Consider the following 72,089-nt stretch of genomic DNA (forward strand, 5'->3'; position numbering starts at 1 on the left):
CGAAATTCACATTTTCCCTATTCATTTCGCACACTGTAGTTTTGTTGCAATGTTGTATAGTCTGACCTAATACTGCCCTGTAATCGTTGAGACAAATGATTTTATAACTAACATGTCCCTATACTAATTAGGGCGATGCCTTCGGAAGTGCAGACACTGGGCGTTCATGTCCTCCCTCGCTCTAATTCCAAGCGCACTCCCGGCGTTTGAAATCTGTGTGCTGTTTCTTCCGGGTATGACGTAGCAGTGCATCATTTCCGGACCTGTGCAGTGTGGGGGTGTATTGGGTGTACTGGTTGGCTCTGGAGCATGCGCACTGCACATTCTGACGCTGGCGAGTACACCCAATACTCCCCCACAGTGCACATGCTGGGCTCTGCCCACAGCCGTGTACCATTCTTCCCGACTCGGAAATTTACAGCCCGTACACACGCGGCTTCGCTCCGTGAACCCCATACACACACGGCTCTGCTCCTTACACCCGCGGATCTGGTCCATACACCTCATACACAGGCGGATCCACTCCGTACACCTCACACACACAGCTCCGCTCAGTACACTCCATACACACGCGGCTCCACTTCGTACACTCCATACACACGCGGCTCCGCTTCGTACACTCCATACACACGCGGCTCCGCTTTGTACACCTCGAAAACACGCAGCACCACTCCATACACCCCATACATACATGACTCCGCTCACCTCTTTCACACTTGGCTCAGCTTGGGACACTTTGTACACACCTGACTCCGCTCCGTACACCTCGTACACATTGCTCCACTACAATCATACACGGCTCCGCTCTGTACACCTTGTACACACACGGCTCTGCTACATCCACACTGTAAACCCCTCCTTACCCCACACATAAACTTCCCCTCATTCAGCACCATGACAATCAGTACAGCAGAGTCCTAAATACACTGAGGCCACTGATCAAGTGACCCCTGACTCCTCCCCTCATGTGACCTCATCACAGGTCCTGTGCGCACAGAACAGGTGTGTGTGTGTGTGTGTGTGTGGTGTGCGGCTCTGCGGGTGGAGGTAGGTGAATGACAGGTATAAGCAGCACACTGGCCGCACATCAGCACTTTACAGCCGCGACTGCACTTGACTCACTAGCTGCTGCCTTCGCGCCTCACCCAGACTCTGTAAATATAAGGATGAATGACCTCGGGGAGATCAAAACATCCAACACCACGGAGACACCATCACGTGTTTCTCAACGCAGTGATCCAGAACACTGCCCCCATCCCTTATGGGAAATATGCAAATGCATGTAGAAAAGCCATGGAGACACCATCACGTGTTTCTCAATGCAAGCAATAAATAGCCAGGTTTTTCACCGGGAAGGAACAACCACGGGAAGGGCAGCATCCAAAAAGGAAAACCACCTATGCCAAAACATGGTATCCATCCACAGACAGTTGTTTCTGGGTATTTGCCCCTCATCAGTGTGGAATAGGAAACTGGCTATTAGGAGCATCTGTGGATGGATACCAAAAAATATAAAAAACCTGGCTATTTATTGCTTGCGTTGAGAAACACGTGATGGTGTCTCCGCGGCTTTTCACCCAGACTCTGTGACAGCTGCTGCAGGCTCCTCAGCTTTGTTGTTTCCCCCTCCATCTCTGTCAAGCTTCAGTGACACGCCCAGCCCTTCTGCTAGGTCAGATGTCCTTCACGGACACGCCCACTCGCCTCACACCACTGGAAGTCTGAGGAAGCTGGCCGTTGTGGGCGTGGCCAGCAAGGTACGTCACTTGTCTGCTGAGTTTCCCAGCTAGTGCTACTTGTTTGCTGGACTGGGTGGGCCCCTAAGCACTCCGGGCCCGGTCGCAGCTGCGACCCCTGCGACCGCAGTTGTTGCGCCCCTGGTCCAAAGGTACACTTGTGCTCAAAAGTTTACATAGCCCAGCAGAATTTTTGCTTTCTTGGCTTTTTTTTCAGAGAATATGAATGATAACACCAAAACTTTTTCTCCACTAATGGTTAGTGGTTGGGTGAAGCCATTTATTGTCCAACTACTGTGTTTTCTCTTTTTAAATCATAATGACAACCTAAAGCATCCAAATGACCCTAAGAAAAAGTTCACATACCCCATTTCTTGATACCATGTATTTCCCCCTCTAACATTAATGACAGCTTGAAGTCTTTGGTGGTAGTTGTGGATGAGGTTCTTTATTTTCTCAGCTGGTAAACCTGCCCACTCTTCTTGGCAAAAAGCCTCCAGTTCCTGCAAATTCCTGGGCTATCTAGCATAAACTGCGTGCTTGAGATCTCCCCATAGTGGCTCAATGATATTGAGGTCAGGAGACTGGGATGGCCACTCCAGAACCTTCACGTTACTCTGCTGTAGCCAATGACAGATCGACTTGGCCTTGTGTTTTGGATTGTTGTCATCTGGGAACGTCCGAGTACATCCCATGCCAGCTTCCAGGCTGATGAGTGCAAATTTGCTTCCAGTATTTGCTAATAACATGCTGCATTCATCTTTCCTTCAACTTTGACCAAGTTTCCTGTGCCTTTGTAGCTCAGACATCCCCTAAATAACAGCGATCCATTTCTGTGCTTTACAGTAGGAATGGCGTTCCTTTTATCATAGACCTTGTTGACCTCTCTCCAAATGTAATGTTTATGGTTCAATTTTGGTCTCATCGCTCCAAATTACCTTGTTTCAGAAGCTTTGAGGCTTGTCTCTGTGCTATTTTGCGTATTGTAGACGAGACACTTTGTGGCATTTGGGCAGTAATGACTTTCTTCTGGCTACTCGACGATGCAGCCCATTTTTCTTCAAGTGCTTCCTTATTGTGCATCTTGAAACAGCCACACCACTAGTTTTCAAAGAGTCCTGTATTTCAGCTGATGTTATTTATGGGGTTTTATTTGCATCCCAAACTATTTTCCTGGCAGATGTAGATGACATTTTTGTTTGTACACCTGACCGTGGTTTTGTTTTTACAGCACCCCTGATTTTCCGTTTGTTAATCACAGTTTGAATGCTGCTGACTGGCATTATCAATTACTTGGATATCTTTTTGTATCCTTTTCCTGTTTTATACAGTTCAACTACATTTTCCTGTAGATCTGTTGACAATTCTTTTGCTTTCCGCATGACTCACAATCCAGAAATGTCAGTGGCTGGATGAAAGGTGCAAGAGTCTGTCTGAATCCCAGAACTTCACTCAGCTTTTACAGGTCACAGGTGAGGATGTTACCTTTAGTAGCCATTTCAACCCATTTGTGTCAACTTCTGTGCATGTTATCAGGCCAAAATCACCAGGGTATGTGAACTTTTTATCAGGGTCATTTGGATGTTTTGGGTTGTCATTTTGATTTAAAAAGAGAAAACACAGTAGTTTGACAATAAATGGCTTCACCCAACCACTAACCATGAGTGGAGAAAAAGTTTTGGTGTTGTCATTCATATTCTCTGAAAAAAGGCCAAGAAAGCAAAAATTCTGCCTGGGTATGTAAACATTTGAGCACAACTGTATATATTTCTAACAGAGGAATAGCACCAAAAAAAATGCTCCTGAAGTTTTACATTATAGGGCATACAAGCAAAACAATGAATAAGACGCTACAGTACTATACAATCTGAAAATAGATGCTTCTTCGGCAAACTTTTTTTAAGCATTTGACTCAGTATGACTTCATTTTTTTTATCTTCACCACCTGTTTATCTTCATGCTGTTCTTCAATGTGGGAAGAACTTGACTATGTTACAGGTTTTATACAGTGAGACATAAGGTAAAGAAAAAATGGAATTATACTTTATAGAAGCACTCTCATCAAAGTTTTTATTCTCTTAATATATCACAGACATCATATTATGATAGCACATACTTACAGTTGCTCATTTTGCCCTTTTACCCAGATAATTCTTCTGTTTTCTCTGTTCTATGTTGAAACAGGAAGTCTTGTGTCCTTGCTTAAATCATCCCCTTCTTAAAACTCTGATCCAACTGTTCCTTTGTCCTCCATGCCACAGACTTTTGCAGTGAATGACTACTTGTGCAAATAAAATTGACCTCCTGTTTCTACATAGACTTTAGAAGATTTCAACTAGTCTTTTTTAAATCATATGATGTCCTAATGGAAAACAGAAAAATTAACTAGGTAGAAAGGCAAAATGAGCAATAGTAAGTACACAGTGTTATATAATATGATGAGTGCAATATATTAAGAGGATAAAAAGTTTGATGGGAGTGCTTCTTTAAGCCAAAGAGATTGTGGAATCTATTTAATTACCTCTGGAAAACAATTTAGCCATCTGTCAAATTCATGGCAGTGTGCAATATGAATAAAAGTTTACCTAATTTCCTTACCTTAAAGGGAACCTGTCATGTCAAAAAACGCTGTTAACCTGCAGACATGAGGTTGATCTGCAGTTTAATAGCATTCTGAAGCTGTGCGGCTGCTGCACTGAAAACCCGGCTTACTGGGAGATTATTAACTTTTCCTCTTTGCAACCTGCAGCTTTCAGTCATAGGGATGGGCCAGTGCATCTTCAGTCACCACTCAGTAGATAGTGAATGGCGGCTGCAACCAGGGCTCAGTACTGACTGATAGCTGCGCTACAGTACATCAGTGCTGAGATGGCTGTCAGTCAGTGCCGAGGCAGGTTACAGCTACTGCTCACTATGTACTGATCTTTGACTGAAGCTGTGCCTCTATGACTGAAAGCTGGAGGCTGCCGGTAAAAATCTAACTAATTTCCTCAAGATAGTCGAGCTTTCACTTTTGAGGCCTTCAGAATGCTGTTAACCAGCAGATTAACCTCATATCTTCAGGTTATAGCTTTTTTTATATATATATATCAGTGAAGATCATGCACTGCAGGATACTATATAGCTGCCACAGTTATGGCTAGGGACGGTGTAGCGATATAGTGGAGAGGTGGTCACACATTCCTGATTTCCATTGTAGCTTGTACTGTAGGTGTGGTAATGACCCTTGTAATAGGAGCAATCGGACCTCGTTGGATAGAAATCCATTTTCTACTCATTGAAGTTTTTTACTGTTTTATTTCATGGGCCGAAGGATTATGGTCTTGCAAAAACCAGGTCTTAAGAAGTTATTGTCATCAACCACGCTTTGCACGTTAAAAGTCCATGGGAGAAAACCGGCGGGTGCCATGGCTTGAGCCGGAGTGGCTCAGTAACAGTGGGGAAAAGCGAATAGAGCAGCAATTCCACAGGTAAAAACCATACACTATTTTATTTCTTTAAACTTCAAAACCCAACATACAAAGATAAAAACTGACGCATTTGTGGCATCCCAGACGCCCTCAGTCATAGCATACTAGCAATTGTCCCAGAAATATTAGTAGCCCACAGCTGGTGTACCTTCTATCTTGCCCAAGGTTTCATTCCTAAAGGAAAAAAAATCAATAACTAATTAAAATTATTTGTAAACTTTGATCATGTCATACAAAAGAATGTAATTGCTGTTTAATTGGACCTTTCACTAACTGCCTGGCATTTAAATATTAATAGAGAAACAACAATTCTTAGAGTTTTGTGTAGTGGTGTTCCTCTATTATTCCTCCAAGAATTTTTTGAAAAAAAGAATGATAATTGGATGTTAACAGTAACCTTGTCAAAAGACAATCTGAGATTTTATTTAAACCAGTGTTTTGTTTACTTATCAAAAAGTCCACTGAAATAAGATCCATCCTGGCACATAAATTAGGTGTATCCACAGCTGTGCGTATTCCAGAGAATCAAATTTATCCCAACTATGGGCTAGTGTGAATTTGTAACATAATTTGGGCTACAGTCTGGCATGTATTATAGTAAATTTGTTAGGCCGCATGTGACTCTGCCCAATGATATTGGCAGCAGGAAAATAAAAAGTTGCTGATTATTGCCCAAAGATAAGCAGAAAACTGGCATAACGAGAATTATAAATATCACCATTTCACATTGTCTTATCAGTATTGCCACTATGTAGGGACACACAAATTTGGTAATTGGAAGGTTAAAACGTAGTGCTTAACCCATTACTTGCCAAATCAAAATTTTTACAAGTACGGATTTTCCAGAAAAGGGCATCCCAATATTCAATTAAAAATGACAATGACATGATTTCCTATTTTGAAAACATTCATTTTACAAACACAACATAAAAAATTGGACCTAATTATAAAAATTATAAAATCTTAGTTGCTAGAAGCTAAAGATTAGGCGTCCCGAAAAAAGGACATTGGTAGATAATGGGTTAATTTATTCTCAAATATTGAGGAGGAATGATAGAGGTACTGGACAATGCAGGGTTATTAGAACATATGCTCCAGAATTATTATACCATGTGCATTATTTGTTAGGAGTGTTTGTGGGACCTTGCTAACATCACTATCTTATAAACAGCCTGTATGAAGTGAATGCAAAATACTCTTGTAGTGTAAAGTTGAACTTGGCAAAAAATAAGCCATACTAAAATACACAACTATTTCATTCATTTACTGCATTTGGAAACCTTTCTTTGCTTAGTTTAAAAAAGAATACTTAAGGTACCTTCACACATAACGATATTGTTAACGATATCGTTGCTATTTGTGACGTAGCAACGATATCGTTAATGAAATCGTTATGTGTGACAGCGACCAACGATCAGGCCCCTGCTGGGAGATCGTTGGTCGCTGAATAAAGTCCAGAACTTTATTTCGTCGCTGGACTCCTGCTGACATCGCTGGATCGGCGTGTGTGACACCGATCCAGCGATGTCTTCACTGGTAACCAGGGTAAACATCGGGTAACTAAGTGCAGGGCCGCGCTTAGTAACCCGATGTTTACCCTGGTTACCATGCTAAAAGTAAAAAAAAACAAACACTAGATACTTACCTAACGCTGTCTGTCCTCCAGCGCTGTGCTCTGCACTCCTCCTGTACTGGCTGTGAGCCGGAAAGCAGAGCGGTGACGTCACCGCTCTGCTTTCCGGCTCCCAGCCAGTACAGGAGGAGAGCAGAGAAGCAGAGCGCAGCGCTGGAGGACAGACAGCGGTAGGTAAGTATCTAGTGTTTGTTTTTTTTTACTTTTAGGATGGTAACCAGGGTAAACATCGGGTTACTAAGCGCGGCCCTGCGCTTAGTTACCCGATGTTTACCCTGGTTACCGGCATCGTTGGTCGCTGGAGAGCGGTCTGTGTGACAGCTCTCCAGCGACCAAACAGCGACGCTGCAGCGATCCGGATCGTTGTCGGTATCGCTGCAGCGTCGCTTAATGTGAAGGGGCCTTAAGACAGAAAGAATGCGAGTTGAAATGTTCCCACATAACACAGCATAATAGAATATCTGTGTCACTATTCAAGACAATTTTGAAGGCTGCTATAGTTCCCTGTCAATGTAGCAACTTAGATTCAGATAACTAACCTGTTCCTATAAACTTCATGTAGAACTGCTCGCTGTAAGTGAAAATTGTTACAGTTAATAATGATGAAATGATTTAACAATGCCCGAACTATGAGAAAGAGAATGCATAATTTTGAACAACTGCATGGATGACCAGAATTTTTCATTTCTTTTGTTGAACCCCTCTCCTTTTCTATTTTTGTCTTACAATATTTTTTTATTAAACAATTTTAAAACTAAGGCACACAATACAGTAACCTCCATATTGGGATACATTAGTAGTTAAAAATAATAAAAACTAAACAAAAAAAAGAAATATGTAACAGAATAGTGACCAACTATAAGAGAGAACCAGAAACTACACTGTGTGCATAATTATTAGGTAATTTGTATTTTTAATGATTAATTTTATTATTGAACAACTACAGTGCATCAGTCAATTCATAAGGTTAATGAACCTAAAACCTGAATATTTAAGAAAGCATTATAGCCACCCTTCTTTTCAATACCAGTCATAAACCTTCCATCAATGGAGCTAGAAGACTAACTAAACACTGATGTTGCTCAGGCACCTCCTTACAGAGGAGGGTGCCTTAAATATCTAATGTCTCCAAGCTTTAGGTTGGGGACATTTCCGAAGTATGTGCGCTGCCCCTTCAAGAAGGGCGGAGTGAGCGAGCGCCCGCAGCGAGTTTTCATGGGAAAACCTGCGCAACGTACGCAGGACCTGGGGGCAGGAAGCTGTGGTAGGGACTGGAACATAGTGGCCATAGTGGTGAGTATGTCAGTGTCCCTGCAATAATACGTATGAATGACTTTGGATAGGGCTGTTCCATCGACAGACAACACCGTCAAAGAACTCTGAAGGTGTAGGAATCTGCTACTGATCTACTACAGCTGACTGAATGAAGTTTCCTGCTTAACCAGAATCTAGTTAGGCCATCTCAACAAATCGGGAACTTCCACAAAATATGGAAACAGTCAGAGTAAATGGTGTAGAGAAATTATTCTTGCACAGGGTTGGCTCTCCTATAGCCTCTAGGCTTTGGAGTTTCCCTACTTCTTAGGATAAGAATGGATCAGATATTCCAAGCTAGCACAGAAGTAGCACAATCCCTTGGCTCCACGGTGTTCTTACCATTGCTCAGCCAGCTTAAGGCAGTCGACCTGCATAGGTTTGGGGGACACAACTGACAGAGATGACTAAAGAATGAGCAGCCTTTGGAAAGGCGGAGCCAGAAGAAGCGGTTTTCTCTCACGTGCTGTCTCTCTGGAACGTTCCTGGAACCTGAGGTTGATACTGCTAGCCATAGCCAGGGAAATTAGATCATCTTGAGGAGCGGGAATGTCTCGACCAGCCAATTTATATTTAATGCTTTTGGACAATTCCTTCCAGAAGGCGGCTACCAATGCCTTGTTGTTCCAGCCAAGTTCGGAAAACAAGGTGCGGAACGGTATATTGACCTACAGTCAGATCTCCCTGACGTAGTCTGAGGAGTGAAGATGCAGCAGAGGAGGCCAAGATCTTATCCTGTTGGTCTTGTTGGTGAGTCATCTCCATAATAACTCAGAGAGCAGAGGGAGGGGTATTGTGATCAGCGGGGTCCATGGCAAACTGTCACGCTGGTGACTCGGAGTCTCTGACAGTACAGAATACTAGTGCTGGTTTGGATAATGTGGATTCTGGAACACTAGACAGGACTGACACTGGTGCTGATTCACTGCTGGTACACTCTACGATGGCCACCTCACTGTAATTCCCACACTGTACGATGGCTTCCTTATAGTATAATGCACAAGATAGTCCTCAATATAATGCATTCCCCATAGGCAGACTCTATAGCACAAGGCAGCACCCATAGGCAGACTCTGTAGTATAAGAGAGCACCCCCATAGGCAAACCCAGTAGTACAGTATTATACAGCACTCCATAGGCAGACCATGTATTATAAGGCACCACCCCATAGGCAGACCCTGTATTATAAGGTAGCACCCCATACGAGGACCCTGCAGTATAAGGCAGCACCACATAGGCAGACCCTGTAGTATAAGGCAGCACCCCATAGGCCGACCCTGTAGTATAAGGTAGCACCCCACAGGCAGGCCCTGTAGTATAAGGCAGCACCCCATAGGCAGACCCTGTATTATAAGGCAGCACCCCCATAGGCAGATCCTGTAGTATAAGGCAGCACCCCATAGGCAGACCCTGTAAGCATAAGACAGTACCCCCATAGGCAGATCCTGTAGTATAAGACAGTACCCCTATAGGCAGATCCTGTACTATAAGACAGTACCCCCATAAGCAGTTCCTGTAGTATAAGACAGTACCCCTATAGGCAGACCCTGTAAGTACAAGACAGTACCCCCATAGGCAGACCCTGTAGTATAAAACAGTACCTCTATAGGCAAACCCTGTAAGCATAAGACAGTGCCCACATAGGCAGACCCTGTAGTATAAGACAGTACCCCATAAGCAGACCCTGTAATATAAGGCAGTACCCCTATAGGTAGACCCTGTAAGTATAAGGCAGTACCCCCATAGGCAGACCCTGTAGTATAAGGCAGTACCCCTATAGGCAGACCCTTTAAGTATAAGACAGTACCCCCATAGGCAGATCCTGTAGTATAAGACAAAGGTCATTCCTCTCTGCTGATTCTCCTGGATCTATCTGCCGCATTTGATACTGTGGATCACCACCACCTTCTCACTATGCTCCGCTCCATAGGCCTCAAGGACACAGCCCTCTCCTGGTTCTCCTCCTACCTCTCTAACCGCTTCTTCACTGTATCTTTTGCCAGCTCCTCTTCCTCTCCTCGTCCCCTTACTATCGGGGTTCCGCAGGGCTCAGTCCTGGGCCCCCTCCTTTTCTATCTGTACACTGCCCCTATTGGACAAACAATCAGCAGATTTGGGTTCCAGTACCATCTCTATGCTGATGACACCCAATTATACACTTCTTCCCCTGACATCACCCCCACTCTAATTCAAAATACCAAGGATTGTCTGTCTGCTGTCTCTAACATCATGTCCTCCCTCTATCTGAAACTAAATCTCTCCAAAACTGAACTACTTGTGTTTCTCCCTTCTACTAACCTCACTCTTCCCAACATTGAAATTACCCTGGAGGGTTCAACCATAACTCCCAAGCAGCATGCCCGCTGTCTTGGGGTCATATTCGAAACACTGAACTTTCCTTTACTCCCTATATCCGATCACTCACTCGCTCCTGTCACCTGCATCTTAAAAACATCTCCAGAATCCGACCTTTTCTCACCTTTGAAACTTTGCACAAGAAAGTAGAAAAATGCGGCACTCACCCAGGTTGCAAAGTGAATATCTTTTCGCACAATTAGTGCTTCCACGGGTCCATGTAGAAGCACTAATTGTGCGAAACGGCCGTCGTCCAGCTCACTCTCGTCGTCTCCGCTTGGCTTTTATGCAAAGTCTGTACATGAATTAAAGACAGATTAAAGATATTCACTTCGCAACCTGGGTGAGTGCCGCATTTTTCTACTTTCTTGTGCAAAGTTTTACTGTGCTGTTATGGCTATTGATGCTGAGCACCACGCTCCAATACTGCATGGATACCGCACGCTGTGGGTCTAAAGAGGTGTATTTGATTCAGCGCTTCCAATACTGCATTGTTGAGTCCTGGTGCCGTTCGTCTTTTTGAACTTTTCACCTTTGAAACTGCTAAGACTCTTACTGTCGCTCTTATTCATTCTCGTCTGGACTACTGCAACTCTCTTATGATCGGTCTCCCTCTTTCCAAACTTTCTCCTCTCCAATCCATCTTGAATGCGGCAGCCAGGGTCACATTTCTGTCTAGCCACTTCACCGATGCCTCCATCTTGTGCCAGTCATTACACTGGCTACCCATTCGCTACATGGTCCAATATAAACTCCTCTCTCTCACCCACAAAGCTCTCCACAGTTCTGCACAGCCTTATATCTCCTCTCTCATCTCCGTCTATCGCCCTACATGTGCCCTCAGTTCTACAAATGACCTAAGACTAACATCCCCCGCAATCCGAACTTCGCACCTCCGTCTCCAAGACTTCTCTCATGCTGCGCCAGCTCTCTGGAATGCACTTCCCCAGACGATCAGATTGATACCTAGCCCCGACCTATTCAAGCGCGCTTTAAAAACCCATCTCTTCAAACAAGCCTACCACATCAACTACCCAGTAAACTAACTTTGTCCTGTTCCCTCCTTCCAAATATTATCTGCATGTGAATCTGCACCCTACTATTCATCTGTCTCCACACCCTCCATGCACACGATAACTGCACTTGATACTTGACTATTGCACTTAAACACACGGGCTGATGACCGGATCATGCAGCTTTATATGAAAATCCCTATTTATTATAAATGCCAGACCCGAAATAACAAGCACTTTTCACCTATTGTGTCCCCCCATTTCCTTGTAGATTGTAAGCTTGCGAGCAGGGACCTCACCCCTAATGTCACTGCTTAACTTGTACTGAATTTATTGTCTGTACATGTCCCCGCTTAATTGTAAAGTGCTGCGGAATATGTTGGCGCTATATAAATAAAAATTATTATTATTTATTATTATTACCCCTATAGGCATATCCTGTAGTATCACCCCCCCTGAGGAAGGCTAATCGCCGAAACGCGCATCGGGGAGGACGGGACTGCTGTGTACGGGAACTGTGACTCACCACTGTGGTATGTATTGGATGTTTGACATACGTCTATATGGTCACAGGCACTGCGGATAGATGTTTCTATATGCTTAATGTAAATTGATATCATATATGGACCTTTTACTTTTATGGTCCATAATAGCATTAGTGCACTTTAGTCCGGTCCCTTTGTGAGAGATGTGTGTGCGGGCTTGTGTAGGGGATTTGTTTGCCTGCCATGCTGTATACCTGTGTTTTTATCACATAATAAAGGTTTTTCTATATTTGCATTAATCGGACGTTTTTGACTGCGTTTTTGGTGTTCTTTTGTTTGGTATATTTATATGCAGTTGTCCATTTATGGTTCGGGTCTGCCTTGGTTAGTATGATGGACATAATTGAATAATATGATAACCAAGATGGACCATGTATTCTACTAAATTATATCCTGTAGTATAAGACAGTACCCCCATAGGCAGTTCCTGTAGTATAAAACAGTACCCCCATAGGCAGATCCTGGAGTATAAGACAGTACCCCTATAGGCAGACCCTGTAAGTACAAGACAGTACCCCCATAGGCAGACCCTTTATTATAAGACAGTACCCTATAGGCAAACCGTGTAAGTATATAACAGTACCCCCATAGGCAGACCCTGTAGTATAAGACAGTACCCCACAGGCAGACCCTGTAGTATAAGGCAGTACCTCTATAGGCAGACCGTGTAAGTATAAGACAGTACCCCCATAGGCAGACACTGTAGTATAAGGCATCCCCCATAAAAAAAACCAATAAATAAATGCTCACCTCTCTTCTTCCTTTTTCCAGCGGTGCAACCACTGCTCCGAGCTCCCACTCATCTTCTGACAGCGGGCGCCAGGTGGTGACGTCACCACGCCCACTGTCAGTGTCGATGCGCGCTCCTTCTCTCATCAATGTGGTCAGCTGTATCGGCTAAATTCCGATACAGCTGACCTTGCGGTGACGGGCGGGGGGCCCACTGCTGGCATCGGGGCCCCCCGCCTGCTCAGGGGACCCATAGCGGCAGAGCAGGGAGACCTGCTGCGCACGCCGATACAGTTACAGTAGCATAGCTCTGGGTGGGCCCTCTCTGAGCTCCGGGCCCGGGGCGCTCGCACTCTCTGCCCCCCGGTAGCTACGCTACTGCTCTAAGGCTATGTGCACATTGGCTGTGGGTTTGACACTGCGCACTTGTGCAGCCTCAAACCCGCAGTGGCCAGCTGTTACAGCATAGTGAATAGTATTGCAAGAAATCCCATGTCTACTATGAGTCCACAGATACCCGCAGCTCACCAGCGGAGACAGACATGCAGTGTGTCTTTCCAGACTACAGTAGGTCAATATCACCCATACAATGTATTGAACACAGTGGATCCGCATGGTTGAGTGAACACATGCATATTTACCTGCGTTCAATAGACGGCAACACTTTGGACGCAGCTAACATGCGCTGCGTCCAAAGCGCTGCCACTTGGACCGTGTGCACCTGGCCTAAATCGCTGCGGCGTTTCAGAGGAAAACATCATTTAAAAGACACCAGAGACTAGTCAGACAGGCAGGTCTTTGGTGGTTTATCCCTTCCGACTGCCCTGGATGGACGGGTCTCTGCCTACATACATGGGCAGAGGCCTGTCAGTCTCTGGCAGTGGGTGGCTTTTAAAGTATGTTCTTCTGCGGCATTTCAGAGTCAAACATACCTGGCTGAAATCGTGTAGCCATTGTTTGATAAATGCTGCCTGTGGATCAGGCAGTAGATAACAGCTGTCTGGTTCTCTTTAATTTTGCTGTCACTTCATTTTGAAAAACCCTGCCAGTCATAAAATATTGATGACGTATTCTAGCAATATGTTATATGTTATCACTTCTATTAAATCCCCTTTAATTCACTGCTCACAATATAATACCCTTAATGATGATTTTACAGAATGCATGAAGCAAAAGCCACTTTTATGTATTCCCTATATGACTTTTAAATCACCTCGTATTACGACTCAGTGTCCCGTATATGTTAGTGTATTAAGTCACACAGAAATAGCCTTTGCTTACAATTTCAGATGCTATATTGCCGAGCTGAAATATGTATCGATTCCAATTTCATGTATAAGCCTGCACTAATTCAGCCATTCAGCCACATCTCACTGGTTATATTCCACAAACGCTAATTTAGACGAAATGATATCATTTGCAAAATCCTGCCATTTTCTTCAGCAGCATTGATTCTGCATCTGTTTTATTGGCTTACACCATTGCACAGTTTAAATGTGTAAGTATACTATTCATTATTTTGACATATGTAGGAGATCCCGCAGCCCAGGCTCCGTCTGCACTGATTGCACTTCCTAATGTCCTTCTTTTTGTCAGCTTTTATTCCTAAGGAAAGGTTTCTCTGAAATAAATACATTTTCCTTTCAAGCAGTCACAAGAAACAAGAAGCAATACTATTTGACACTTGTCAGCATATGTTCAAATGTAAAGGCAAACTCACGTTTCTTTTGATGGCTTACCTCTGATATTACCGCTCCTGGTACGTTTAGAAATTATTCTACCATTCTACAATCAAACATTCGAGGCTATGTGCTTTCCATTTTCACATGCAACCTATTACTTTTCAGAGCTGGAGAAACATTCGGTAGCGGAGCTAGTAAATGTAGAAGAGAATTATTTTAAATAATTATTTTTCAGGCACATGAAGTATTTCATAAAAATCATACATTCCATTATTAAGAAGAGTAAAACACTGGCAGTTTGCTATGACTTTATGGTGTCTTATCCGAGTGAACATGTGATTTGGAAGTAATTATTTAGCTGTTGTTCGATGGGAACACCCCTTTGATGAAAATCTGAAGTAGTAACAAGGCTACTAAATAATATTAATGAAAAAAAATATGACAGATGAAGTTATTCAGATACATTGAATAAGGGCAGGAAATGACAACGCTTGTGCAAGTTTGGATGGCGTTTCCAGATTTCAGATGTATTTTATATTACATATTAATTTGTCAAAAGTTCTTATATATGATAATTAGCTAAAATAAAAAGCATGTAGAAAGAAAATGCTTCAAAGAACCAGAATGTAATGTTAAAAATTTTAGTTTTATTAGATGAAAGTATTAAAAATAGTACATACTGTGACAAAGTCACCTGTAATATAATAGAGGGGAGATATGTGACACTGCGATTAATGGCATCAGTGATATGAAACCAGAGTATTTTCTTCCAGCACACTACGTGATATCAGGGTTAAGTTAGGCTATGTGCACACGTTCAAGATTTCTTGCAGAAATTTCCTGAGCAACACTGGCCATTTTCTGCAAGAAATCCGCATGTGTTTTTTGTGCGTTTTTGATGCGTTTTTTTCCGGAGCTTCCCAATGCATTAAATAGCGGGAAAAACGCAAAAAATCCACAAAATTAATGAACATGCTGCATTTTTTTACCGCAATGCATTTTTTTCGCGGAAAAAAATGCATCACGTGCACTAAAATTGCGGAATGCATTCTAAACGATGGGATGCATTTTTATAGCGAAAAAATGTGAAAAAAACGAAAAAAACGCAGCGTGTGCACACAGCCTTAAAGTTGCATAATGGGCTGGTTTTATGTGGACATTCATAGAGCTGGAGGGAGGAGGTACACCATATCTCCACATGCAAAGCCGACAGGACCTGTGTGGTGTCATAGTCATGTGGTCAGTCACATGATGGAAAGAGTCACATGGTCTGGGGATTAAATAACTGGGCTCTAGAGGCAGTTTGTGGTCTGCAAGACTGCAGAGAGGTTTCTCCAGTGGTTCTGTGTGTCCTGAAGAAAAACTGAACCTGCGTTGCTCTAAAGCGGGATGTTACCCACGTAAGTATGGACTGTGTTGCAGTGTTTTGTTTTTCTTTGTTTTTCCTGTATTAGCCTGAAGGACTGTGTTTATTTTACCTTCTTGTTAGTTTATGCCGCATTATAATTATCCAACCAAAGATTTAAAGAGATAAAGTTCCTATTTTCTACCTCTGTGTAGTGCCACGTGAGTTGAAATACCACAATACATAAACGGTGTATAAATAGGTGATGACAGCAAATGGCGAGAATATGGCATTACAACTACAGAAAGGCAAACACATGGACGAACATAATTTAAAAATACATGATTGTAGCTCAGGTGTGCAGAGTGTGGAAGAATTTTCCTTATAAATAAACTAGAAAAATAAATGGTTCTAAGTAGTTCAGAAAGAGAAGACACCAACACACCAATGTACTGAGATATGTATAAAAAATGTTAGAGGTAGTAAAACAGTCCTGCATAAAGCATGATTTACCTGGTAGTTGCAGTGCCACCACCCCAATGCGCGTTTTGGCTGAAGTGCCTTCTTCTTGAGGAGTCTCTTACACAGCAGATCTTTTTTTGCATATAGCAGTTGTTTTCTATATTTTTATATGTCATGTGCCTCCTTTTTGATATGTTGCAGATTCAATGCAAATCCCTTGATTATTTTGTCCTTTAATAAAAGTGTTTTTATTGTATCTTATGACCATTATAATATACCAATCAGTAGTTCACACTTCCTGTTCATATAAATAGAAGAACCTTTTATTGTTTACATTGTAAGTTTATATAGGCTGTATTTTTTTACATTTCCACAATGAATATGATTTTGCATTAGTTTTTTTTACTGTTCTTTACTAGTGATTAGTGAGTGTGCTCTGAAATAGTGTTATCCGAGCATGCTCTGGTTTATCCATATATTGTATTGCTCGAGTAATATGCTCAAGTCCCCACGGCTGCATGATTTGCGGCTGTTAGACATCCGCAACACATACGGGGATTGCTTATTTGTGTTGGGGCTGTCATGCAGAAACAAAAAGCAATCTGGTGTAAATGATGATCTTAAGCTGGAATGTAGTATAGCTGCTCCATCAAGGAAACTACAATACAATTATAATCACAGATTATTACATTTTAGCTGGTTAGCTTTATTTGAAAAAAAAAGTTTGCCTAAATAAATCTAATTATATCCTATTTCATATATGGTCACTTAAAAAATGGAGATCTTCAATATAAACAGATAAAATAAAAATGCTGTTAGAACTTTACTATATTCAGTATTGTAAACATATATATTTGTGCAAAAAAGCCATTCACATCCAGTTTCTGAAGAATTTGTCCCTTTGTAGGAAATTAAAGCAGTCATACCCTTGACAATTTGGGTGAATGTGGAACTGTTGGCAGAGACATGATTACGCATTGACATTTGTACCACAGAGATCTCAGCAGTGACAGTGACACATCGCACACTGTGCAGCCAGAATACCACTACTGATGTGATTTAAATGAAATACAGAATTTAAAAAGTTTTGTAAGTCACACTTATTGTTTATGATAAGTCAACCAATTTCACGTCATAGGTATTTTTATAGATTTTTTTAAATTTCAATTAATATAAAAAATATACAGGCATATAATAATTATAAAATATAGAGGTCACCAATAATTATAATGTAATAGACAAATGTCACAAATCTAATAAATGGAGTTGTGCCCACTGCATCAGTTTTACTGGAAATGTTCCTTTAAATTTGTGTGTATACTAGGTCCTTGTGACATAAACAGTTCTAGAACTTTGCTAACTGGACACAGATGCTCTACAGCTCTTACTGGTATATTTCTTAGCCGAAAACATCTAAGCAGCTGATATCAGTAAAAATGAATGTGAACTAGACCTATAACAATACACTGCAAAGAAGAAGGGAAAGGCAGAAACTGTTGATCTAAATGGGGAAACAAGGCCCATCGAAAAAAGTGTTTTGAGTGTGTATATACAGAATGCTTCTCTTTCTGTTGCCACCTCTTCTGGCCATAGGAATGGATTCAATCACTTGAAAACGCAGCTGTGTTATTTTATGATTCATGGCGATGAAATATGCTGGGACAGGTAACATAGTCCACATACAGCAACTGGTAGACTTATGTTGGGAAATGCGGTCTCGGATATATTTTGGGTGGTCTCCCTTACATATCCAAGGCTGCACGTATCAAGTATATTACATAAGAAGAGTCACAAGTGTGATAACACTTAATGGGGAATCTTTTGCCTGTTCTGGGGTGGGAAAACGACTCACCTTTTGTGATATTGGAGCACTGGCGGCAATGGGGACAGGGAAAGGTACCTCTCCATTGGGTGGTTAAAAAGGTTTGTGACTTGCCTACTATCCTAGAGCTGATGTCTGCCCTTATTAATAAATTTCTCAAATTTTGTAGTTTCCTATGACACATCAGTGGTGGAGCTTTAAATTCAGATATATGAGGGTATGAGTTCCCGAACAAGGGCTGGATAGTCTGATGAATGCACCGCATAAATGGGTGATGAGTGTTAACAAATGCAATTCTTGGGGTATCGGAATGCTGTGAAGACTTGAGTATTGGGGGAAGAGATAGAAATGAATCAGGATAGCCTCGGTCCTTGAATTTTTGTTTGATCTCTCCTAACTGGGTGTTGCAAGTGGAGCCATCTGAGACTATATGGCTGACTTTACAAAATTGTGACTGAGGAAGACACTTTTTCACATGAATGGGATGATAACTTGCATAGTGAAGGGGGCCATTTCTGTCTGTAAGTTTTACATACAGATCAGTGGAGATCTGACTATCCTCTGTGATGATGACATTAGTATCTAGAAAATTATTTTTCTTTGGATGGTAGTGCATAGTGGATTTAAGATTATGGACCTAATTATTGATGGTGGTATAGAAGTCATTCAACGAGGCGATATCCCCTTGCTAGATGAGAAAGACATCATCAATGTATCTTTTGCAGAGTAGTATCTGCTTCTAGAAAAGTACATTGGTGTAGATAAACTCAGCTTCAAATTGGGCATGAAGATATTACCATATGGGGGTGCGACATTGGCCCCTATTGCTGTACCAGTTTTCTCTATGAAGAATGTATCCTCAAACATTCTTATTCAAAATTAGTGTCAATAGAGAGGTGCAGAAGAACTTTTGATTGACAGAAAAAAACTGTGGTATTATTGAGGAAAGTTTGAACTGCTAGGATGCCTGTTGTATGTTCTATGTTTGTATACAAGCTGTTGACATCAAAGGTTACTAATATACTATTAGATGGGACTTGTCCCAACCCAAGTATATAGGTCAAAAAGTGTGAGGTATCATGAAGATATGAAGGTATAAAATGTTACAATAGAGAAATAATTTTTTCTAGGGCTATGACAAGAGGTGATAACAAGGAATTGGTGGAAGCCACAATTGGTCTACCGGGTGGATAAATGAGATTCTTGTGGATCTTCGGATATTCGGTAAAGTATAAAATACCGATATCACCTGCTGCAGATGAATAAGATACTCACTTAACTTGATGTCAATTGTCCCCAGAGAACTAAAGTGATCCACCAGCTCACGTATGTCCTTGGTTATGGTAAATGTAGGATACCTAGGGATTGGAAGGTAAGTATCTCCTTCATTAAGTTGAGAATACATTTCTGAGACATAGTAGGTTTTGTCCATGACAACAATGGATCCACCCTTATCCACAGGTTTAAAGGGAACCTGTCACCCCCAAAATCAAAGGTGAGCTAAGCCCATCGGCATCAGGGGCTTATATACAGCATTCTGTAACGCTGTAGATAAGCCCCCGATGTATCCTGAAAGATGAGAAAAAGAGGTTAGATTATACTCACCCAGGGGCTGTCCCGCTCAACAGGGCAGGCAAAGTATGCCTGCCCCGGAGCCGCAGCGTGAAGACAAGAAGAGGACGTCATCGTAAGAAGATGGCCCCAGACCGGACCGTGACGCCCATCGGACCAGAACCGCAGCGAGACCGCCCCTGGGTGAGTATAATCTAACCTCTTTTTCTCATCTTTCAGGATACATCGGGGGCTTATCTACAGCATTACAGAATCCTGTAGATAAGCCCCTGATGCCGGTGGGCTTAGCTCACCTTCGATTTTGGGGGTGGCAGGTTCCCTTTAATGATGATATGTTTATTGGTCCGAAGATTGTTCAGAGCTTTGCATTCAATTCTGGAAAAATTATTATGACAAGCGACCCCTATGTATCCGTTGCAATTTCTCTTTATACAAGACTCTATCTGTTATCGTTTTTCTGATTCATTTATATATTATATTTTATTAATATAATATTAACACCAATAATAAGGTAGAGAATTTGCTGTTTCTTGTTTTGGATTTTTTTTGTTAAGGTTTAGTTACTTTTTTGTGGTTTTGAAACTTTGACATCTCTGCTTGCAAATTCTAAATTCATGGTCTGCAGTCTGTATACATTCATGCCAAACTGTGGTCATATTTGTCACTCAGCTTTATAAGATACACATAACTGAGTAGGACTGATCAGGATTCAGAAATCAGGAAAGTGGTTGTTCATTACTAGGACAACCTGTTCTTGAATTAAACATTTGGCCACAATAAAATGAAAAAATCTATACTCGCCTCCCCTGCCGGCATCATTCCTTCGGTGTCGGCACTCGCTCTCCTCGAGGCTCTCATGCGGTGTTGTGACAAGTAACCTCGGCACCCTATCAGCGCTGGCATCACTGTCCTCGCCTACGTGTGGATTGAACATAAAGAGGATGTTCAGGCTACATCTGATCCCTGACTTCCTCTTCCTGTTCAATCCATACGTAGGCGGGGACAGTGATGCTAGTGATTGGGTGCAGGGATCACGTGTCACAGCACCGCATGAGAGCCCCGGGGAGAGCGAGTGCCGACACCGCAGAAACGGTGCCGGCAAGGGAACTGACTATAGGTTTTTATTTTATTAGGGTCAAACATTTAGTTAAAAAAGACACTGTCCTAGTAGTGCACAACCCCTTTAATGACTAATATTAATTTATGTTTTTTTCAAGTGTTCACTAACCCTGCAAATACCAGCAAAAAAAAATCATTATTTTATATTTTACTGTCTATATAGCAACACTTGATGGAGTACACACAAACACGTAACAAATATATATGTACATTTGAAACCAGAAGTTTACATACACTGGTATATAAAAAGACACATATGCATGTTTTTCTCAATATCTGACATGAAATTAAAATAAACCATTCACATTTTAGGTCAATTAGGATTACCATAATTATTAACATTTGCCAAATGCCAGAATAATGAAAGAGATAATGTTTTAAGGCATTTTTATTAATTACTGAAAAGTAAAAAGTTTGCATACACTTCATTAGTATTTGGTACCATTGCCCTAAAACTGAATGACTTGGGTCAAACATTTGGGATATCCTTCCACAAGCTTCTCACAATAGTTGGTTGGCATTTGGGCCCATTCCTCCTAACAAAACTGGTGTAACTGATTTTTAGTATGTACTAAAAATAGAGAACGTTTCCTCTGGCTAAGAAGTCTCCACATGCAGTGGAAAGATCTGGTGGCAGGACTTATAGACTAAAAGTTCAGTACCTGTGTCAAGGTATGGGTGCAGTTTGATCCAAAAGTGTAGTGAAGGCGGGAGCTATATTGGGAAGGACTTTATATGGACTTTTTTTTTTCATTTGAGCCAGAAAGGCTGTTTTCTGTTATTATTTTGGGCATATTGGTGTATGAAGCAATAAACCACCCAGAGACTTTAACCAAACGTGTTCCTGTGTCTACCTCGGAATCGGATATCCACGAGGGCTCCTGGACAGCGCCAAGGAAACATGGGAAGCCGAAGTCACACCATACCGGAGCACCATAGAGCATGTCGCCAAGCTGCAGGAGAGAATGGCTAAAGTAATGCCTATTGTGAAGGAGCATCTTCTCCAGGAGCAGACAAGGGTGTATAACCGATCAGCAGGCTGAGGCAATTCCAGCCGGGGACCAAGTGCTAGTGCTTATCCCCACGATGGAGAGCAAGTTCCTAGCCAAGTGGCAAGGCCCACACGATGTGATGGAAAAACTGGGCGAAGTTAATTACAAGGCACACCAGCCGGGATGAAGGAAGCCACACCAAGTCTATCATGTGAACTTGCTCAAACCGTGGTGAGACCAAGAATCGCTGGACACCCCTTGCCTGGCAGCCAGTCCCAAAGTCACAGTAGACAATGTCACCATTGTAGAGACTCTGACGCGAACCCAGAGGCAACAATGTTGGGAGCTGTTCCAGCGGAACCGTGACCTGTTCTCGGAGTTGCCAGGACTTACGTAGATGGTGGAGCATCAGAACTGCATGTAATGGTGAAACTCAAGCCCTATAGAATTCCAGAAGCACAGAGAGAGGTGAGATCAAATGAAGAGGATGCTAGATGTCGGGGTGATAGAGGAGTTGAAAATTGGATGGTCAAGTTCCATTGTCCTTGTGCCGAAGCCCGAGCGAGTGGCGGTTTTGTAACGACTACCGCAGGCTGAATGAAGTCTCAAGTTTTGAGGCTTGCCTGATGCCTCGTGTAGATGACCTCATTGAGAGACTTGGACCCGTGAAGCACATTACAGCCCTCAAGCTGACGAAGGGCTCTTGGCAGATCCCCATGTCCCAGAGTGCCTAGGAGAAGACAGCCTTCTTGACGCCTGATGTTACTTTCAATACAACAGGATGACTGCCCTTCAGTCTGCAGGGGGCCCCAGCCACCTTCCAGAAGGTGATGGATCAGATCTTGGCTCCGCGTAAGTAGTATGCTGCAGTGTACCTCGATGACATTGTTGTCTTCAGCCCTGACTTGGCTCATCATTTGCCGAAGGTCCAGTTAGTTCTGGATGCTTTAAGAAATGCGGGGTTCACCATAAATCCAAAAAAGTGTGCCATAGGTAAGAAAGAGGCCAAGTACAAAGGCTATTTCGCTCTGAGGGGCGAAATTAAACCGCAGAAAAACAAGATCGAGGCGATTCTGACGTGGCCGCAACCGCTTTCCCAGAAGCAAGTGAGGGCATTTCTTGGAATTGTGGGCTATTATTGGCAGTTCATCTCAAGTTCTGCTATAATCGCCGCACCATTGACGGATCTTTTTAAAGGCATCAAGTCAACGATAATTAAATGGATTGCTCACACAGAGAAGGCATTCCAAGAGATGAATCAGGTTCTATGTAAACATCCTGTTCTGGTCGCACCAGACTTCAGCAAAGAGTTTGTGGTCCAGAAGGATGCCTCAGAAGTCAGGTTGGGAGCCGTGCTGTCTCAGGAAGTAAATGGGGAAGAGCATCCCATTCTGTATCAAGCCATAAAATGGTCCTTAGATAAATTGAGGTATTTTCTACTAGGCCGGAGGTTCAAACTCATATCCGATCATGCCCCTCTGTGATGGTTAAGGGAGTAAAAGGGTAAGAATACCAGGGTGACTAGGTGGTTCTTGGGCCTCCAGTATTTCAGGATCCACATAGAATACAGGCCCGGGAAGTTACACGGGAACGCAGATGCTCTCACCCGAATTCCCTTTTTGGTGTCCGAAGGTACCAAAACCCTGGCTTTTGGCAGAGGAGGGGAATGTGTGACTTGGTAACTGGCACTGTATTTGAGGTTACGAAGGTATATGTATCATGAAGGTATATGTATGCATAGGTATATGTGTCACGAAGATTGAAAGAAAAAAGGAATGTGTAATTAAAATTTAACTATTATTTTATATAATTTTAAAATTTAAATGTTTGCAATTTGCAAACATACATCCAATGTAGATGTCTATGGGGTCACAGAATGATTTTGAATGTGACCTACTGATTCCTAGTAATGAATAAATGTGGCAAATTTAGTTTGAGTTTATAGGGTTTCTTGACTATTGTCCCTATAAATTATTAGTCAGATTATTCTCATATTAATTACTAGATGGTGGCCCAATTCTAACGCATCGGGTATTCTAGAATATGCATGTCCTCGTAGTATATTGCCCAGCCATGTATTATATTGCCCAGCGATGTAGTATATTGCCCAGCAACGTAGTATACAGCACAGAGCCATGTAGTATATTGCACAGCCCACGTAGTATATTGCCCAGTCACGTACTATATTGCCCAGCTACGTAGTATATTGCCCAGTCACGTAGTATATTGCCCAGTCACGTAGTATATTGCACAGGCCACGTAGTATATTGCCCAGTCACGTAGTATATTGCCCAGCAACGTAGTATACAGCACAGAGCATATTGCCCAGCCACGTAGTATATTGCACAGTTACGTAGTATATTGCCCAGTTATGTAGTATATTGCCCAGTGACGTAGTATACAGCACAGAGCCACGTAGTATACAGCACAGAGCCACGTAGTATATTGCCCAATCACGTAGTATATTGCCCAGTCACGTTGTATACTGCCCAGCCACGTAGTATATTGCCCAGCAACTTAGTATACAGCACAGAGCATATTGCCCAGCCACGTAGTATATTGCACATTTACGTAGTATATTGTCCAGTTACGTAGTATATTGCCCAGTGACGTAGTATACAGCACAGAGCCACGTAGTATTTTGCACAGCGACGTAGTATACAGCACAGAGCCACGTAGTATATTGCCCAGCCACGTAGTATATTGGCCAGTCACGTAGTATATTGCCACTTATGTAGTATATTGCCCAGCCACGTATGTCACAGGTTAAAAAATAAAAAATAAACATATACTCACCCTCCGATCCGAGGGCCCCTTGTAGTCCTGTCACCAGCTTCCGGTCCCAGGGTGTGATGACGTCGCGGTCACATGACCGTGACGTCATGGCAGGTCCTTCTCGCGTAGGTGCGCAGGACCTGTGATGACGTCGCTGTCACATGACCGTGACGTTATGGAAGCTCCTTCTCGCGCAGGCGTGCAGGACCTGTGATGACGTCGCGGTCACATGACCATGACGTCATGGAAGGTCCTTGTCGCATACCATCCTTAGCACCGGAGCGTCGCGAGGAGTGGGAAAGGCGCCGGAGGGTGAGTATATGATGATTTTTTATTTTTTAAATTATTTTTAACATTAGATCTTTTTACTATTGACGCTGCATAGGCAGCATCAATAGTAAAAACTTGGTCACACAGGGTTAATAGCGGCATTAACCCTGTGTGATCGGTGACTACGGGGACTATGGAGCGGATGCCGGGCGCTGACTGCAGGGGAATAGGGAGGGACTAATCGGACTGTGCCCGTCACTGATTGGTCGTGGCAGCCATGACAGGCAGCTGGCGAGACCAATCAGTGACTTGGATTCCATGACAGACAGAGGCCGCGACCAATGAATATCTGTGACTGACAGAAGGACAGACAGACAGAAAGACGGAAGTAACCCTTAGACAATTATATAGTAGATGCCAGATCTTCTGACAGAGGGGTAGAGGCAAATGTTATGGTATTCGAGCCTGTTTTAATATACTTGTATCATCAAATTTTAATTTAAGTAATAGGTTGCTGCTAATTACAGTGCCTTATAAGGAGTGCACCTATGGTTAGAAATTGCAGTTATGTTTTCTGTCCGCAATTCCTAGTAATTGTGTGCTTGTGATTGAACCTGCGGCTGAAACAGTCACCAGTTAAATACCGCGAATGAGTTTTTATAGCATGCGGCAACAATGGGAGCAGAGTCAGGCTGCCGTCACACTAGCAGTATTTGGTCAGTATTTTACATCAGTATTTGTAAGCCGAAACCAGGAGTGGGTGATAAATGCAGAAATGGTGCATATGTTTCTATTATACTTTTCCTCTATTTGTCCACTCCTGGTTTTGGCTTTCAAATACTGATGTAAAATACTGACCAAATACTGCTAGTGTGACGGCAGCCTTACGCTGATGTTGTGGCGTGAGTTCTACCCATTACATGTTATTATAAGTGGCACACGTGTGGTGGGGATGATCGCTGCTTGAGAGCCACTATCGATGGTGTTAACATGCGGCGGCGGTAAGAGTTATATACCGCTGAATTATTCAAGCGTGATCTCACCCCAACAATACTGTGCCGTGCAGTGCACTAGCAGCAGGAGTGAACACAAGCTGTACAATCAGAGCGTGAGACCTCCGCTGCAGCTGGGTGAAGGCAGATTCTTGTATGATTGAGAGCAGGCTGACAATTCTGCTTTCACACTGCACTATGCCTAATATCCCTATGTCAGTCTGTTCTGACTTTCGCACATATTATCATAACTACCAGGACATGTGTCCTGAAGCGTGTTTCGCTGGTATACCTGCTTTTTCTAAGGGCAGGGTGGCCTTAAATGTGTAAGGAAGACAACAAGAGATTTGAAAGCCTGTATAAGAGAACACATCAGAAGCATAGTCAACTTTGACAAAGATGAACATATGTGCCGTGAGCAGAAAAAGGTATTCAACCCTACTCCCATTGATCCCATTGATAGGCATTTCAAGAAAAAACATGAACTTCACTGGAAGAACTCCAGGGATAGGCACTCTGTCAAATCAAACTAGACATTAGAGGGGGAGATCTGGATTTCATTCTATTTTGAGCATATTGTTTTATGAAGTAACTAGATGGTGGCCCGATTCTAACGCATCTGGTATTCTAGAATATGCATGTCCACGTAGTATATTGCCCAGCCACGTAATATATTGCCCAGCCACGTAGTATATAGCCCAGCCACGTAGTATATTGCCCAGCCACGTACTATATTGCACAATCACGTAGTATATTGTCCAGCCACATAGTATATTGCCCAGACACGTAGTATATTGCCCAGCCACATAGTATATTGCCCAGTTATGTAGTATATTGCCCAGTTACATAGTGTATTGCCCAGTTATGCAGTATATTGCCCAGCCACATAGTATATTGCCCAGTTACATAGTATATTGCCCAGCCACATAGTATATTGCCCAGCTATGTAGTATAGTGCCCAGCCACATAGTATAGTGCCCACCCACAAAATATATTGCCCAGCCACATAGTATATTGCCCAGCCACGTAGTATATTCAACAGTCACGTAGTATATTGTCCAGCCACGTAGTATATTGCCCAGACACGTAGTATATTGCCCAGCCACGTAGTATATTGCCCAGTTACGTAGTATATTGCCCAGCCACATAGTATATTGCACAGTCACATAGTATATTGTCCAGCCACGTAGTATATTGCCCAGTTACGTAGTATATTGCCCAGCCACATAGTATATTGCACAGTCACATAGTATATTGTCCAGCCACGTAGTATATTGCCTAGTGACGTAGTATATTGCACAGCCACATAGTATATTGCCCAGTGACGAAGTATATTGCCCAGTGACGTAGTATACAGTACAGAGCCACGCAGTATATTGCCCAGTTACGTAGTATATTGCCCAGTGACGTAGTATACAGCACAGAGCCACGTAGTATATTGCACAGCGAAGTAGTATACAGCACAGAGCCAGGTAGTATATTGCACAGCGACATAGTATATTGCCCAGTTATGTAGTATATTGCTCAGTGACGTAGTATATTGCCCAGTGACGAAGTATATTGCCCAGTGACGTAGTATACAGCACAGAGCCACGTAGTATATTGGCCAGTCACGTAGTATATTGCCCAGTGACGTAGTATATTGCCCAGTGACGTAGTATATTGCCCAGTGACGTAGTATACAGCACAGAGCCACGTAGTATATTGCACAGCGAAGTAGTATACAGCACAGAGCCACGTAGTATATTGGCCAGTCACGTAGTATATTGCCCAGCTACGTAGTATATTGCCCAGCCAGGTTTGTCACAGGTTAAAAAATAAAAAATAAACATATACTCACCTTTCCGAGGGCCCGTTGTAGTCCACTGCAGCTTCCTGTCCCAGGGTTGGTATGAGCGCAGGACCTGTGATGACGTCGCGGTCACATGACCATGACGTCATGGCAGGTCTTTCTAGCGCAGGCGCGCAGGGCCTGTGATGACATCGCGGTCACATGACCGTGACGTCATGGCAGGTCCTTCTCACGCAGGCGCGCAGGGCCTGTGATGACGTCACGGCCACATGACCGTGATGTCATGGCAGGTCCTTCTCCCATGCCATCTTTGCCACCAGAACCTGCAACAGAAGATGGCGGCCGGCTGGAGCGGCTCAGCGGACTACGGAGGGTGAGTATAGCAGGTTTATTTTTTTTAAATTATTTTTAACGTTACATTCTTTACTATTGATGCCGCATAGGCAGCGTCAATAGTAAAAAGTTGGGGACACACATGGTTAATAGTGGCGGTAACGGAGTGCATTACTCGCGGCATAACGCGGCCCATTACCGCCGGCATTAACCCTGTGTTAGCGGTGACCGGAGGGGAGTATGCGGGCGACAGGCAGTGACTGCGGGGAGTAAGGAGCGGCCATTTTCTTCCGGACTGTTCCCGTCGCTGATTGGTCGCGGCAGCCATGACAGGCAGCTGGCGAGACCAATCAGCAAATGAATAACCGTGACAGAAAGACAGACAGACAGACAGAAGGACAGACGGAAGTGACCCTTAGACAATTATATAATAGATTAACCACCCAGAGACTTTAACCAAACATTTTCCAGTGCCTACCTCAGGAAGCAGCTAAGTGAACCGACCTTCAACAGTATGTATACTTCAGGTTTCAACTGTATATTTTAGCTTATTATTATACAATAAAAAGAACCTGACACCTGATATATGCTGCCCAACATGTATCAGACACTGGCTATATGAATATGGTATGCTATAAGTGAGGTTGTTAATGGTTATCTGAGAAAGGTTTTATGAAGCTGAATGCACTTGGGCACGCAAAATATTGAGATCCGCCGCTTGCAGTTACCTTTGCAAATGCTTGATGGGTAAAAAATCCAGAGATGTTGCAGGCAAAAAGTAGCATGTTTAGTCCACGCAGGTTTCTCACAGTAGCACAAGCAACATGCAACCTGGTGTTATAGTGTTTAAAAACGGCACCTAGGACATTTAACATTCCCTCGTGTAAGCCTTTTCATGGCATTGCCCTCATGGTCTCCGGACGCTATCATTGCGTCCAAGACAAAATTGGGATTTATTCCTAGGATAGACCTCCATTTCTGCCTCCATGGCTTTCTTGTTCTGCACCACAATAGCTTTTGAGAATGGTGGCATGTGGTCAGTGAAAGACCTGTAGCTGGACATTTGGTTAGTATTCCAATGTCATGCAAATGCCATCTCTTGGTCTGAAAAGACAGTGGTTGACGCCTAAGGGTACCGTCACACAGTGGCATTTTGATCGCTACGACGGCACGATCCGTGACGCTCCAGCATCGTAACAATATCGTTTCAGCGTCGTAGACTGCTGTCACACTTTGCAATGTACGACGCTGGAGCGATAATTTCATGACGTATGTGCGATGTAGAAGCCGTTGGTTACTATGCGCACATCGTATACAATATCGTGCACACCTTTGTTACACCCTGCGATCATGCCGCCACAGCGGGACACTAGACGACGAAAGAAAGTTTCAAACGATCTGCTACGACATACAATTCTCAGCGGGGTCCCTGATCGCAGGAGCGTGTCAGACACAGCGAGATCGCTGGAACGTCACGGATATATCGCTGGAACGTCACAAATTGTGCCGTCGTAGCGATCAAAATGCCACTGTGTGACGGTACCCTTAGGCTTTGTGTGTGATGTCTAATTTCACTTGCCATACAGAATGGATCACTATGAGCCATTATTCGCATCTGACCAGACCACATGGGCAACACCATAAAGAGGCCTTCACAAAGGGAAGTTGCACTGATCCTTCTATATGGATTATAGTTTGACATTGACATAATGTACAAAAGTTGGACTCTTTCATTCTTCATTCCAGGCACAATAACAGCTTGGCATTACATCGATATGGCCATGTAACCAGTGGTAGGCCATTTCTCCAAAGTGTCCCATGGGCTGTTTTCAATAGGACAACACCAGGCCGCATGTTGCTTGTGAGCAACATGCATGACCTAAGTGTGCTACCATGGCCTGCATCATCTCCGGACTTGTCTCCCATCATACACATCTGGGATGTCATTGATCAGAACTTGCAAAGGGAGCTGCTGTTGCAAGAAGTTTGAGAGGCTCACTGGGTGAGGTGGATCCTCTAAGTGCAATGTCTAGGTGGGCAAAAGGGCCAAGGGTGTTGGTGCAGCAGGTTTGTGAGTAGAGGAACTGGAAACCATAGGTAAACAGGTGGAATGCTGATCCAAGTAAAGTGAGCGTCGTGGGCACCTCCAGAATCTATACTTGGATTTATCTAAAGCAATTAGACATGAAAGAAAACAAGAAAAAAAGTATAATACTAAAAAGATGCCGCACTAGAGGATTGATGTGTACAGAATATAAGACACAAAACCAATGATGGAAGTGTAGTAAACCACCCAGTTCACACTGTATCCACCCGTCTTATAAATGCTTATATGCTAAAAGACTCCCACAGACCAGTGTATAGTGGCGGGGGTATAATGGAGTAGCAACCATGGCTCGCATGAAAGCAAGACAAGTGTGTGTGGCTGTCAGCTTACCTGTATATCCAGGTGGGTATCCAGCATGCGGTGTCACTGTGCAAATGCCGAGATGCTGAGTGTCGACCCTCTTGCTTGGAGCGGACGCCAGGAGATTCTGGTGCCGCGTGTCTCAGATATTCAACTGCTTGTGTAGAGCCAGGGACTCCCCTTCTGAAGATGTCCCTGGATACAATGCGGGACGGGAAAAAAAAATGGCCGCTAGACTCCGCCTACCTGTGACGTCACACTAAGAATGGAGCGCCATGGCACTCAAAAAAGGATGGAAGGACCAACCAACGGGTTTCAAAAAGCTGCGCTGTTCTTTATCAGGGTTACGGTCCTCCTAAACCTTAGATCCTTCTTAAATGCTGTATTCAGGCGATGCCCCACCCCTTATTTTAACCCGAGATTCCAAGCAACGAGATAAGCCTTTGCCCTTCACTTCGCTAAACAGACCTACTTTACCACTCTGATCTCCTCACTATCCAACAACCCCAAGAAACTTTTTGACACCTTTCACTCCCTCCTCAGGCCAAAAGCACAAGCCCCTATCACAGATATTTGTGCTGGTGACCTGGCCTCCCACTTTATAGAGAAAATAGACAATATCCGTCAGGAAATCCGCTCCCAACAACTAAGTTCAGTGACTCCCATCCCTCCCCTCATTGCCCCTGGCTCACTCTCCACATTCGATCCCATCACAGAAGAAGAAGTCTCCAAGCTCCTCTCCTCTTCTCGTCCGACTACATGCACTACCGACCCCATTCCCTCACATCTCCTCCAGTCTCTCTCTCCAGTTGTCACAAGTCACCTAACTACAATCTTTCATCTCTCCCTCTCCTCTGGCATTTTCCCCTCCTCCTTCAAACACTCTATCATTACTCCATTACTAAAGAAACCCACCCTCGACCCATCCTGCACAAACAACTACAGACCGGTCTCCAATCTCCCCTTCATCTCTAAACTCTTGGAGCGCCTGATATACTCCCGCCTTACCCGTTACCTCTCCACTCACTCCCTCCTAGACCCTTCACAGTCCGGTTTCCGCCCCCTACATTCGACAGAAACTGCACTCATCAAAGTGACCAATGACCTTCTGACAGCAAAACGTAATGGTGACCACTCTCTGCTCATTCTTCTCGACCTTTCTGCAGCTTTTGACACTGTTGACCACCCTCTCCTGCTCTCTAGGCTCCAGTCACTAGGCATTAAGGACACTGCTCTCTCCTGGTTCTCCTCCTATCTTTCCGACCGCTCCTTCAGTGTTCTGTTCTCTGGCTCCACTTCATCTCCTCTTCCTCTCACTGTTGGGGTACCTCAGGGCTCAGTCCTTGGCCCCCTTCTGTTCTCTCTCTACACGGCCCCAATTGGACAGACCATCAGCAGATTTGGCTTTCAGTACCATCTTTATGCCGACGACACACAACTATATACGTCATCCCCTGACCTTACCCCCGCTGTACTACAGAATGCCACTGACTGTCTGTCCGCAGTCTCCAACATCATGTCCGCTCTCTATCTGAAACTCAACCTCTCCAAAACTGAACTTCTTCTGCTCCCACCATCTACTAACCTCCCTAAATCTGACATTTCCCTCTCCGTGGGTGGCACCATAATAACACCCCGGCAGCAGGCGCGCTGTCTGGGTGTTATGTTTGACTCCGATCTCTCCTTCACCTCCCATATACAATCTCGTGCCGCTTACACCTAAAGAACATCTCTAGAATCCGCCCTTTTCTCACCATGGAGACAGCTAAAACCCTCACGGTCGCCCTGATCCACTCCCGCCTGGACTACTGTAACGCTCTATTAATTGGCCTCCCCCTCACTCGACTTTCCCCTCTCCAGTCCATCCTTAATGCAGCAGCCAGGGTCGTCCATCTGGCTAATCGTTACTCGGACGCGTCCGCTCTTCGCCAGTCGTTACACTGGCTGCCCATTCATTACAGGATACAATTCAAAGTACTTGTTCTCACCCACAAAGCTCTCCACAGTGCGGCACCCCCTTACATCTCCTCCCTCATTTCTGTCTATCAGCCTAACAGACCACTGCGCTCTGCAAATGACTTTCGGCTAACCTCTGCACTAATCCGTACCTCCCACTCCCGACTCCAAGACTTCTCCCGTGCTGCGCCAATCCTCTGGAATGCTCTACCCCAAGATATTAGGACCATCCATAATTTGCATAGTTTTAGGCGCTCGCTCAAAACACATTTGTTCAGAGCGGCCTATCACGTTCACTAATCAAAGTTATGTTATGTTTGTGTGTGTAGCCCATTCACTATCCCCATCTATTCCCCAACCCCTGAAGATAGCTGGACCATGATTGTAAATACATCATTGTAAATACACACCTGTACTTTGTATCTCCCCCACCTCATTGTAGATTGTAAGCTCTCACGAGCAGGGTCGTCTTATTTTGCTTTAATTATTGTATTGTTAACGTTGTTACTTATGACTTTTGTGTTTGAAACTGTTAAACTGTAAAGCGCTGCGGAATATGTTGGCGCTATATAAATAAAGATTATTATTATTATTATTATTAAGCCCTCGTTTCCCCATTCTAAGAGCTAATTACCCCTCTAATTCAAGGCATGATGGTATTCACTGTTTTAAGGGAAAAAAAACAGAGTGAGAAATATTTACCGTACTTCCATTTAAAAACACTTTCTTTAATTTATTTGAACTTAAAACCACAAACATGAATTCTCACCTATTGAGACTTATATAGTCCCTATCCATAAATTTATATGAAATATAAAAATGTAGCATGATTAAAAACTTCAGAGTCCGGTGTGGGACTTATTTATAAAACTTGTGTTTCAGTTAAAATTGTGCTGTAAAAAGTGATTCCTTAATAATGCTATGCCCTAAAAAAAACTAAAAAAAAAACTTATGATTGCCCGGTAAGAGGATGCCTGGTAATTTCATGTTCCCATTATTATTATTAGATCTAAAACGTAAATAATTCCAGTTCATGATTTAGGCCTTTTGGGAAAAGAAAAAGAAGTATGCATATGCAGTGATCACCATGGAGAATGTAAGCCCTCAAGGGCAGGGTCCTCTTCCCTCTATCAGTCTGCCATTTTTAGTTTTGTTTACTGTAAGTGATATTTGTATTTTGATGTAACTCCGTCTAATGTACAGCACCATGGAATTAATGGTGCTATATAAATACATCTATCTGTATAATCGTCTAAGGGGTACTTCCGTCTGTCTGTCTGTCTGTAACGGAAATCCCGCATTGCTGATTGGACGTGGCCGGAATGCCGCGACCAATCAGTGACAGGCTTAGTCCTGCCACGAATTGGTCCCTCCCTACTCTCCTCCAGTCAGTGCCCCCTCCCTACTCCCCTCCAGTCAGCGCCAGTGTGTCGCCCCATCCCGGACCAACTTTTTACTATTGATGCTGCCTATGCAGCATCAATAGTAAAAATATATAATGTTAAAAATAATTTAAAAAAATAAAAAATTGTGCTATTCTCACCTTCCGACGTCCACCGATGCGGGCGATGCTGCCGCCAGCTTCCGTTCCCAGTGATGCATTGCGAAATTACCCAGATGACTTAGCGATCCGAGACCGCTAAATCATCCGGGTAATTTCGCAATGCATCACTGGGAACAGAAGCTGGCGGGAGCATCGCGCATCGGCTCAGCTTAGTTGGAAGCCGGAGGGTGAGTATATAACTATTTTTTGTTTAATTTTTTTTTTAACAGGGATATAGTGCCCACACTGCTATATACTACGTGGGCTGTGTTATATACTGCATGGGCTGTGTTATATACTACGTGGCCTGTGTTATATACTGCGTGGGCTGTGCTATATATTACATGGGCTGTGCTTTATATTACGTGGGCTGTGTTATATGCTACATGGCTGCTATATACTACGTGGCTGCTATATACTACGTGGCTGTGCTATATACTACGTGGCTGTCTGTTACGTGGGCTGTGCTATATATTATGTGGGCTGTGTTATATACTGCGTGGGCAGTGTTATATAGTGCGTGGGCTGTGTTATATACTACTTGGGCTGTGTTATATACTGTGTGGATAAGACTTAGGAAGTGGGCCTTCTGGGTCATGACTTCAGAGCCCCCGAGGGCGAGTGAACCAGATGATGCCACCCCCTGTACAGGGAGTGTTAGGGACAGGCCCAAGGAGGGTGAAGCCGCAACTGCCGGAGCCAAAGGGAAGACTGAAGATAGAACAAAGACAGAACAGAAGATGGAGGGAAGACGGAGCTACTGAAGTATGAGTTAGTGGCGTAACATTGGACAGTGTTATATACTGCGTGGGCTGTGTTATATACTACGTGACCTGTGTTATATACTGCGTGGGCTGTGCTATATATTACGTGGGCTGTGCTTTATATTACGTGGGCTGTGTTATATACTTCGCGGTTGCTATATACTATGTGGCTGCTATATACTACGTGGCTGCTACGTACTATGTGGCTGTGCTATATATTACTTGGCTGTCTGTATTACATGGGCTGTGTTATATACTATGTGGCTGCTTTAAACTATGTGGCTACTATATACTACGTGGCTGTGCTATATACTACGTGGCTGTCTGTGTTACGTGGGCTGTACTATATACTATGTGGCTGCTATATACTACGTGACTGTGCTATATACTACATGGCTGTGTTATATACTACTTGGCTGTGCTATATACTACGTGGCTGTGCTAAGCGCGACGTACATACATGCATACATATTCTAGAATACCCAATGCGTTAAAATCTGGCCACCATCTAGTAATAATAATAAAAGACAAATGGCTTTATTAAATTCAACACAAAAACTATATGATAGGATATGGCACCTGTTATGGCATAGGCTTCAATAGAATGTCTCAGTGGCTTGCCTCTGCATTTAATTATTTGTACATACTCTGGCCATTGGGAGGGTCCATTTCAGCCGTATACGGTTGCAATGGGTTGCATACTTTCACAGCCATTGGTCTCTTTTTTAAATGTGTTTAATGTGTTTCTCTTTGTGTATGTTGAATTTAATAAGAACATATTTAGAATTGAGAGTCCTCAGTGGTTGATACCGTTTAATGGCTAACTGAAAAGATGGTAACAAATTGCAAGCTTTCGAGACTACATACGTCTCTTCATCAGGCAAAGACTAAAACAAATTCTGAAGAATCACATATTTATGCACAACATAGTATAGAAAAAAAAAGGGAAAAAAAACCATGGATAAGCCAGGTGACATGAAGCAGAATTACCATGGGTGATAAACAGTTACGTCCATAAATATTGGGCCAATTCTTAGATAAGGATTGTTTTATTGTCCTATGATTAGGGTCTTTGTTGTGATGACCCCACATGGTCGGAGGGGCAAGTTCCTTAGCTGATGTAAAAAGACATAAATAAATAAAGCCAAAGGGATGACTGAAGATAGAACAAAGAGAGAACGGAAGATGGAGGGAAGATGGAGCTACTGAAGTGACAAGAATGGCGGAGGCACTGGACAGATAGAGGCAGTAAAAGACAAAGTACTGACCGGTAAGATGAAAGCACACGTTAGACGAAAACAATGGAGACACAGGACTGGCAGGAATGGCAGGCACACAGGACTGGAAGGTACAGTAGGAACATAGGACTAGAAGGCACGGCGGGAACACTGGACTGACAGGAACGGCAGGAACAAAGGACTGGCAGGAACGGCAGGCACACAGGACTGGAAGGTACAGCAGGAACACAAAACTGGAAGGCACAGCAGAAACACTGGACTGGCAGGAACGGCAGGAACAAAGGACTAGCAGGAACGGCGGGAACACAGGACTGGAAGGCACGGCAGGAACACAGGACTGGAAGGCATGGCAGGAACACAGGACTGGCAGGGTATGGCAGAACACAGGACTGGCAGGAACGGCAAACAGAGACAGTCATAGTCAAAGGAAAGGATGCATGGAACAGAGCCTAGGAACCCAAGGAGATGCTGGCAATAAGCCAGCGAACGCAATAGACGCAAATGCGTCTGAGCAGCGCAGGCGCTGGAAAGAAGTACCCGACGGGCGCCGCCATACTGGAGGCGGAGCGCCGGGTCACGACCTCCTAGAAGCCCCAGCGACAAAAGGAGCACATCTGCGCATGAACGGTCCGCAGAATGGACGAGCGCCGGAGAAGCTGGAAGACGGAGAGCATGAAGGAGCATCGGCAGCGTGCCGGCCAGACAGGTAAGTATGAGGTAGCGGCGTAACAGTGCCCCCTATCTTACCCCCTTCTCTTTAAAACTGAAAAGGAATCTTTTCAAGATTACAGGAGCATTGATATTCTCCAGGGGTCCCCAAGATCTTTCTTTGGGACCAAAGACTTTCCAATCAATTAAGAAAAAAGTCTTACCCTTACCAAATTTCCTAGCGAGAATATCCTTAACCTCAAAAGAAGCATCAGAAGAAATAGGTAAATGAGAATGCAACGGAGCAGAATGAAAATGATTAAAAATTTTGGGTTTGAGGAGTGATACATGAAAAGAGTTAGGAATACGTAACGAGGTGGGCAACTTCAGCTTGTAAGCTAGATCATTAATTTGGCTAGAAATCTCAAAGGGACCGCTGTAACGTGGACCTAATTTTTGAGAGGGAATCTTGAGTCTAATGTAGCAAGAGGATAACCAGACCTTATCGCCCGGACGATACGGAGGAACAGCTAAACGTCTTTTGTCAGCATACTTTTTGATTCTGCAACTAGCCCTCTGAAGCGCCTCTTTAGCCTCCTGTCAAATTTTGGAGAATTCCAAAGACAAGGAATCCGCCACCGTACACCTGAGGTGGGGGAAACAGGGAGAGGAATGCCCAAAAACAATAAAAAAAGGAGATTTAGACGAAGATTAACTAGTATGGTTATTATAAGCGAATTCAGCCCAAGGAAGAAGAGACAACCAGTCATCATGATGAGCATTAGTAAAATGGCAAAGATAAGATGTGAGAATTTGATTCACACGCTCCACTTGTCCGTTGGACTGGGGGTGGTATGCAGAAGAAAAACTAACGATACCTTCATAAGTCCACAAAGAGCTCTCCAAAAACGAGAGGTAAACTGAACTCCACGGTCAGACATGATATGCTGAGGGAATCCATGAAGTCAAAATACTTGATGTAAAAAGTTCTTAGCTAGATCAGGAGCTGAAGGTTTCGGTAAATCAGTGATGAAATCCATTGCAGGATCAAGAATATGCGCTGGTCTCTCCTCTTCATCCAGAGGTTGAAAAGATCTTGACAGGGCGTCAGCTTTAATGTTCTTTTTCCCGGTTCGGAAATGTAACTCAAAGTCGAAATGTCCAAAAAACAAGGACCATCTGGCTTGTCGAGGGTTTAGCCTTTGGGCGGGCTGGACATAGGACAGATTCTTGTGATCTGTAAAAATAATGAAAGGATGTACAGCCCATTCTAGGAGGCACTGCCACTCCTCCAGGGCCAATTTTATGGCCAGTAATTCCTTGTCACCAATGGAACAGTTTTGCTCTGGAGGAGAGAAAGCCTTACAGAAAAACCCACAGGTAACTAATCGACCGAGTTAGACCTCTGGAGTAGGACCGCTCCAGCTCCAATAGAGGATGCATCAAGGATAAACGGTTTGTTGGAATCTGGTCGATGGAGCACCGGTGCTGAAGCAAACTCTTGCTTCAGAGTTTTGGAAAGCAGCTTTGGCCTCTGAAGGCCAGAGATTGGAGTTTGCTCCCTAGCGGACCAGAGCAGAAATTTTTTTGGTCAAAGAGGAGAAATGAGGGATAAACTGTCTATAGTTGTTGGTGAAGCCAAGGAATCGCTGAATAGACATCTCTCCTGAAGGACGTGGCCAATTTAGAACAGCCGACACTTTCTCAGGATCCATCTTCAGACCATACTCAGAGACACTATAACCCAGGAAGGGTACCGAGGACTGTTCAAAGACACATTTCTCAATCTTCGCGAAGAGATTATTTTGTCTTAAACGTAGTAAGACCTGGCGAACATCACGTTGATGAGTGGATAAATCTGGAGAAAGACGAGGATGTCATCCAAGTAGACCATGACACTGGTATAGAGGCAATCTCGAAAGATATCGTTGATGAACTCTTGGAACACAGCAGGAGCATTACAAAGTCCAAAAGGCATTACCAAATACTCGTAGTGACCGTCCCGAGTGTTGAATGCGGTTTTCCACTCATCCCCTGCACGGATACGAATCAAGTTGTAGGCTCCCCGGAGGTCTAGCTTGGTAAAAATTCGTGCTCCACTCAGGCGGTCGAAGAGTTCTGAAATTAGAGGCAATGGGTATTAATTTTTCACAGTGATGTTATTTAACCCTCTGTAGTCAATACAAAGACGAAGGGTACCATCCTTCTTTTTCACAAAAAAGAAACCTGCCTCAGCTGGAGATGAAGATTTTCATATAAAACCTTTGGTAAGGCTTTCTTGAATATTGTCCGACATAGCTTGAGTTTCTGCAGGCGAGAGAGGATAAATTCTTCCTCTAGGGGGAGTGGTACCAGGTACAAGGTCTACAGGACAGTCGTAGGGTCGATGTGGCAGAAGAGTATCCGCCTCCTTTTTGTCAAAAACATCCACAAAAGAAGCATAAACAGCGGGCAACCCAGAAGGGATGGGAAAGGGACAGGGGACACCAACAGGACACACCGGCAGCAGACAAAGAGTCCGACAGGAATCCCCCAGCGAAGAATGTTGCCCCTATGCCAATCTAAGAAGGGTTCGTGGACCCATAACCACGGATGACCGAGAAGAATGGGATGAGAGATGTTGGCTAAAACAAGAATTCTCTCCCTGTGAAGAGCCCCTACCTGAAGCTCAACTAACTGAGTACCTTGTGTAACAGTCTCTTGCAGAGGTCTCCCGTATACGGAAGCGAGGAAAAGAGGATTCTCTAAAGACCAAACAGGGACAGAAAACTTAATAAACTCCTCCAACCTTATAAAATTTCCCGCTGCACTGGAGTCCACATAAGCCTCAAGAGAAATATGCTTATCATGAATGTGCAACAAAACTGGTAGGGTGAGGGGTAGAGAGGTTTCACATGCACCTAGGGAGGCCTCTCTTACTTGACCTAGGTGGAGGAGTTTTCTGGACGATCTGGGCAGGCTCGGAGAAGATGAGAGGAGCTTCCACAGTAAAAACAGAGACCTTGGGTGCGTCTCTCCTTCCAATGTTGTTCAGAGAGTTTAAGACGATCCACTTGCATCGGCTCTGGGGCAGGAACCGAAGCAGGGACTCTGGGCCATGGACTGAGAGGTCTACCAGAAGGCATAGGAGGACAAGGAAATTTCTTCTCCCGAGCTCGCTCCTGAAAGCAATGGTCTATGCGAGTAGCCAAGGCAATTAAATCCTCCAAATTAGTTGGAGTATATCGACCTGCTAATTCATCTTTAATATGGCTAGAAAGCCCCTTCCAGAAAGCCCCTACTAATGCCTCATTATTCCAAACCAAGTCAGAAGATAAGGTCCGAAACTGGATAGCATATTGCCCAACAGTTAAAGGCCCCTTCAGTAAATTAAACAAAGCTTCAGTGGTTGAGGCCTAGCGACCCGGTTCATCAAATACCTGACGAACGGTCTCTAAAAATGGAGTGAGCTGAAGAACCACTGGATCATCCCGCTCCCAAAGAGGATTAACCCATGCTAAAGCATCTCCCTCCAAATGAGAAACAATAAAAGCCACCTTGGCCCGATCCGTAGGATACTGCATAGGAAGGAGCTCAAAAAGAAGACGGCACTGATTGAGAAATGCCTGACATAGTTTGGGATCTCCATTAAAGCGAGGAGGTTTGGCCAAACGGGAAGTGGGGGGAGGAGCTAGAGCTGGTGATGGAACGGACGCGGCAGACTGAAGAGAAAGAAGACGACTATCAACAGAAGCCATATACCCCAGAATATGGGACTGAGCGTCACGTTGCTGTGCCAGTTCTTGTTGCAAACTGGCCAGTTGAGAGGCATTCCCCGGATCAAAGGACTGGAAAGCAGAGACCATAGACTTCATAAAGGACATCATCTGAGTCTGGTTCCCCGGCAGGAAAACAAGCTCTTTCTGAGCGGCCGCAGCTCCAGCGGGGTCCATGGCCTTTGCGTACTATCAAGGCTTAGGAAGTGGACTCTCTGGGTCATGACTTCAGAGCTCCCAAGGGCGAGTGAGCCAGATGATGCCACCCCCTGTACAGGGAGTGTTAGGGACAGGCCCAAGGAGGGTGAAGCCGCAACTGCCGGAGCCAAAGGGAAGACTGAAGATAGAACAAAGACAGAACAGAAGATGGAGGGAAGACGGAGCTACTGAAGTATGAGTTAGTGGCGTAACATTGGACAGTGTTATATACTGCGTGGGCTGTGTTATATACTACGTGACCTGTGTTATATACTGCGTGGGCTGTGCTATATATTACGTGGGCTGTGCTTTATATTACGTGGGCTGTGTTATATACTTCGCGGTTGCTATATACTATGTGGCTGCTATATACTACGTGGCTGCTACGTACTATGTGGCTGTGCTATATATTACTTGGCTGTCTGTATTACATGGGCTGTGTTATATACTATGTGGCTGCTTTAAACTATGTGGCTACTATATACTACGTGGCTGTGCTATATACTACGTGGCTGTCTGTGTTACGTGGGCTGTACTATATACTATGTGGCTGCTATATACTACGTGACTGTGCTATATACTACATGGCTGTGTTATATACTACTTGGCTGTGCTATATACTACGTGGCTGTGCTAAGCGCGACGTACATACATGCATACATATTCTAGAATACCCAATGCGTTAAAATCGGGCCACCATCTAGTAATAATAATAAAAGACAAATGGCTTTATTAAATTCAACACAAAAACTATATGATAGGATATGGCACCTGTTATGGCATAGGCTTCAATAGAATGTCTCAGTGGCTTGCCTCTGCATTTAATTATTTGTACATACTCTGGCCATTGGGAGGGTCCATTTCAGCCGTATACGGTTGCAATGGGTTGCATACTTTCACAGCCATTGGTCTCTTTTTTAAATGTGTTTAATGTGTTTCTCTTTGTGTATGTTGAATTTAATAAGAACATATTTAGAATTGAGAGTCCTCAGTGGTTGATACCGTTTAATGGCTAACTGAAAAGATGGTAACAAATTGCAAGCTTTCGAGACTACATACGTCTCTTCATCAGGCAAAGACTAAAACAAATTCTGAAGAATCACATATTTATGCACAACATAGTATAGAAAAAAAAAGGGAAAAAAAACCATGGATAAGCCAGGTGACATGAAGCAGAATTACCATGGGTGATAAACAGTTACGTCCATAAATATTGGGCCAATTCTTAGATAAGGATTGTTTTATTGTCCTATGATTAGGGTCTTTGTTGTGATGACCCCACATGGTCGGAGGGGCAAGTTCCTTAGCTGATGTAAAAAGACATAAATCCGTGTGACACATTCATTCCTTCAGTGAGAGTGTCAAAGGTCGTTATCAGTTTATATTCCAAGATTCTTCTGTCTTTCTGCGATTTGAAGTTACCTTTTAGTACAAGTAATTTCATGTCCATAATGTTATGATTTGGGAGACAGAAATGTATTGCCACAGGTATATCCATTCTTTTTTCTCTTATTGTATGGCGGTGAGAGTTCATCCTTGTTCTCACCGCCATACAATAAGAGAAAAAAGAATGGATATACCTGTGGCAATACATTTCTGTGGGCAGAAACTGAGAACAAGGATGAACTCTCACCGCCATACAATAAGAGAAAAAAGAATGGATATACCTGTGGCAATACATTTCTGTCTCCCAAATCATAACATTATGGACATGAAATTACTTGTACTTAAAGGTAACTTCAAATCGCAGAAAGACAGAAGAATCTGGGAATATAAACTGATGACGACCTTTGACACTCTCACTGAAGGAATAAATGTGTCACACGAATTTATGTCTTTTTACATCAACTAAGGAACATGCCCCTCCGACCATGTGTGGTCATCACAACAGAGACCCTAATCATAGGACAATAAAACAATCCTCATCTAAGAATTGGCCCAATATTTATGGACGTAACTGTTTATCACCCATGGTAATTCTGCTTCATGTCACCTGGCTTATCCATGGTTTTTTTTCCCTTTTTTTTTTCTATACTATGTTGTGCATAAATATGTGATTCTTCAGAATTTGTTTTAGTCTTTGCCTGATGAAGAGACGTATGTTGTCTCGAAAGCTTGCAATTTGTTACCATCTTTTCAGTTAGCCATTAAAAGGTATCAACCACTGAGGACTCTCAATTCTAAATATTTTTCTATCTACTGGCTAACACGATACCAAAATATATATCTTTCCTGAATTTAATAAAGTCATTTATCTTTTATCATAGTGATCCCTACAATAGAATACTTCTTTTTCTTGTTTTCTTTCATAGATAGGTGGAATGCTGGAAACTACAGGTAGGTGCAGGACATCAGGAAATCCTAGGCAAGCAGAGGATGTCAGGAAATCGCAGGCAAGCATTTGGAGTCACTAGAAGTTGCAGACAAATAGGAAGAAGCACTAGAAGCTTCTTGTTTACAGGAGATGTCCTTCAGTGCACAGCCAGGATGCTGTGCACATACAAACTGCAAGTCTAGTCTCATATTCAATACCAAGGCCCTTGTGTGTGTCTTAGAAGCCCGTAAATCTGCCCAGGCAGTTCATCACATGGATGCACGCCAGGACATCTGCAAAGCCCAATGTAGAACCCCAGAAAGTTCAAAGGAACAGAGCAGATGGAGCAGAGCCCAGACCAGGGACAGGTGTGTAACAGCTGCCAGCAGTGGATCTTGATGATTTGCATGCCCAATTGCATTCAGTGTGACAGAAAATTCTGCAATCACTAATAGCTTCATTGATAGCATGGCAAGGCATGAAAGAGCATGTGTTTCTGCACATTGTACCCATACTCATTACTGAGTAAATTCAGATGTTTTGAAAATGTTCTTGCCATTTTTTAATCATTTGCATATCATTAATATGTCTATACATCCTGTAATTTCCATAATTCCACAACTTTGCCTTTTTGCTGTTGCAATATTGAGGAGTGTCTAAAACAAGTTGTATGTCACATTCTTATCTTGATGGGTTTATAACATATCTTTAAAGTGATGTAAAAAATTATTGGTCTCTGGTGCTACGGTATGGTATTGTTGATGACTGTGCATTGTTATTGGGCTTGTATAGAATCTTTTATCTTTCTTGACACCTGTGAAGGTTGGATAACAGTCCTTTTGCAAGGGTAGACAAATTGCGTGTAATAAGCGCAGATCGACTTGACTTTATTTGTGTTTTTATTTCAATATTCATGGCGGGTATTGTATGAACAATCACTCATTCATTTGATAGTACATTTCTCTGTCCCATACAGTTTCCATTACAGGTGACAGGTAGATGCCTGATTACACAAGGGGATGTAAACATGACGAACAATGTTTTTTTTTATGTCATTGTAAAAGAGCCATGAACAACAAGCTAGCAAATTATTATTTGTCATTTGATTGCTGGGTAATGACATCTTTATACTGGGCAATTATCGCTGCGTATAAAAAATCCTTAAGACAATTTGTTTTCATATTTCACATGTAACATAGAAGTTTATTTCTGAAATTCATATGGAATCCATGAGAAAAAAACAGTGTCATATCAGAGTATTTGTTACCTATAAGCAATTCTACTGTGTGCGAATACTGGACCAAACATCGGTAACCTACCTGTGCCTTAAACCACAAAAAATTCGTAACAATTAATTTTACATGTTATGTTTTGCCAGTCATTTCCACATAAATTAGCCTATAACTGTCAATGATGAAACATTATTTAATAATTAAATTACCTGTCTGTAGATATTTAGACCATAGCTTCTTCTGTGTCACTTATTTTCCAAACGGAATATATGATCAGATATAGAAACATAATAAAACATCCAGAAATTTCCTGACTTGTAAAAGGAAGGTTACTGTTTCTCCATCTAGGTGATCATAATGTGAGCTTTTTGTAATTTTGTCACAAGTGAATAAAGCATGAAAGAGATAATCACATTTATTGCCTTTCAGTTCCTATAAACTTGTCAAAGGAATGACGTGTTTTGTTCTGCAGAAATGGCTCTGCCCGTTCACCTTTCAAAGGAAGGTCACACTCACTAAGCACACTGACTCTAGGGTGATGATTTGTGTAACATGAAGAATAGAATGCCACAGATGATATTAAGATAATCATTCTGTTTTACAAATCCTTTCTTCCTTTCTCTGACTCTACGACAACTTTTGTACCTTCCAAATAATTAGGAAGCTGAATGCTCCTGCCAATGGAGTGAAATGAGAAGTCAATTCTTTGTGACTTTTCTATTTTTATATTGATGGAAAGGCTCTTCCAAACAAAGGAAATTCACCAGGAAAATGTATTCAGTGAGGATTTAGTGCTTCATTAATGCCAATCTCAATTTTCAAGGAAAAATAACCCAATGTCAAGCTCCTATCAGTGCATTTGCCTTTCTTTGATATTTCTTTGTATTTAGTTAATTTATCACAATGGACATCCATCACCAATCAACAGAATAGTTGATAAATGTCTAACCAATTGGGGCCCCACTACTAGATCACTTCGTTAGGGTCCAGAGTATGAGCAAAGTCAGGAAATTCAACATTTATGGTTTTGATGCAACAACTATGCACTGTATTTGGCTACTTATGTTTCTCCCTTTTTTTGGGTGGTTGCTGTGACATAATGTCTTAAGAGTGTATCTTAGCTTGCTCCTAAGTTTTATTATATGTTATACATTTACATAATCTATAATATTAATAATAAGGTATTTGTATTTTTCTATTTTTTTATTTATACATTTGTGGGCATACTTGTGATTCTTAAGATTGATTTTTGATTGTCTCAAGTACACATTGAAGACTTTTCCCAATACACTCAGCCACTAATGGGAAATATATGGAATGGTTGTTAGGAATGCATGCAGCCCACTCAATTTTATTGATGGAAGGTGGAAACAACTGAGTATACGAATTGATAAATGTCACTCATGGGAAACCCCTTCATGATGTACCTATAGTTTCTATTTAGTTCATGAAAATAGATACAAAAATCATTGTACAGAAGTGCATAGATACAGCTTCTAACAGTTTGCCTGCCTGGTCTGCAGCAGTAGGACGAACAACCAGGCCCACCAGACGCAGCAGAAGCAATCACTGTTCTTTTGGGATGACAGTTCAAAACAGTTAAGGCCCCTTCACATTTAGCGACGCTGCAGCAATACCGACAACGATCCGAATCGCTGCAGCGTCGCTGTTTGGTCGCTGGAGAACTGTCACACAGACCGCTCTCCAGCGACCAACGATGCCGGTAACCAGGGTAAACATCGGGTAACTAAGCGCAGGGCCGCGCTTAGTAACCCGATGTTTACCCTGGTTACCATGCTAAAAGTAAAAAAAAAACAAACAGTACATACTTACCTACAGCCGTCTGTCCTCCAGCGCTGCGCTCTGCTTCTCTGCTCTCCTCCTGTACTGTCTGGGAGCCGGAAAGCAGAGCGGTGACGTCACCGCTCTGCTTTCCGGCTCACAGCCAGTACAGGAGGAGTGCAGAGCGCAGCGCTGGAGGACAGACAGCGGTAGGTAAGTATGTACTGTTTGTTTTTTTTTACTTTTAGCATGGTAACCAGGGTAAACATCGGGTTACTAAGCGCGGCCCTGCGCTTAGTTACCCGATGTTTACCCTGGTTACCAGTGAAGACATCGCTGGATCGGTGTCACACACGCCGATCCAGCGATGTCAGCAGGAGTCCAGCGACGAAATAAAGTTCTGGACTTTATTCAGCGACCAACGATCTCCCAGCAGGGGCCTGATCGTTGGTCGCTGTCACACATAACGATTTCATTAACGATATCGTTGCTACGTCACAAATAGCAACGATATCGTTAACAATATCGTTATGTGTGAAGGTACCTTTACTTAGAGTTTCTCACAACTTGGGCAGGTCTCTCCACATTTCTTGCCCCCAGCTGATACATGTCTCACAAGTCCTCAGTCTCCAGCTGAGCTGTCATTTTGTCTTTTGGGTTTGTTTTTAAAGCCCCAGTCACACAAAGCGAGATCGCTAGCGAGATAGCTGCTGAGTCACAAGTTTTGTGACGCAATTGCGACCTCAGTAGCGATCTCGCTATGTGTGACACGTAGCAGCGACCAGGCCCCTGCTGTGAGATCGCTGGTCATGTCGGAATGGCCTGGACCTTTTTTTGATCGTTGAGGTCCCGCTGGGAAGCACACATCGCTGTGTTTGACACCTTACCAACGACCTCATGACAGGACGTCCCTCATTGAGGTCTGTTAATCGTCATGAAATAGCTGCCATGTGACATCGTTGTACAGGTCGCTACAGGTCGCCGCATCGCTGCTGCGTCGTTGGGGAGATTTCACAGTTTGACATCTCACCAGCGACCACATAGCGACGCAGCAACGATCCCTGACAGGTCGTATCGTTGTCGGGATCGCTGTAGCGTCGCTAAGTGTGACGGGGCCTTTACAGCATGCCTTGACTTAGCTGTGGATTATACTACCCCATGCAGCAGCAAAAATAGAGCCAGTTGCTTATTCCAATAGAGCAGACCACTTTGCTCCTTAAAGAGATTATCTGACACTTTTGTTTTTTTTTCTGTATGGAAAGATAGTTGCTAACTCCCTGTATGTTCTGCCCAGCAATGATCTCTTCCGATTCTCCTGCTTTCTGTGTCATCACGTCCACAGAGCAGTTCCTTCTCTTCCTCTTTGCAACATTGATGGTATGTCACTGCTGATGTCATGGTGGCTGGTAACCAGCTTCCTGCTGCTTAACTGCAGGAAGCAGCTGTCAATCAGCATGATGTTGGCAGTAACACCCTTTTGTCAGAGCAGAGAATAAGAAAAGAGCTATGTGGATGTTGAGTCAAAGGAAGCAGGAGAATTGCTGCCTGCTCCATGACACTTCTGGTGCCTCTCTAGGGATGCAAATTTTGGCTTATCTGGTTGATGCACCTTTGATGTAATCATAAACTTCAATGCTCCCATCTGAAAGGTACTTTTCACTTACTCTTAGGCATAAGCCTCAATGCCCCCTGTTCTTTTATGTGTGTTAGTTTTTCTCCTCCAGGGACTCTTTTAGGATATCTGCCTTCCTTCTACTCTTCTGTGGCCCACGTTATGTTTTAGGGAGTTCATCACTTTGCAAATTTCACAAACTTCTGCTTTCTGGCTAACATTGATGCAGATTATCTCTCACTGTGTGACAGCTTTTGTCTGCTTCTCATTCTTTTGCTGGTGTTTATATACCTTCTTATGCAAAGGGAAGGTGCTAATATATTTTGATGCTTTACCCCACATTACCCCTTGAACCAGTTGTTTTACTAGCAAGACTTCACATCTCAGACTTCACTAGTCACCAAAGGCTGCCCACTTGACTTTTTATTTTTTCCCTATGGCTTATCAAAAATTCACGGACAGACTATTTTTTATGGACATATTGGAAAACCATAATAAATTAGTATGATTATTAGTGAAACATGTCCACAGCCCATAATTCTGATATCTAGACATTGGCTGCATTCACTGTAAAATGATGATAATGACATTAGTCATAATAATCTGTTTAAGTTTCTTAAGCATAAAAATAAATCACGGGCACCTTCAATTTTTTTTACGGACAGGGCAAGAAAGTGTCCTATTTTTACTGACTGTTCTGGAATTTCTGGATGGCTGGCAACCCTGCTAATCACCCAACTACTCTGTCAGCCATACTGATACTCTCTCTACCAGACGCCACCTAATTCAACTGCACTTTGTCACAATATAGCATAATATAATGTATTTCTATTGTAATAACAAACATATGTCGGTATGCCAAAAGGTTTAGAACGGAAATGATATGCAATTGTTTGAGATCAGTTCAACATTAACAGGTGGCTCAGCACTCGAACTGTTGGATTTCTCTGCAAATGGGCGGTGGAATGGATTTCAACCCCCTTTAATACGTGTTTGTGTGTTTTTAAATTGTAACAATGTTATCATTTTTCTAAAGTTTTCCTGCTGGTAAAATTATACATTCCAAAGCATTTGTACTTTGTCTCGGTGTGTTACAGCTTGTTAGACCCTCCGTTGTACATTTTATGTATCTGATGTTTTAGCATCACATTCATAGATGACTAGTTTCAAATTAATTGAAACCACTTTCAAAGCAATTCTCACTTTATTGGAATTTATTTCTAACTGCAAACATTTGACGGTAAGATCTAATTTGCCTTGTCACACATTTGACTACCTTACTTCAACAGTATAGGAAGGAAATTGTGCTCTCAACAAATGTATCATTAGAACAAATCCCTATAGGATAAGTCATTTTAATTCTAAAGATAGAAATAATGGATAATACCACATTTCATAAAGTACCTAATGTGTTATTTAATTTAATGTACTGACATTCCCGGTGGTCTCCTGTCTCCATCAAAAACAGGTGCATAGCATTAACCCATCTTTTTCCAACAAAAAAATGATGAATTATCTAAAGATTGGAATTAAGTTAAGGTAGTTGTTAATGGGTGATTATTATGTAATGGCAACTGATATGAAGGCACAATGTTATAATAGACAGGTGTGATGGCCTTTCAAAAAAGACAGCCTTGAGACTGAGGAGTGCTGTTTACAAAAGTACAGTTCAATAGCTTACTTTAAAGACATATATAGGTCCTTCTCAAAAAATTAGCATATAGTGTTAAATTTCATTATTTACCATAATGTAATGATTACAATTAAACTTTCATATATTATAGATTCATTATCCACCAACTGAAATTTGTCAGGTCTTTTATTGTTTTAATACTGATGATTTTAGCATACAACTCCTGATAACCCAAAAAACCTGTCTCAATAAATTAGCATATCAAGAAAAGGTTCTCTAAACGACCTATTACCCTAATCTTCGGAATCAACTAATTAACTCTAAACACATGCAAAAGATACCTGAGGCTTTTATAAACTCCCTGCCTGGTTCATTACTCAAAACCCCCATCATGGGTAAGACTAGCGACCTGACAGATGTCAAGAAGGCCATCATTGACACCCTCAAGCAAGAGGGTAAGACCCAGAAAGAAATTTCTCAACAAATAGGCTGTTCCCAGAGTGCTGTATCAAGGCACCTCAATGGTAAGTCTGTTGGAAGGAAACAATGTGGCAGAAAACGCTGTACAACGAGAATAGGAGACCGGACCCTGAGGAAGATTGTGGAGAAGGACCGATTCCAGACCTTGGGGAACCTGAGGAAGCAGTGGACTGAGTCTGGTGTGGAAACATCCACCGTGCACAGGCGTGTGCAGGAAATGGGCTACAGGTGCCGCATTCCCCAGGTAAAGCCACTTTTGAACCATAAACAGCGGCAGAGGCGCCTGACCTGGGCTACAGAGAAGCAGCACTGGACTGTTGCTAAGTGGTCCCAAGTACTTTTTTCTGATGAAAGCAAATTTTGCATGTCATTCGGAAATCAAGGTGCCAGAGTCTGGAGGAAGACTGGGGAGAAGGAAATGCCAAAATGCCTGAAGTCCAGTGTCAAGTACCCACAGTCAGTGATGGTGTGGGGTGCCATGTCAGCTGCTGGTGTTGGTCCACTGTGTTTCATCAAGGGCAGGGTCAATGCAGCTAGCTATCAGGAGATTTTGGAGCACTTCATGCTTCCATCGGCTGAAATGCTTTATGGAGATGAAGATTTCATTTTTCAGCACGACCTGGCACCTGCTCACAGTGCCAAAACCACTGGTAAATGGTTTACTGACCATGGTATTACTGTGCTCAATTGGCCTGCCAACTCTCCTGACCTGAACCCCATAGAGAATCTGTGGGATATTGTGAAGAGAAAGTTGAGAGACGCAAGACCCAACACTCTGGATGAGCTTAAGGCCGCTATTGAAGCATCCTGGGCCTCCATAACATCTCAGCAGTGTCACAGGCTGATTGCCTCCATGCCACGCCGCATTGAAGCAGTCATTTCTGCCAAAGGATTCCCGACCAAGTATTGAGTGCATAACTGAACATTATTATTTGATGGTTTTTTTGTTTGTTATTAAAAAACACTTTTATTTGATTGGATGGGTGAAATATGCTAATTTATTGAGACAGGTTTTTTGGGTTATCAGGAGTTGTATGCCAAAATCATCAGTATTAAAACAATAAAAGACCTGACAAATTTCAGTTGGTGGATAATAAATCTATAATATATGAAAGTTTAATTGTAATCATTACATTATGGTAAATAATGAAATTTAACACTATATGCTAATTTTTTGAGAAGGACCTGTATATGGGAAGCTTTAAAAAATGTGAGTTTTCTTTAAGGAAGACTCATGCATCTTAAAGCACTGTTTTCGGGTGGTTATGAATGCTATAGGAAGACTTCAAGTGGGATTAGCAGTTAGGTACCCTGGATGTCAGAGGTGAGTGATAGCACCTTCCTTAAAATGTAAACAGAATGAAAAGAGTAATGAATCCAGTGTCTGTATTTAAGCTATTTATTCTTAATTCATGCTCTATTTAAATGTATGGCATCTAACATTTCTGGCTACCAGTGGAAATGTTCTTTGAGAGCTAATACATATGGAACACTTCTATTACATGTTTGAGACGTGTTAGAAGAACTCACAGTTGTCCTGGATCACCGTCTAATATCTATGTTAATAATAATAATAATAATTTTTATTTATATAGCGCCAACATATTCCGCAGCGCTTTACAAATTATAGAGGGGACTTGTACAGACAATAGACATTACAGCATAACAGAAATACAGTTCAAAACAGATACCAGGAGGAGTGAGGGCCCTGTTCGCAAGCTTACAAACTATGGGGAAAAGGGGAGACACGAGAGGTGGATGGTAACAATTGCTTTAGTTATTCGGACCAGCTATAGTGTAAGGCTCAGGTGTTCATGTAAAGCTGCATGAACCAGTATGTAGCAGTACAGACACAGAGGGCTAATACTGCATAAAGTGTATGAGAACATGATGCGAGGAACCTTTTTTTTTTTTTTTTATTATAAATAGGCCACACAGGGATCGTTAGGTTAATGCATTGAGGCGGTAGGCCAGTATGAACAAATGAGTTTTTAGGGTACGCTTAAAACTGTGGGGATTGGGGATTAATCGTATTAACCTAGGTAGTGCATTCCAAAGAATCGGCGCAGCACGTGTAAAGTCTTGGAGACGGGAGTGGGAGGTTCTGATTATTGAGGATGCTAACCTGAGGTCATTAGCGGAGCGGAGGGCACGGGTAGGGTGGTAGACTGATACTAGGGAGGAGATGTAGGGTGGTGCTGAGCCATGGAGTGCTTTGTGGATGAGGGTAGTAGTTTTGTACTGGATTCTGGAGTGGATGGGTAGCCAGTGTAATGACTGGCACAGGGTAGAGGCATCGGTGTAACGGTTGGTGAGGAATATGATCCTGGCTGCAGCATTCAGGACAGATTGGAGCGGGGAGAGTTTTGCAAGAGGGAATATGTTGAGGCTATAACTGGATACATTACAGTAAGTGTCCCCATATTGCCTGTTTATAATCACTTTGTCGAGGTTTTGTCCTATCAATGTAGTCATTTGTCCTCTAAACTTTTTTTGTAGTATTCTATATATGGTATTGCTACAGTATAGATTAGTGCCATTTTTTGGTTATTTGTTGTATTATAGTTAAAATGTAAAATGTCAAAATCTATGAGCAACCTTGTTTGAACTTCTTCCCATGAAAACCAACCTGTCTCCTTTCCTTCCAGTTCAATATACATGTGTGATGAATATACATATGTGGTGACAGCTACACTCTGGCACTGAAAATTGGAATTGAAGCAAACTTATATTTAAGGGGTATACCTCTTGTAGCGCTGCAACCAATGTTGACATTTATATTGAAATAATTAGGTGGAAATAATATGCTGGCCTCTATAGTGCCAGCATATTCTGGAGTGCTTTATGACATTGTCATAACTCAGAGGCGAATCTAGGTTTTCCTGCACCTGGGGCAAAAATTCTGTTTATCTCCCTCTCTTATACATAGCTTAAGTATGTAGTCATCATGTGACCTCTCATATGCAATTTGCATAGCTAGTAAAATGCGGCTGCTGGCGCTCATGCATGGTGTCCCCTTCAACCTCCATGCAGGGATGCTTACTCACCGTCCCGACCTCGCAGCATTGTCTTCCGGCGTGTCCCTCCTGCTACTTCTTGCTTTCGGTGTGTGCACGCTGCAGTCCGGTGGCGCGCCTATTATCTGCCTGCCCGTGCTTCCCCATTCTGAAAGGGGCAGCGCAAGCATCATGCCAAATGTACTCAGCCTGTTTCTGAGAGGCATTTAGCATAGGTAGTACACCTGCAAGATCAGCAAGCTTAATATAACAACATTGTAATGTGACTGTAATGTCATGTCAGCTACATATATAACTGTATCACATAAACATGTGGCTCCCAGTATGTCCTTAAGAATGGTAAGGACAAACTGGTAGTTCTTGTTAACAGGCTAATATCAAAAGACTGATCGTTACTTCCAAACAGTAATCAGGTGTGAATAGGTGCTTCCTAAGAGTAACCATCTCCATGCATAACCCACAAATAAGGTAGCACTCTGTAGCGCTATAGCAAAATATCTGAAATTTGAACTGCATTACTGCACTAGAAGATATGAAAAATAGAGAATGCTTAGCGCATAAATTGGCCAATTTATGTGTACCCGGCAGCCATGATAAGGCAATTCTCATTGCTGGGAACTGCCTAATGTAAATCCTCTTTTTTTCATCTCCATTTTGTCCAGATGCTATGATGACTTTTTACATCCACAGTTCACCTCTGCAGACTTCTATCTTCTCTAGTCTTATGCAGCACATTCTGACATGTGCCTTTAAAAATAAAAGTGGCATTATAATGCTCCTCCGTAAAAATATCTGCCCTATACTTGCTGTGCCCCTGAATAATTGTCCCTCACTGTGCTTCCTGCACAAAATATGACCCCCACAGTGTCTCTCTTATGGCACATGGCCTCCACATTGTCCTCTTCTTTCCATACTGAACCACCTGTTTACACTGTCCCCTCACACTGTGCTATGTTCCCCCTATACCACACAGTATCTACTCTGTTCACCCTCCTATACTGCCCAGTCTTTATACTGTTCTCTTGATACTGTTCCATCTATTTGTTGCCCTCACACTTTTCTACCTTATAATGTCCCTTCACACTATTTCTCCCATACTGTCTCCTCACACTATTCCCTCATACTGTCTCCTAACACTATTCACCTCAATGGTATCCCCTCACAATATTCTCCCATACTGTCCCCTCACACTATTCCTACCATACTGTCTACTTACACTATTCCAGCATACAGTCTCCTAAAACTATTTCTCTCCATACTATCCCCTGCACTGTTCTTTCCATACTGTCCCCATATTAATACTCCATACTGTCCCCTCACACTTTTCCCCATGTTGTCTACTCACATTCCCCCTACTGTCCCATCATACTTTTCCCCCCAAACTGTCAGCTCATGCTCACCCCATACTGTCACTTCACACTTCTCTCCTCCATAGGGTCCCCTCCACCCATATTTAAAAGCGTTGTCCACTATTGTGATACTGATGATCTATCCTTGTTGTGGGTCATTAATATCACCGCTGCTGAAGCTAGTAATAGTGTCAAGTCTTGGAACAATATCGACTAAGTGCTACCAACTCCGTCAAAACAACAACAAAAAAATGGTGTTATTGTTTTTTCTTTTCGCAGTTTTGCCACATTTGGCATTTTTGTTACTGTTTTTCAGTACATTATATAGTCAAGTGAATGCTGTCAGTGAAAACCACAACTTGTCCCATAAACAAAACAAATCATTTTTGCTCATAGTTAATGCCAGAAGTGCCAACACCTTTTGTGATGTCCATGTAAGGGGTGTCACATTTCTACCCTTTTAAATATGTAAACCCTTTTAAATGTAAATGTGTTATGCTGCTATGTAATGTTGTGTAATGTAGGGCAAGTATAGAACCTATCGTAGGACACTAGATGGGGCTCCACTTTATACATAGTTTGGTAGGTGGGGCTGCCTTTGATAAGTAAGAGTGTCTTCCTGTTTGTTAGTCAGTAAGAGCCTGGGAGCAGAACAGTTCAGGAGGGCCGTAGTGCCCAGTTAGTCCTGTGGGGTCTAAAGTGCGGGACCACACAGTGACAGCCCCGTAACTTCAAGTAAAGTACCCTGCCATACAGTGTCTGGACGGACAAAGAATACAGCGGAGTCAGCTGCGCTTTCAACGGCACAAGACGAAAGTTAAGAGGTGGTCCTTAATCAGTACAGGGATACAGGTCGCTCGCCATGTGGCAGATCATTTCTTGGGCTGACGTCTTTTGTACTATGGCAAAACGGATGGAGGAACACACAGGTGTATTGAGCTCGCAGAGGGAGGACACTGCATTATCGCAAGAAGCGGTATGTCCCCATAATGTACTGCAGGACGTAGAAGGAAGCGTAGGGAAAGCGAAGAATGTAAATTGCGTGGAACTTGATGATAATGCTGTTACTGACTGGAATGTGCTGAGAAAATCTAACAGTAAAGTACTACATTTTAAGTTGGAAAAGGTCTATGTCTCTTATTGCACTATGACAGCAGCAGAACCACAGCCAGCCCGATGGGACCCATATGGTGCAGAGGGTGAAGCGACAGGTATGCCACAGAAGGGACAGTGCTTACATGTAGTGGGGGGCCAGAGCATCTGTAAACAGTTAATCTCAGCCACGACTACGGCTCTGGCTCTGCACATTACATCCATATACCTTTTATAGATCATGCTGAGTTTCATGAGACAATCCTAATTAGAGCACATGCTTTGCATAGTAGAAAATAGTAAAATATAGTTTATTCCAAGCCAGAGAACACCTCTCTATACATTGTTTGTATGACATTAGTTGGGTAGAGGCGCTTGAATAAAGGTCGATGGGTGTCTAGTAGTGATGAGCGAACGTGCTCGCCACTACTTGGTACTCACCCGAGTATCACTGTGCTCGGTGTACTCGGCGAGCACCGAGTATTTCTGGGATTATTCGGCGGGAGCTCAGGTTTCCTCCTTTTAATTTTGGCACTTTTTAGAGAGCCAATCAGCATGCAGGAATTGTCTGCCATGCACTGTAATACCGCAGCCATCTTTGTTGTGGTATTACAGTGATTGGCTGGCCGCACAACGTCATTAGGTCTCTCAGAGACCTGCGCCACCCTGCTCGCCACATTCTGCTCTGGTCTCCGTTAGTGTAGGGAGAACTGCTGCTGAGATAGGGTCAGATTCTTACATTTATTAGTTAGTGTGGGTCCACAAATCCTGGTAAACCAACAGTCCTTTTTAGGGCTAATTCGGGGGTATATAGATTGCAGTGCTAGGTAGGCAGGGGAGTCCATGTGCAGATATCCACATCAGAGCAAGGCATGCAGGCACTGTGTGTGAGTATATATCTCACTGCATACCTCAAAAAGCTCCATTCCTGTCTGCTGCTGCGTATTTTATATATACGTAGCTGCAGGTATCCGTGGCAATTTTTTTTTTTTTTGCAGCTTATACCTGCTCATTTTATTACAAAGCAATTCATAGCCCCCTTTTTTCTACATTTATTTACTTGGTCACACTGCAGACTACAGCCAGGTCATTGCAATACAAGAGCGTGAAAATCTAACAATTAAAATTTTTTTTGTCCCAGGCATCAGATGTGAGTGGCCATTTTTTTTGGTACTATATTATTTTTTAGAGTGTCTTACAACATTTTTGGACACCATTTTGCTGCCCCAAAAATCTGTAACTGGCCCCAAAATATTTATTTACAGTTCTTATATTTACCACTGTGGCTCGATTGGCTCATGGGGGTAGGCATAAAATAATATAATAAATAAAATAATTATAAATATTAAGAATACATAATATGTACAAGTATAAATAAATAAATCATATATATATATGTAGAGGTGGTTATTCACTCGTCGGGCCTATGAGTTTGGGTTCTTCGGGGCACTCCTGGATCTTGGATGGGGCCTTGGTACTGTAGATAGTGAGTTTAGCCTGAGTGGATTTACTAATTGGTGTTTTGGACTTGGTGTTGGTTCTTGTAATGGACCCTTCTCTCTTTTTCCCTTTTGTAACTGGGATGGTTTTATATGTATGATCATTTGTCCATGCCTATTGGTTTTAAGTGGCTGTTTGCCACTGTTCTCTCCCTCCTTTTGGAGGGTTCCTCCTTATATATACCACATGACTGCTTATAAGGACATGGTTTTGTGGGTCATGGTGGATATACTGTCACTGGTAACTTATATTTACAAATATATAAATAAATAATAAAGATATAATTACAATAGGATCTATTTGTCTATATTTATTTACGCCCTTTGGGCGAGATGTGAGTCTTGTGGGGTATGTACATTGCTATATGGGCGTTGTATTGTATTCATTTGTGCATGTGTATTGTTATATGGGTGTTGTGTTTATGTTACTGTACTTATTCCACTTTTCCGGCCCTAGGCCATGCTTTACTTTTTTATGGTCACGTACATGTGTATATGTGGGAGTATATGGGTTTAGTGTGTGATTATAGGTGTAAGTGTACATGTGTATATGTGTAGTGTGTATGTACAGTATGTATTTGGGGGTATATGTGTTTAGTATTTGATCATATGTGTGGATGTACATGTATGTATGGGTATGTGTATGTCTGGGATGTATTTGGATTGGTTTATTTAATTATCTATTTTTATGTCTGGTATGTCCCCTCCCTCCCCCCCTCTGTTTTATGTTTACCAGTATGTAGTTTTTTCTCCACCCTTGTCCTCTTGGGCCTTATGTTGTGGTTAACTGCCCTATTCTACATTTATATCGCCCTATATTGGTCTAAGAGCCTTGCATGCCTAATTATCTCTCTTCTATACTAGCCCCCTGGCTGTGCTTGCTCGGGATCTGTTTCCCGGGCGTGCGCAGTTGGATGGTTTATGTGATCCCGATGCGGACGCGCACGGGTTAATAGTGACTCCTTGTTTTAGTTGTGGATGTATGCTGGTATCAGATACCCGCCCCCTCCTTTACCTCCCCTTTTAGTCTAGTCCGGCAGCTTACGACGTTAGATACTGGCGCTTGCGTATCTCTATTTGAGGTTGTGCGCTATTGGACTATGCTGCGCTAGCATGCTTGTTTGTGCGGCCCTTATTTTGCATATGCGCAGTGGTTGTATGGAGCTGCGTTAGTCCAACTGCGCAGGCGCGCTTTTTGTGCAGCTCACCTATCCTCATTGACTCAGGGGCGCAAGCGCTCTCATGTGCCTTACTCGTTAGCTCTATGGGGCTCGTCACTTCCGGATCTAGGGCTGTGTATCGGCCCCGTCTCCCTGGCGTTATGGGATTACACACCGGTAGGCGCTTTAAGCACTAATTAGAAACCTATATATGCACTTGTGTATTGGCTAAGGACACACTTCCCCTGACGAAGCCTCATTCCGGAGGCGATACGCGTGGGGCTATTGCCCACTTGGTCTCCTGGATCCTTCAGCCTGTCCTTCTATAAGCTGGTTTGTATTATACCGCAGCTTATTATTGTCTATGACTCTATATGGAAATATGGGGAGTTTACCCTCGCTTTCTTAGGTCTAGATATGTCATTTTACTATGCCTTTAGATACCCCATGAGCCACTAGGCAGGATGGTATTATTCTATACTTATTCATGTTCTATATTATAATTGATTGATCTATTGACAGGCGTTACATATATCTACTTGTATATGCTGTTACATTATGTATCCAGGTGGCCCATAGTGGCGTAGTGATTTTAATTGTTTTTATTGTTATGTCAATAAAAGTGTTTTGTTAATATATATATATATATATATATATATATATATATATATATTGGTGGTGTGCATTTTGTAGCAGTATCTTTCTCTCTCCCCCCTTTTTGTCTATATTTTTCTGCTGCTTGCACCCCCTGTTTAAATATTTCATATATGGCTGTGCGTCGACTCTTTCTACTTTCATGGTATTTTTTAACCTGGCTCTTATAGCAGGTTTTCTTTTTGGCAGGCACGCACCCTAACCTTGGGGTTTTTAGGATCGGTAAATTTATTATTATTTACTGAGTATACTTTTGTGTATTTTGTGTTTTTATAACGCATTGCTGGTGTTGGGTCCTCCATGGACTGGGACGCTTGGGAGGCGGCCTGGCGTGCTGAATCTGTTAATGTTTTCTCTTCCATGGAGACCAGTGTACCAGGCTCTGAGTTCTCCACATTATCATCTGAGCTTACCACGGCCCATAGATTGGGGATCAGGCTGTGGTGGAACATTCGTAGCTTAGAAGAGTACACTAAAGCCAACATTGTACCCCGGGGCCTTAGGGTCCCCATTTATCCTGCATGGGAGCCCTCTGTGACCTTTCGTTCCACATGGGAACAGGGACTGCTACGTTGCTCAAATATTATCATGAACATGCTCTTAGAGCATGACAGGGAGTTGTTAATGAATACCAAGAGCCGTATCAAGGACTTGGAGTCCAAATTACCTAATTTCGATGATAAAACGCAGGTCCAACCCTTTAAGATTAGACTTAAGGATACACTAGATAAATATGATCATGAGATTAGGGATAAAAAAAGGTCGAAATTTTTCAGGGATCGGAGGGATTTTGACTCCCAACAGGCGTTTCAGTGGAAGCACCAGGGAAATCGCAGACAGGCCCCACAGACATCTAAATACTCCGGGGCAGCATCAGGGCCATCGAAGGGAGGAATAGGATTGGATCACTCTTCAGGTAGTGATTTTTTATCATCGGCCGACAGCGAGCCCGACGTAGGGTCAGAAGGGGCCGTAAATGTCGCACAACCACCTCGATGGTTCACCAGATTTGGGGGCCGCAGAACACCGAAACGACACAAGTTCTTCCACCAATAGAATCACGCCATCTGAGATTCCGCCACCTGCTCTACAGGGACCATCAGGTAAATTGCAAGTCATTAATTTGTCCGAATACCATCTTGCTCCAGTGGAGCTTTCAGTGCTACAAAGGGGTTTGGCGTTATACCCTGTGCAAAATGCTGACAAATTTACATTGGTTAAGGACTTGTATTTATTTTGTAGGTGTTTGGTTTTGCAAGTTTTACATAATAGACCACAAGACAGGGACGGATTTGATCAGACGGACCAACGGGTGCTCCAGGACTTGCTGCAATTACTACAGGAGGATACTATCGATGGTGGTAAGGACCGTTTTCCTTATAGGAATAAGTCAATGGTGTCCCCACCATTTTCGTTGGTACCTGCTATAAGAGTATTTTTTGAGTTAGTCAAGAGGGACATTCTTCGATTGCGTCCTTTTTCAAGCACACCAAAGAATCTTGGGGCAGATGAGAAACGGGCTATTGTCAATTTGAAGTCCAACCCGGCCTTCCTGATTAAGGAGGCTGATAAGGGGGGCAATGTGGTCTTGTGGCCACATACCCTCTATCTGGAGGAGGCCCATCGTCAGTTAGACAATACCCATTTCTATAGAAAATTGCCATCTGATCCTACAGGGTTTTTTTCAGCCAAATTGAGATGTCTCTTGGAGAAGGCCCGGGACTTGGGGATTATCAATGGTCATGAATTCAACTTCATGTGGGTTGAACACCCTATTACAGCTACCTTTTACATGCTCCCCAAGGTGCATAAAGATCTTTGCAAGCCTCCCGGTCGCCCGATCGTGGCCAGTATTGGGAGTTTATGTGAGAAAATTAGTATCTACGTCGATCACTTTTTACAGCCCTTGGTTAAGAAGCTACCTTCCTTCACATTGGACTCCTCTCATTTCATTAGGAGGTGCCAGGGCATTGTGCTACCATTTGAGACACTATTAGTAACGTACGATGTAGAGGCCCTTTACTCGAACATTGACCATGAAGATGCGGTCAGGGCAGTTCTGCATTTTTTGGATGAGTTAGGGCATTCTGATAGAATGCACGACTCATTGATTGTGGACCTTATGGAATTTGTTCTCAAGCACAATTATTTCATATTCGACAGGACATATTTTCTCCAGACCTCGGGTGTGGCCATGGGGGCTAGGTGTGGCCCTGCCCTCGCCAACTGATTTTTAGGATGGTGGGAGGCCACCGTGGTATATGTGCTTGATACATTTAAGAACAAGGTACGTCATTGGATGCGTCTTATCGACGACGTATTCTTCGTGTGGTCTGGTACAGAGGCTGAGTGTAGGGTATTTATTGATATGTTGAATGACAATTCACTTAACATCTTTTTGACACATTCAATATCTTCCTCCTTAGTCACTTTTTTGGATTTGGAAGTTGTAGTGGAGGATGGTGCCATTATCACCAAATTGTACTGTAAACCAACTGCGACAAACAGCCTTCTGGATTTCAGAAGTTTCCACCCTCTTCACACGAAGTACGGAGTCCCTACTGGGCAGTTTTTAAGATCACGAAGAAACTGCACACGTGACGAGGATTTCAGGTCTGAGGCTTTGACATTGACCTCCCGTTTTAAGGAAAGAAACTACCCCCAGAGGTGTATATCTTTGGCATTTCAGAGGGCAAGGACCCAGACACAAGAGTCTCTGCTGGGTACGGAACGAAAGGTACGGGATAATGCCCCCAAATTTGTTACGAATTATAATACTCATTGGTCACAATTGGGAGGTATTTTGCGAAAGCATTGGGGCATCCTTACTACTGACTTGAGCACGTCAAGGGTTGTTGGTGAACGACCCCATCTTGTGGCCAGGAGAGCGCCCAATTTGAGGGACCTCCTGGTCAAAAGCTATTATAGACGTCAGACCACTAGACTCAATCGTGGAGTTAGGCTCAAGGGGTCTTTCCCCTGTGGGGACTGTAACATCTGTCCCCATATGGGTCCAACCAGAGAATTCTTCCAAAACGCCATTGATGGCCAAAAATTTAAGCTTGGGGGATACATTAATTGCAGGTCCAGATATGTTATATATGCCCTCGTCTGTCCGTGCAAGATGGTCTATGTGGGCCAGACCTCTCAAGAGTTACGACGGAGGGTCCAAAAACACTTCTCCACTATTAATCTGGCTAGAAGTGATGTGGAGAAAGGGAAGATTTTGACCCCGGTGGCGGCCCACTTTTTATCACATCATTCGGGCAGCACTACCAACATACGGGTGGTTGGATTGAAGAGGATTTTTATGTCTGAAAGGGGGGGTTCCCCTAAGAAACGGTTGCTTCAAGTAGAATCACGGTGGATATTTAATTTGGGATCTGTTACTACCGCAGGTCTGAATGAGGAGTTATTATTCACCGGATTCCTTGGCTAAATATGGACTATCTATGCCTTCTTCGTGGACCTGAAATATTGATGGACTATGTGCAGCGTTCTGGATGAATATGGAATATACATTATGGATGGGAGCTCTGTGTGGAATTCATCCAGCCAGGAGGACATCTTGGAGTCAGGATCATCCATGTGTTTTTCCTTTTTGATTTCTAATTTTGTATAGGCTCGTTCTGGCCTGTTCTGGCTCTTCTTGTCCCTAATCTCTCTCCCCTTTATTGGGGACTTTCTTGCATATTGCGCGTTATTGGCTAATGGGGGTAGGGTGAGTGGCTCGATTGGCTCATGGGGGTAGGCATAAAATAATATAATAAATAAAATAATTATAAATATTAAGAATACATAATATGTACAAGTATAAATAAATAAATCATATATATATGTAGAGGTGGTTATTCACTCGTCGGGCGTATGAGTTTGGGTTCTTTGGGTGTTGTGAATTCTGTGGCAGAGCTCCCTCCTGTGGTCACAAGTGGTACTTCGGCTCGTTCTCTCTGTGAGCTTCCGTTGGTGGAGGAAAGTGGTACTGCGGCTTCTGAGTTTCCTTCCTCAGGTGATGTGGTGAAGTCGTTAGGTGGTGCTCTATTTAACTCCACCTAGTGCTTTGATCCTGGCCTCCAGTCAATGTTCTAGTATTGGACCTGTTTCCTCCTGGATCGTTCCTGTGGCCTGCTGCTCTGCATAGCTAAGTTCCTCTTTGCTATTTGTTTGCTGTTTTTTTCTGTCCAGCTTCTCAATTTGTTTTTTTCTGCTTGCTGGAAGCTCTGGGACGCAGAGGGTGTACCTCCGTGCCGTTAGTTCGGTACGGAGGGTCTTTTTGCCCCCTTTGCGTGGTTTTTGTAGGGTTTTGTGTTGACCGCAAAGTTACCTTTCCTATCCTCGCTCTGCTCAGAAAGTTGGGCCACACTTTGCTAAATCTATTTCATCTCTACGTTTGTCTTTTCATCTTAACTCACAGTCATTATATGTGGGGGCTGCCTTTTCCTTTGGGGTATTTCTCTGAGGCAAGGTAGGCTTATTTTCTATCTTCAGGCTAGCTAGTTTCTCAGGCCGTGCCGAGTTGCATAGGGAGCGTTAGGCGCAATCCACGGCTGCCTTTAGTGTGGTTGGAGAGGATTAGGGATTGCGGTCAACAGAGTTCCCACGTCTCAGAGCTCGTTCTTGTTTTTTGGGTTATTGCCAGGTCACTGTATGTGCGCTGACCTCTATGTCCATTGTGGTACTGAATTACCTTTCATAACAATACTGGAGGCCCAAAGTACTAATGATTCCCAATAGAGGGAAAAAAGAAGTTCTGAGACCATTTTTTTTTCTTTGCACTGTGTTTTGCCTTTTTTTTCCCCTAGACATTTGGGTGGTTCAGGACACAGGTGTAGCAATGGACATTAAAGGTCTGTCTTCATGTGTGGATCAGCTCACGGCAAGAGTACAAAGTATTCAAGACTTTGCGGTTCAGAATTCTATGTTAGAACCGAGAATTCCTATTCCTGATTTGATTTTTGGAGATCGAACTAAATTTCTGAGTTTCAAAAATAATTGTAAACTATTTCTGGCTTTGAAACCTCGCTCCTCTGGTGACCCAGTTCAACAAGTTAGGATCGTTATTTCTTTTTTGCGTGGCGACCCTCAGGACTGGGCATTTTCTCTTGCATCAGGAGATCCTGCATTAAGTAATATCGATGCATTTTTCCTGGCGCTCGGATTGCTGTACGATGAGCCTAATTCTGTGGATCAGGCAGAGAAGAATTTGCTGGCTCTGTGTCAGGGTCAGGATGAAATAGAGGTATATTGTCAGAAATTTAGAAAGTGGTCCGTACTCACTCAGTGGAATGAAGGTGCGCTCGCAGCTATTTTCAGAAAAGGTCTCTTTGAAGCCCTTAAGGATGTCATGGTGGGATTTCCTATGCCTGCTGGTCTGAATGAGTCTATGTCTTTGGCCATTCAGATCGGTTGACGCTTGCGCGAGCGTAAATCTGTGCACCATTTGGCGGTATTACCTGAGCTTAAACCTGAGCCTATGCAGTGCGATAGGACTTTGACCAGAGTTGAACGGCAAGAACACAGACGTCAGAATGGGCTGTGTTTCTACTGTGGTGATTCCACTCATGCTATCTCTGATTGTCCTAAGCGCACTAAGCGGTTCGCTAGGTCTGCCACCATTGGTACGGTATAGTCAAAATTTCTTCTGTCTGTTACCTTGATCTGCTCTTTGTCATCGTATTCTGTCATGGCATTTGTGGACTCAGGCGCTGCTCTGAATTTGATGGACTTGGAGTATGCTAGGCGTTGTGGGTTTTTCTTGGAGCCCTTGCAGTGTCCTATTCCATTGAGAGAAATTGATGCTACGCCTTTGGCCAAGAATAAGCCTCAGTACTGGACCCAGCTGACCATGTGCATGGCTCCTGCACATCAGGAGGTTATTCGCTTTCTGGTGTTGCATAATCTGCATGATGTGGTCGTGTTGGGGTTGCCATGGCTACAAGTCCATAATCCAGTATTAGATTGGAAATCCATGTCTGTGTCCAGCTGGGGTTGTCAGGGGGTACATGGTGATGTCCCATTTCTGACTATTTCGTCATCCACCCCTTCTGAGGTTCCTGAGTTCTTGTCTGATTACCGGGATTTATTTGATGAGCCCAAGTCCGATATCCTACCTCCGCATAGGGATTGTGATTGTGCTATCGATTTGATTCCTGGTAGTAAATTCCCAAAAGGTCGACTGTTTAATTTATCTGTGCCTGAGCACGCCGCTATGCGGAGTTATGTGAAGGAGTCTTTGGAGAAGGGGCATATTCGCCCGTCATCGTCGCCATTAGGAGCAGGGTTCTTTTTTGTAGCCAAGAAGGATGGTTCACTGAGACCTTGTATAGATTACCGCCTTCTAAATAAGATCACGGTTAAATTTCAGTACCCCTTGCCATTGTTATCTGATTTGTTTGCTCGGATTAAGGGGGCTAGTTGGTTCACCAAGATAGATCTTCGTGGGGCGTATAATCTTGTGCGTATTAAGCGAGGCGATGAGTGGAAAACTGCATTTAATACGCCCGAGGGCCATTTTGAGTATCTAGTAATGCCATTCGGACTTGCCAATGCTCCATCAGTGTTTCAGTCCTTTATGCATGACATCTTCCGAGAGTACCTGGATAAATTCCTGATTGTGTACTTAGATGACATTTTGATCTTCTCGGATGATTGGGAGTCTCATGTGAAGCAGGTCAGAATGGTGTTTCAGGTCCTGCGTGCTAATTCTTTGTTTGTGAAGGAATCAAAGTGTCTCTTTGGTGTTCAGAAGGTTTCATTTTTGGGGTTCATCTTTTCCCCTTCTACTATCGAGATGGACCCTGTTAAGGTCCAAGCCATCCATAATTGGACTCAGCCGACATCTCTGAAAAGTCTGCAAAAGTTCCTGGGCTTTGCTAATTTTTATCGTCGCTTCATCTGCAATTTTTCTAGTATTGCTAAACCATTGACCGATTTGACCAAGAAAGGTGCTGATTTGGTCAATTGGTCTTCTGCTGCGGTGGAAGCTTTTCAAGAGTTGAAGCGTCGTTTTTCTTCTGCCCCTGTGTTGTGTCAACCAGATGTTTCGCTTCCGTTCCAGGTCGAGGTTGATGCTTCTGAGATTGGAGCAGGGGCTGTTTTGTCGCAGAGAAGTTCTGATTGCTCGGTGATGAAACCATGCGCCTTCTTTTCCAGGAAGTTTTCGCCTGCTGAGCGAAATTATGATGTGGGCAATCGAGAGTTGCTGGCCATGAAGTGGGCATTCGAGGAGTGGCGTCATTGGCTTGAAGGAGCTAAGCATCGCGTGGTGGTCTTGACTGATCATAAGAACTTGACTTATCTCGAGTCCGCCAAGCGGTTGAATCCTAGACAAGCTCGTTGGTCGTTGTTTTTTGCCCGTTTTGACTTTGTGATTTCATACCTTCCGGGCTCTAAAAGTGTGAAGGCGGATGCTCTGTCTAGGAGTTTTGTGTCCGACTCTCCGGGTGTATCTGAGCCGGCGGGTATTCTCAAAGAGGGAGTAATTGTGTCTGCCATCTCCCCTGATTTGCGGCGGGTGCTGCAAAAATTTCAGGCTAATAAACCTGATCGTTGCCCAGCGGAGAAACTGTTTGTCCCTGATAGGTGGACGAATAAAGTTATCTCTGAGGTTCATTGTTCGGTGTTGGCTGGTCATCCTGGAATCTTTGGTACCAGAGAGTTAGTGGCTAGATCCTTTTGGTGGCCATCTCTGTCGCGAAATGTGCGTACTTTTGTGCAGTCCTGTGGGATTTGTGCTCGGGCTAAGCCCTGCTGTTCTCGTGCCAGTGGGTTGCTTTTGCCCTTGCCGGTCCCGAAGAGGCCTTGGACACATATCTCTATGGATTTTATTTCAGATCTTCCCGTCTCTCAAAAGATGTCAGTCATTTGGATGGTCTGTAATCGCTTCTCTAAGATGGTCCATTTGGTACCCTTGTCTAAATTGCCTTCCTCCTCTGATTTGGTGCCATTGTTTTTCCAGCATGTGGTTCGTTTACATGGCATTCCAGAGAATATCGTTTCTGACAGAGGTTCCCAGTTTGTTTCGAGGTTTTGGCGAGCCTTTTGTGGTAGGATGGGCATTGACTTGTCTTTTTCCTCGGCTTTCCATCCTCAGACTAATGGCCAGACCGAACGAACCAATCAGACCTTGGAAACATATCTGAGATGCTTTGTTTCTGCTGATCAGGATGACTGGGTGTCCTTTTTGCCTTTGGCTGAGTTCGCCCTTAATAATCGGGCCAGCTCGGCTACCTTGGTTTCACCGTTTTTCTGCAACTCTGGGTTCCATCCTCGTTTCTCTTCAGGGCAGGTTGAGTCTTCGGACTGTCCTGGTGTGGATACTGTGGTGGACAGGTTGCAGCAGATTTGGACTCATGTAGTGGACAATTTGACTTTGTCCCAGGAGAAGGCTCAACGTTTCGCTAATCGCAGACGCTGTGTGGGTCCCCGACTTCGGGTTGGGGACTTGGTTTGGTTATCTTCTCGTCATATTCCTATGAAGGTTTCCTCTCCTAAGTTTAAACCTCGTTTCATTGGTCCGTATAGGATTTCTGAGGTTCTTAATCCTGTGTCTTTTCGTCTGACCCTTCCAGATTCTTTTTCCATACATAACGTATTCCATAGGTCATTGTTGCGGAGATACGTGGCACCTATGGTTCCATCTGTTGATCCTCCTGCCCCGGTTTTTGTGGAGGGGGAGTGGGAGTATATTGTGGAGAAGATTTTGGATTCTCGTGTTTCAAGGCGGAAACTCCAGTATCTGGTTAAGTGGAAGGGTTATGCTCAGGAAGATAATTCCTGGGTCTTTGCCTCTGATGTCCATGCTCCCGATCTTGTTCGTGCCTTTCATATGGCTCATCCTGGTCGTCCTGGGAGCTCTGGTGAGGGTTCGGTGACCCCTCCTCAAGGGGGGGGTTCTGTTGTGAATTCTGTGGCAGAGCTCCCTCCTGTGGTCACAAGTGGTACTTCGGCTGGTTCTCTCTGTGAGCTTCCGTTGGTGGAGGAAAGTGGTACTGCGGCTTCTGAGTTTCCTTCCATAGGTGATGTGGTGAAGTCGTTAGGTGGTGCTCTATTTAACTCCACCTAGTGCTTTGATCCTGGCCTCCAGTCAATGTTCTAGTATTGGACCTGTTTCCTCCTGGATCGTTCCTGTGGCCTGCTGCTCTGCATAGCTAAGTTCCTCTTTGCTATTTGTTTGCTGTTTTTTTCTGTCCAGCTTCTCAATTTGTTTTTTTCCGCTTGCTGGAAGCTCTGGGACGCAGAGGGTGTACCTCCGTGCCGTTAGTTCGGTACGGAGGGTCTTTTTGCCCCCTTTGCGTGGTTTTTGTAGGGTTTTGTGTTGACCGCAAAGTTACCTTTCCTATCCTCGCTCTGTTCAGAAAGTTGGGCCTCACTTTCCTAAATCTATTTCATCTCTACGTTTGTCTTTTCATCTTAACTCACAGTCATTATATGTGGGGGCTGCCTTTTCCTTTGGGGTATTTCTCTGAGGCAAGGTAGGCTTATTTTCTATCTTCAGGCTAGCTAGTTTCTCAGGCCGTGCCGAGTTGCATAGGGAGCGTTAGGCGCAATCCACGGCTGCCTTTAGTGTGGTTGGAGAGGATTAGGGATTGCGGTCAACAGAGTTCCCACGTCTCAGAGCTCGTTCTTGTTTTTTGGGTTATTGCCAGGTCACTGTATGTGCGCTGACCTCTATGTCCATTGTGGTACTGAATTACCTTTCATAACATTCGGGGCACTCCTGGATCTTGGATGGGGCCTTGGTACTGTAGATAGTGAGTTTAGCCTGAGTGGATTTACTAATTGGTGTTTTGGACTTGGTGTTGGTTCTTGTAATGGACCCTCTCTCTTTTTCCCTTTTGTAACTGGGATGGTTTTATATGTATGATCATTTGTCCATGCCCATTGGTTTTAAGTGGCTGTTTGCCACTGTTCTCTCCCTCCTTTTGGAGGGTTCCTCTTTATATATACCACATGACTGCTTATAAGGACATGGTTTTGTGGGTCATGGTGGATATACTGTCACTGGTAACTTATATTTACAAATATATAAATAAATAATAAAGATATAATTACAATAGGATCTATTTGTCTATATTTATTTACGCCCTTTGGGCGAGATGTGAGTCTTGTGGGGTATGTACATTGCTATATGGGCGTTGTATTGTATTCATTTGTGCATGTGTATTGTTATATGGGTGTTGTGTTTATGTTACTGTACTTATTCCACTTTTCCGGCCCTAGGCCATGCTTTACTTTTGTATGGTCACGTACATGTGTATATGTGGGAGTATATGGGTTTAGTGTGTGATTATAGGTGTAAGTGTACATGTGTATATGTGTAGTGTGTATGTACAGTATGTATTTGGGGGTATATGTGTTTAGTATTTGATCATATGTGTGGATGTACATGTATATATGGGTATGTCTGGGATGTATTTGGATTGGTTTATTTAATTATCTATTTTTATGTCTGGTATGTCCCCTCCCTCCCCCCCCTCTGTTTTATGTTTACCAGTAGAGTTGAGCGACCTTGACCTTTTTAGAGTCGAGCCGGGTTTTGCGAAACCCGACTATGTCCAAAGTCGGGTCGAGTGAAATCGGCCGATTATGACGTAAAGTCGGGATCGACCGAAACACGAAACCCAATGCAAGTCAATGGGGCAGCATAGTCGGCAGTGAGTGGGGGCCAGGAAAACACCTAGAGTACACATTTTAATGTCAATACCATCCATTCTTCTTAATGAAGCTTGTCAAGCGTAATTTACCTTATAATAATTGGAAGGCATTTGAAATTGGGGGTCATTTGGCTAAAGTTGTGGGGGGTAGGGCTGGTTCAAGTAATTAGTGGGCCCAGGAAATCTGGACCACGTCACGGCAGTGGAGCAGGGAGAGGTAAGTATTTCAACTTTGCAAGTGCTGTGAACCTGAGCAAGCAGGGGGGGCCCACTCGTTGGCATTGGCACTGGCACAGGGCCCCTCAAAGTACAGCGGTGTGTTTGCACGGCGGGGGCGCCTCCCACCGGCAGCAACACTTTTGCGTACTATGAGAGGCCCTGTGCCAGTGACGTCGCCAACTAGTATTCCTCCCCCCACCTGATGAAGGAACCTGCACTTTCATCTGCACCTTCCTCTTTGTCCCCGTGTAAGGTGGTATGGTATGCGGGAAGAGCAACCTGACTTTCAGCAGGGTCACAATGTTGTTGTGTAGCGTGCACGGGGAATGTTGCGTTATGGGTCAATGTACCAGCAGACTCATCTATCACTGGCTGGGCAATGGGCACGATGAAGTGGAAACACAGATATAGGCCCAAAGAAGAAAGTGGGCTAAATGCAGTTCAAAATTGGTAACACAGGAATAACCAGGGGGCATTGCAGTGGAGGACAACTGGAATGAGAGGCTGACACAGAGAGTAGGGCCAAATCAGTAAGTAGTCGAAATGCAGTTCAAAATTGGCAACCGTAGTAAACAGGCGGCACAGCTTTGTTCAGTGGAGGAGAACAGCAAGGAGTGGCAGACACCGATAGTAGGCCCCAACCCAACAAGTAGGCCAAATGCAGTCTAACATTAACAACTACTTAACGAGAGGCTGAAAATGGAATTTCAGGACAGGAAACCAGGAGAACAGCAAGGAGTGGCAGACACCGATAGTAGGCCCCAAACCAACTAGTACGCCAAATGCAGTTGTTCCATTTAACCACAATTTAATGAGAGCCTGAAGATAGAAGCTCAGGAAAGGCAACCTGGGGAACACCTTGGAGTGTAACACACCATCTCTCTCCACCCCATACCCATTTTTTAGGCCTAATGCAGTGTACTTTTCTACAACTACTAAACGAGAGTCGGAAGACCGAAGCAATGGCAAGGAAACCTGGGGAACACCTTGGAGTGTAACACACCATCTCTCTCCACCCCATTCCCCATTTTTTAGGCCTAATGCAGCCTACTTTCCGACACCTACTAAACGAGAGCATGAAGATCGAAGCTCAGGAAAGGCAACCTGGGGAACACCTTGGAGTGTAACACACCATCTCTCTCCACCCCATACCCATTTTGTAGGCCTAATGCAGCGTACTTTTCTACAACTACTAAACGAGAGCATGAAGATCGAAGCTCAGGAAAGGCAACCTGGTGAAAACCTTGGAGTGTAACACAACCTGTCTCTACACCCCATACCAAATTTGTAGGCCTAATGCAGCGTAGTTTCCACCAACTACTAAACGAGAGCCGGAAGATCGAAGCTCATGAAAGGCAACCCGGGGAACACCTTAGTGTAACACAACCTCTCTCTACACCACGAAAGGGCTGATTCTTAGGAAGGAAGGCTGTTGTAAATAAGCATTGCGCGTCCGAGGGTGATTATATTCTTATTCGGTATCTACTCACCCTTGGACGCGCCATGCTTCTTGATTTGTAATTAATGTTTATTTGCAATGTGCTTTTGACTTACTCAATTAATTTTTTAATTATTGATTTTATTAAATTAATAGTTTAACATCTTATTGGAAATAATTTAAAGGAGACGCGACAGGACAACACTCGGTGGATGCCATATCTGTGTTAACAACTCCAAAAAACTTTCAGTTAACTTCTTGCAGGAGAAAGAAATTGTAGCTGTTGGACCTTTGTAGTACAGTTCCAGATATTTGTTGTGTGTTTGTTTTGATTGTTAAAATGTCTGCATTTGAGATCTCAACACGATCTTATTTTTTATAATCAAATTAATTTTTAAAATATTTTATTAGGTTGGTTCAAGGGGTACACGGGCCGCAGTAGACAGGTCAGAGGAGGCCTAGTGGAAGGAGGGACCGCAGATGCGCCACTGTTTCACCCATACACAATTAGTAGGCCTAATGCAGCGTAGTTTCCAACAGCTACTAAACGAGAGCCGGAAGATCGAAGCTCAGGAAAGGCAACCTGGGGAACACCTTGGAGTGTAACACAACCTCTCTCTACACCACGGAAGGGCTGATTCTTAGGAAGGAAGGCTGTTTTAAATAAGCATTGCGCGTCCGAGGGTGATTATATTCTTATTCGGTATCTACTCACCCTTGGACGCGCCATGCTTCTTGATTTGTAATTAATGTTTATTTGCAATGTGCTTTTGACTTACTCAATTAATTTTTTAATTATTGATTTTATTAAATTAATAGTTTAACATCTTATTGGAAATAATTTAAAGGAGACGCGACAGGACAACACTCGGTGGATGCCATATCTGTGTTAACAACTCCAAAAAACTTTCAGTTAACTTCTTGCAGGAGAAAGAAATTGTAGCTGTTGGACCTTTGTAGTACAGTTCCAGATATTTGTTGTGTGTTTGTTTTGATTGTTAAAATGTCTGCATTTGAGATCTCAACACGATCTTATTTTTTATAATCAAATTAATTTTTAAAATATTTTATTAGGTTGGTTCAAGGGGTACACGGGCCGCAGTAGACAGGTCAGAGGAGGCCTAGTGGAAGGAGGGACCGCAGATGCGCCACTGTTTCACCCATACACAATTAGTAGGCCTAATGCAGCGTAGTTTCCAACAGCTACTAAACGAGAGCCGGAAGATCGAAGCTCAGGAAAGGCAACCTGGGGAACACCTTGAAGTGTAACACAACCTCTCTCTACACCACGGAAGGGCTGATTCTTAGGAAGGAAGGCTGTTTTAAATAAGCATTGCGCGTCCGAGGGTGATTATATTCTTATTCGGTATCTACTCACCCTTGGACGCGCCATGCTTCTTGATTTGTAATTATTGTTTATTTGCAATGTGCTTTTGACTTACTCAATTAATTTTTTAATTATTGATTTTATTAAATTAATAGTTTAACATCTT

This window comes from Ranitomeya imitator, chromosome 3 (assembly GCF_032444005.1).
Source record: "Ranitomeya imitator isolate aRanImi1 chromosome 3, aRanImi1.pri, whole genome shotgun sequence".
NCBI lineage: Eukaryota > Metazoa > Chordata > Amphibia > Anura > Dendrobatidae > Ranitomeya > Ranitomeya imitator.